The following is a 72,089-nucleotide window of genomic DNA, read 5'->3' on the forward strand; positions in this document are numbered from 1 at the left end:
GGAAGTGCTTGTTATGCCATGGGTCGAAGGGCCGTAATTGTTGATGAATTGGCTGGTTATGGATTTAACCATGAGCCGGATGGCTAGATTATTGCCGTGTTACGGCGGAGCCATGATTATGGCTGTGTATAAATGAATATATGATGTTGAATGAATTGTAAATGTTGCACTTCCACTGTTGGAGATGAGAGTTTCCCTGGGAGGAAGCAGTGGCTAGCCACCACGTGCTCCAGGTTGAGACTCGAAGCTCTTTTGACCCTATGTCGTAAGGGTGGCCGGACACTGTGAAAGACCCGAATAAGCTCGCCCCCGTAAATTTTTCACCAGTGAAGGTGATGGATATAGATCATGATTATGATCAAGTTTATGATGAGTATAACTTGAGTTGGGGATGCGCGTCAGAGGGAGAGTCCAATGGTTAGCTACCAGGACTTGTCGAGTTGGCTCTATAACCGACCATTAGGAACATGCATTTATCATATGCATACTATGTGAATTGCTTGAGATTGCCTATTTGACTGCATATTACTTGCTATTTGTCTAAATGCCTTACTTGTTCCTATTTGTATATCTCTTGTCTGATATAATTGTGTTTGCTATATTATACTCCTGCTGGTGGTTGGGAGGTTTGAAGGAATTGGAAAGGGAAGCATTATCTAGATTGAAGAATCTTTAGTCAGATGCCCTTTATGGTTTAGCTTGTTTATAAGCTTTGAATTATTTGGAGGAAGTTCTAGGATTGCCTTCGGCTTTTCTTTATTATTATGTATTATATATGTGGAAGTTGTTACCATGCTGAGGACCTCTGGTTCTCACCTATGTGGATTTTGTGGTTTTCAGATGCAGGACGTGAGGTTTCTCGCTGAGGCACCCTGGAGGCTTCTGGATTAGCGAAGATCCTTTATTCTCGGGACTCTGTTTTGATTTATATGTTTTGTTTAGATACTTTTATCTCCATTAAATAATACAAACATTGATGACTCCTCTTATAGGAGATTTTGGAGAATAAGTTTTCTGTATTTGTGTCCCTTTGGGTTTCCTTGGGGTATCTTATTCTATTTATATGTATATACTGCTATGCTCGGACCGGTTATCTTCGCAACCGGATTTTGAGTCTTGATATTCCTGCTTTTGACACTCCTTTGTATATATATAATCTTGTGTTGGCTTATCATTCGTTCGTCACGTTAACGATCAGAGTGTTGCGCTTTCGAGTTGCAATTTTTGTTTACCCCTTTTTCTACAAAGGCTCCAAGTTATAATCAACTATACGTACTAAATTTTTATTTTAGAGGTCGTAATACCTTGTCATCTCTGAATTATGACTTAAGCATAAGACTCTGTATGGTAGGGTGTTACATTATGGTATCAGAGCAGTTTGTTCTTGTAGAGCCTGAGGGATAGACTGACTATGCTTCTGTGCATTCTCTGTATGTGTGTTATGTGCTATTAGTATATCTGCTTGATATAATTGGCATAAACGTTAATGAGCATGCATTTGGGACTTTGAAGCACTTGACTTCCGATATTGAGACTTATCAACTTAATATCGATTGTTTGGTGTGTATAGGGACCAGATGGCTCCTCGTGGATGCGGTAGAGGTCATGGAAGAGGTCGTACTAATGCTCGTGCACCAGAGATTAACCCTAATGATCCGGTGAACTTTATGACGGCGTTGGAGAATATGGCTGCTGCTATGCAAGCCACTGCTGAGGCTCTTGGTCAACAGATGAACAACCATGGTAATGATGGAGGTGGAATTCAGGGCCCGATGACACTGGCAAACTTTTTGAAGGTTAATCCACCTAAGTTCAAGGGAACTACTAGCCCGATTGAGGCCGATACATGGTTTCAGGCTATCGAGCGAGCACTACAAGCGCAGGTGGTGCTTGAAGGGCAACGTGTTGAGTTTGCTACCTATTTGCTCACTGGTGAAGCATCGCATTGGTGACAAGGTATTCGACATCTTCTACAGCAGGGTGATGACTATATCACCTGGAATGTCTTCCAAGAGGAGTTCTATAAGAAGTACTTTCCAACTTCTGCTAAGACGGCTAAGAAACTTGAGTTACTACAGTTGAAGTAGGGCACCATGTCCGTATCTGAGTATACTAACAAGTTTGAAGAGCTGTTCAGGTTCTTTCATATGTGTCAAGGGACTCCGGTGGAATATGAGGAATGTAAGTGTGTTAAGTATGAAGGAGGACTCTAAAGTGATATTTTCAGCTCAGTGGGACCAATGGAGATCAGAACTTTCTCCGAGTTGGTGAACAAGTGTAGAGTTGCTGAAGAGTGCGTGAAAAAGGCAGCTGCTGAGAGAGGGAGTCACAAAGGATCATTCCCACAGAACCGAGGGAAGAGCTTTGCACCTAGAGGTCTATCTTTCGAGAGGGGAGGCTCTTTCAGGAGGCCCAACAACAACAACTCCCAAGGGAAAAGGTATGGGAAGCAGCCTCAAAATGAGCAAGCTTATACTAGGTGTGGGAGTCACCATCCGGGAGCCCCGTGCAAGGCCGGATGGGGCTTGTGCTACAATTGTGGAAAGGTGGGGCATAAAGCCACCAGCTGTCCGGAGAAGCAGAAACAAGGTGCTGGGAAAGCACAACAGACTGGTCGGGTGTTCACCACCTCAGCTATAGGTGCCGAGGGATCCGAGACACTCATTCGAGGTAACTATGAAATGTCTGGTCAAACTTTAAATGCTTTATTTGATTTGGGAGCATCGCATTCATTCATTGCATTTGAGAAAGCCCATGAGTTAGGATTGAAGATTGTAACCTTAGGTTATGACCTAAAAATGTATAATGCTACCCATGAAGCCATGGTAACTAGGCTAAGATTCCCGAAAGTTTCCTTTAGGTTCAAGCAGCGTGATTTTTGTTCATAATTTAGTCTGCTTGCCGATGATCGATCTTGATCTTATCTTGGGTTTGGACTGGTTATCTGAGAACCATGTCCTGCTTGATTGTTCTACAAAGTTGGTGTACTTTATGCCGGAGGATACAGAAGGGCCGGTCGTAGTGAATAATTATTACTTGAATTCGATGATGGTGAACTGTTCCGGAACCGAATGTCAGGGTATCCTGTTGTTAACCATGAGTGTTTCGGGTGATGATCAAAGGTTAGAACAAATTCCGGTTGTGTGTGAGTTTCCGAAAGTGTTTCCCGATGATATTGATGAGTTTTCACCTAACCGAGAGGTTGAGTTTGCTATTGAATTGGTGCCTGGGGCGGGACCAATCTCAAGTGCTCCTTATAGGATGTCACCATTGGAGATGGACGAGCTAAAGTCTCAGTTAGAGGATTTGTTGGGTAAGAATTTTATATGACCAAGTGTCTCTCCGTGGGGTGCGCCAGTGCTACTGGTAAAGAAGAAAAATGGGAGCATGCGGCTCTGTGTGGATTACAGGCAGCTGAACAAGGTCACAATAAAGAATAAGTACCCATTGCCGAGAATTGATGATCTCATGGATCAGTTGCAAGGAGCAGGGGTTTTCTCCAAGATCGATTTGCGATCCGGTTATCACCAGATAAGGGTGAGAGGTGAGGATATTCCTAAGACCGCTTTCAGGACTCGTTATGGTCATTACGAGTACATTGTAATGTCTTTTGGGTTGACAAAAGCTCCAGCAGTATTCATGGATTATATGAACAGAGTTTTCCGTCCGTTTTTGGATAAATTCGTTATTGTCTTCATTGATGACATACTGATTTATTCCAAGACTGAGGAAGAGCATGTGGAACACTTGAGGACCGTGTTGTAGATTCTAAAGGAGAAAAAACTCTATGCAAAATTGTCTAAGTGTGAGTTTTGGAAGAGTGAGGTGAAGTTTTTGGGCCACGTGATGAGTAAAAAGGGAATAGCCGTAGATCCAACTAAGGTGGAGGCTGTGATGAATTAGAAGCAACTAACCACCGTAACAGAGATAAGGAGTTTTTTGGGCTTAGCTGGCTATTACCGAAAGTTTATCAAGGGCTTTTCACAGATAGCTTTGCCAATGACAAAGTTAACCCGCAAAGACACTCCGTTTGTTTGGACTCCTGAGTGCGAGGAGAGCTTTCAGGCATTAAAGAAAAAGTTGACCACTGCACCTGTGTTGGTGTTACTTGAGCCGAACGAACCATTTGAGGTGTACTGTGATGCCTTATTAAAGGGTCTAGGGTGCGTGCTGATGCAGCATCATAATGTGGTGGTGTATGTCTCGTGACAGTTGAGACCTCATGAAGTTAGTTACCCTACGCACGATTTGGAACTCGCTGCGGTTGTGTTTGCTTGAAGGTGTGGAGGCATTATCTCTATGGGGTTAAGTTCCAAGTCTTCTCCGATCACAAGAGTTTGAAATATCTCTTTGATCAGAAAGAGCTTAATATGAGGCAGAGGAGGTGGATGGAATTATTAAAGGACTACGACTTTGAGTTGAATTACCATCCAAGAAAGGCAAATGTAGTGGCAGATGCGTTAAGTCAGAAGTCGTTATATGCGGCTTGGATGATGCTTCAAGAGGAGAAGTTGCTCAAGGTATTCGAGAGTCTGAAAATTAGTGCTCGAGAAGTATCCGGAACTTTGTGTTTGAGCCGATTAGAAATTTCAAGTGACTTTAAGTCCGAACTCCTAAAGGCTCATCAAAATGATGAAGCGTTATGGAAGGTGTTACCAACTATTGAGCAAGGGAAACAGTGGAGAGTGTCAGAAGAAAAAGATGGGTTATGGAGGTTCAAGGGTAGGATCATTGTGCCGGATGTTGGCACTTTGAGGTAAGCTATCCTAAAGGAGGCACACAAAAGCGGATTCTCCATTCACCCGGGAAGTACTAAGATGTACCATGATTTAAAGGCGATGTTTTTGTGGCCGGGTATGAAGAATGACATGTTGGAATATGTTTCAAAGTGCTTAACTTGTCAAAAGGTGAAGATTGAACATCAAAGACCTTCCGGGATGTTGCAACCTTTAGAGGTTCCGCAATGGAAGTGGGAAAGTATTGCCATGGACTTTGTGTCAGGATTGCTAAGGACTAGGGCTGGTTTTGATGCTATCTGGGTGATTGTGGACCGACTGACGAAGTCAGCTCACTTTTTACCCATTTGGGTGACTTACACCCTTGAGGAGCTAGCACGGTTATACATAAAGAAAATTGTGAGACTTCATGGTGTACATGCTACTATAATCTCTGATAGAGATCCTCGTTTCACTTCAAGATTCTGGGGTGCATTTCAGAAAGCTTTTGGAACCCGATTAAGCTTGAGTACAGCTTACCATCCTCAAACAGATGGTCAATCCGAGAGGACAATCCAAACACTAGAGGATATGTTGAGAGCTTGTGTTTTGGACCAACCGGTGAGTTTTAGTGGAGTTTGCATACAATAATAGTTACCATGCGAGCATCGGAATGGCTCCGTATGAGGCCTTGTATGGGAGGAAATGTCAATCTCCTCTATGTTGGTATGAAGTTTGAGAGAAAGGCTTGTTGGGGCCGGAGATGATAGCTGAGACCACTGAACAAGTCAAGAAAATTCGAGATAGGATGCTTACGGCGCAGAGTCGCCAGAAGAGTTACGCCGATCAGAGGCAGAAACCCTTGGAATTTGAGGAAGGAGATCATGTTTTCCTTAAGGTTACTCCAACTACAGGAGTAGGTAGGGCGATTAAGGCAAAGAAGTTGAATCATAGATACATTGGTCCATTTCAGATCCTGGAGAGGATTGGACCGGTGGCGTATCGGATGGCTCTACCACTGCATCTTTCAAACTTGCATGACGTGTTTCACGTGTCATGGCTTCGGAAGTACACTCCTGATGCTAGCCATGTGTTGGAAACTGAATCGGTTCAGTTAAGAGAAGATTTGACGCTTCCAGTGGCTCCAGTTAGAATTGATGATACTAGTATCAAATGATTGCGTTGAAAAGAGGTTTCATTAGTCAAAGTGGCATGGAGTCGAGGCAGTGTTGAAGAACACACTTGGGAACTTGAGTCGGAGATGCGAACGGATTATCCGCACTTATTCCCAGGTAATTGAATTTGAATTTTGTGGGCAAAATTCCCAATTAGGTGGGTAGAATGTAAGACCCGGTTAACTAACGGCTAATTAACCCATAAATGAGAATTTATTCTAGAAAGCCAAAAATGTGATTTTTATGGCTTAATATGATAGAGGAGATTGAGACGAAAATTTCGGTACCAATTTTATGGAATTCGGACCAAGATTAGACCGAATGGGCCAAACCGGGCCAACCGGACCCAAAGTGGGCCCTTGGTCCAACTAAACTAAACCAAAACCCTAGTTTTCAGCACTCTCTCTCCTCACTTATCACTCAAACACGCTGAAAATTAGAAGGAAGGGGGGAAGAACACTCTCTCAAGTTCTATCTCTCCCTTGATCTTCAAACTACCATAACTTTTGATCTAGAGCTTCGATTGTCGCACCGTTTGTGGCCACGCGTTCACCGCAGAGAGCTCTACAAAACCCATACAATCAATATTGAGGTAAGCCACATTTTGCTCTTCGAATTTCCAGCTTTGATTTCGAGTTTCATGAGCAAAAATATTGATATTTTGGGCTCTTTGATGTTATAGGACCCAACTCTCTTGAAGGAGAAGGTTAATCTTGTCTCCTTGGACCTTGGGTGTAGAAAGATTCTCAACCCTAGTGTAAATTGTTGTTCTATGATGTTTGGGTATTGAGATGTTGTGTATGGGTATGATGATTGTGGTTTAGGTTGTGTATGTGTGAATATTGGAGCTTGATTGGTGATTTTGAAAAGCTTGAAAAAGGATTTGGTGGTAAAAAAATCTGTTCTTGGAAGTTGGTGCACAAAATTGCAATCACACTTTTGCAATCCGCACAACTAACCAGCAAGTGCACTGGGTCGTCCAAGTAATACCTTACGTGAGTAAGGGTCGAATTCCACGGAGATTATTGGCTTGAAGTAAGCTATAGTTATCTTGTTGATCTTAGTCAGGATGCCAATAGGGTTCTTTCATTTTAACTATAAAAAGTGAAAGGGCATAAAATAAATACTTATTGTGCAATAATGGAGAATATGTTGGAGTTTTGGAGATGCTTTGTCTTCTAAATTTCTGTAACATAATGCTTCCTCACTTTCAAAAGTGCAAAGTTCCTTCCATGGCAAGCTGTATGTAGGGTGTCACCGTTGTCAATGGCTACTTCCCATCCTCTCAGTGAAAATGGTCCAAATGCTCTGTCACAGCACGACTAATCATCTGTTGGTTCTCGATCATGTGGGAATAGAATCCATTGATTCTTTTGCGTTTGTCATCACGCCCAGCAATCGCGAGTTTGAAGCTCGTCACAGCTATTCAATCCTTGAATCCTACTCGGAATACCACAGACAAGGTTTAGACTTTCCGGATTCTCATAAATGCCGCCATCAATTCCAGCTTATACCACGAAGATTCTGATTAAGAAATCTAAGAGATACTCATTCAATCTGATGTAGAACGGAGGTGGTTGTCAGGCACACGTTCGTGGATTGAGGAAGGTGATGAGTGTCACTGATCATCACCTTCTTCATAGTGAAGCGTGAATGAACATCTTAGATAGGAACAAACATGTTTGAATGGGAAATAGAAATAATTGCATTAATTCATCGAGACGCTGCAGAGCTCCTCACCCCCAACAATAGAGTTTAGAGACTCATGCCATCAAAGAGTATAAAATTTAGATCTAAAAATGTCATGAGATACAAAATAAGTCTCTAAAAGTTGTTTAAATACTAAACTAATAACCTAGGTTTACAGAAAATGAGTAAACTAAGATAATTGGTGCAGAAATCTACTTCTGGGACCCACTTGGTGTGTGATGGGGCTGAGACTTAAGCTTCTCACGTGCCTGGGCTGTTTTTGGAGTTCAACGCCAGGTTGTAACCTGTTTCTGGCGTTGAACTCTAACTTGCAACCTGTTTCTGGCGCTGAACACCAGACTGCAACATGGAACTGGCGTTGAACGCAATTTTACATCATCTATCTTCATGCAAAGTATAAACTATTATATATTGCTAGAATGCCCTGGATGTCTACTTTCCAGGCCAATTGAGAGTGCGCCAATTGGACTCCTGTAGATCCAAAAAATTCATTCCGAATGCAGGGAGGTCAGAATCCAACAGCATCAGCAGTCCTTTTTCAGCCTAAATCAGATTTTTGCTTAGCTCCTTCAATTTCAGCCAGAAAATACTTGAAATTACAGAAAAGTACACAAACTCATAGTAGAGTCCAGAAATATGAATTTTGCCTAAAAATAAATAAAGTTATACTAAAAACTAACTAAAACATACTAAAATCTACATGAAATTACCCCCAAAAAGCGTATAAAATATCCGCTCATCACAACACCAAACTTAAACTGTTGCTTGTCCCCAAGCAACTAGATAAATAAAATAGGATAAAAAGAAATTAAGAAGTAATAATATCTCAGAGTTTTAAGTGAAGCTCAGATTCTAATTAGATGAGCGGGGCTAGTAGCTTTTTGCTTCTGAACAGTTTTGGCATCTCACTTTATCCTTTGAAATTCAGAATGATTGGCATCTATAGGAACTCAGAATTCAGATAGTATTATTGATTCTCCTAGTTTAGTATGTTGATTCTTGAACACAGCTACTTTATGAGTCTTGGCCGTGGCCCTAAGCACTTTGTTTTCCAGTATTACCACCGGATACATAAATGCCACAGACACATAACTGGGTGAACCTTTTTAGATTGTGACTTAGCTTTGCTAGAGTCCCCAATTAGAGGTGTCCGGAGTTCTTAAGCACACTCTTTTACTTTGAATCACGACTTTAACCACTTAGTCTCAAGCCTTTCACTTGGACCTGCATGCCACAAGCACATGGTTAGGGACAACTTGATTTAGCCGCTTAGGCCTGGATTTATTTCCTTGGGCCTCCTATCCATTGATGCTCAAAGTCTTGGATCCTTTTCACCCTTGCCTTTTGGTTTAAAGGGCTATTGGCTTTTTCTACCTCTTTTGCTTTTCTCTTTTTTTTTTCGCAAGCTTGTTTTTCATTGCTTTTTCTTGCTTCAAGAATCAATTTCATGATTTTTCAGATTATCAATAACATTTCTCTTGTTTATCATTCTTTCAGGAGCCAACAATTTTAACATTCAAAAAATTCAATATAAAAAATATGCACTGTTCAAGCATTCATTCAGAAGACAAAAAGTATTGCCACCACATATAAATAATTAGAATTTTCCTTATTAAGAACTCAAAAAAATTAAATTGCCTCTTTATTCTAAAAATCTACTATTTTATTCATGTTTGATGATGATGAGAAAGATAAATTATAACTTAATTGGAAATAAAGTCAAAATAGAGATACTAATTACTACTACTAATATGTAGCTTCTAAGGTAAATTCATAATAAGAACAGTTATCGCAGAGTTAAGGCAAAGATTAGGACTCAACAACCCTTATTTTGGTAAGTGGGTGTTCCTCTAGTCTGTGGGGTGCTTGATCCTTCAAGAGATAATTTCTGACACTTCAGTTCCTTCAAGTCACATCCTTGCTCTTCCTGTTCCCTTAGGTGCCATGATCTTGATGAGTTTTAGCTCAGTGATCATGGTAAATCACACCAAACTTAGAGGTGTGCTTGTCCTCAAGCAAAAGAAAGGAAAGGAGAGGAATAGAGAGAGAGGCAATTTCGAAATTCAAAAGATATGATGAGTTGAAAAAGATTTGAAAAAGAGTTGGATTGGATTGGAAAAAGATTTGTGTTTATGGATTAAGATACATTTGATATTTTTGAAAAAGGGATTTTAGAAATTAGGATTAAAATTTTTGGAATTGAAGGATGAGAGTTTGTAACAAGTTTATGCAAGAAATCATGATTTGAAACGTAAAAAATTTAAAAAAAATTGTGAAGTAAAAACGAATTTACCTCCTCCCCACCATCCTGGCGTTAAACGCCTAAACGCTGCATGTTTTGGACGTTTAACGCCCATGTGCAGCTTCTCCTGGGCGTTCAACGCCCAGCTGTTGCTTCTTTCTGGCGTTGAATGCCAGGAACTCCTTTATCACTGGGCATTTTTCTAAATGCCCAGAATGCTGTAAATCTGGCGTTGAACGCCCAGAAGGTGCTTCTTTCTAGCGTTCAACGCTCAGAAGGTGCTTCTTTCTGGCGTTGAACGCCCAAAATAGCTCCTACTGGTGTTTTCGCACCAGTGAACTTCTTTTTTTGCTGTTTTTATCCTTTGAATCCTTCTATAACTCTGTGAACTCAAGCAATTGCTATTTTACCTTGAAAATAATTGATATATACCTGTAAAAATCAATTAATTAACAAATAAACTTTGTAAATGGCTGGGTTGTCTCCCAGCAAGCGCTTCTTTATTGTCTTTAGCTGGACTATTACTGAGCTTTAATCAAGTCTCAGTTTTGAGCATTCTTGCTCAAAATTGCTTTCAAGATAATGTTTGACTCTCTGTCCATTAACAATAAACTTTTTGTTGGAATCATTATCCGGAAGCTCTATGTATCCATATGGTGACACACTTGTAATCACATATGGTCCTCTCCACCGGGATTTCAATTTTCTGGGGAATAATCTAAGCCTAGAATTAAATAGCTAAACTTTCTGCGCTGGCTCAAAGACTCTGGATGACAGTTTCTTATCATGCCATCTTTTTGCTTTCTCCTTGTAAATTTTTGCATTTTCGAAAGCATTGAGTCTGAATTCCTCCAGCTCATTTAACTGGAGCAAACGTTTTTCTCCAGCTAACTTGCATCAAGGTTTAGGAACCTGGTTGCCCAGTAGGCCTTATGTTCCAGTTCCACTGGCAAGTGACAGGCTTTTCCATACACAAGCTGGTATGGAGAAGTTCCTATGGGAGTCTTGAATGCTGTTCTATATGCCCACAGAGCATCATCCAAGTTTCTTGCCCAATCCCTTCTACGGTTAATTACAGTCTGTTCCAAAATTCTTTTAAGTTCTCTGTTAGAGACTTCAGCTTGCCCATTTGTCTGTGGATGATATGGAGTGGCTATCCTGTGGCTAACTCCATAACGAACCAAAGCAGAGTAAAGCTATTTATTGCAGAAATGAGTGCCCCCATCACTGATCAATACTCTAGGGGTACCAAATCTGCTGAAGATGTGTTTCTGGAGGAATTTTAGCACTGTCTTAGTGTCATTAGTGGGTGTTGCAATAGCTTTCACCCATTTGGATACATAATCCACTGCCACCAGAATATAAGTGTTTGAGTATGATGGTGGGAAAGGCCCCATGAAGTCAATACCCCATACATCAAACAACTCAATCTCCAAGATCCCTTGTTAAGGCATGGCATAACTGTGAGGCAGATTACCAGATCTTTGGCAACTGTCACAGTTAAGTACAAACACTCGGGAGTCTTTATAGAGAGTAGGCCAGTAGAAGCCGCATTGGAGGACTCTTGTGGCTGTCCGCTCACTTCCAAAATGTCCTCCATACTGTGATCCATGGCAATGCCAGAGGATCTTTTGTGCTTCTTCTTTAGGCACACATCTGTGGATTACTCCGTCTGCACATCTCTTGAAGAGATATGGTTCATCCTAAAGATAATACTTTGAATCTGTGATCAATTTCTTTGATTGTTGCCTACTGTACTCTTTGGGTATGAACCTCACTGCCTTGTAGTTTGCAATGTCTACAAACCATGGCACTTCCTGGATGGCAAAGAGTTGCTCATCCAGAAAGTTTTTAGAGATCTCAGTAAGAGGGAGGGACGCCCCTTCTACTGGTTCTATTCGGGACAGGTGATCTGCTACTTGATTCTCTGTCCCTTTTCTATCTCTTATTTCTATATCAAACTCTTGCAAAAGCAACACCCATCTGATGAGTCTGGGTTTTGAATCCTGCTTTGTGAGTAGATATTTAAGAGCAGCATGGTCAGTGTACACAATCACTTTTGATCCTACTAAATAGGATCTAAACTTGTCAATGGCATAAACCACTGCAAGTAGCTCTTTTTCTGTGGTTGTGTAGTTTTTCTGTGCGTCATTTAGAACACGACTGGCATAATAAATGACGTGCAAAAACTTGTCATGCCTTTGTCCCAACACTACACCAATGGCATGGTCACTGGCATCACACATCAGTTCAAAAGGGAATGTCCAGTCCGGTACAGAGATGACTGGTGCTGTGACCAACTTAGCTTTCAGAGTCTCAAATGCCTGCAGACACTCCTTATCAAAGATAAATGGCATGTTAGCAGCTAGCAGATTACTTAGAGGTTTGGCGATTTTTGAAAAATCCTTTATAAACCTCCTATAAAATCCTGCATGCCCCAGAAAGCTTCTGATTGCCTTAACATTGGCAGGTGGTGGTAATTTTTCAATTAACTCTACCTTAGCTTGATCTACTTCTATTCCCTTGTTCGAAATTTTGTGCCCAAGGACAATTTCTTCGGTCACCATAAAGTGACATTTCTCCCAGTTTAAAACCAGGTTAGTCTATTGGCACCTCTTTAGAACAAGTGCTAGATGGTCAAGACAGGAACTGAATGAGTCTCCAAATACTGAAAAGTCATCCATGAAGACTTCCAGAAATTTTTCCACCATATCAGAGAAAATTGAGAGCATGCACCTTTGAAAGTTTGCAGGTACATTGCACAGGCCAAATGGCATTCTTCTATATGCAAATACTCCAAATGGACTTGTGAATGTTGTTTTCTCTTGATCTTGGGGATCTACTGCAATTTGATTATAACCCGAATATCCATCCAGGAAGCAGTAGTATTCATGACCTGCTAGTCTTTCTAGCATCTGGTCTATGAATGGTAAAGGAAAATGATCCTTTCTGGTAGCTGTATTGAGCCTTCTATAATCAATACACATACGCCACCCTGTAACTGTTCTTGTAGGAACCAGTTTATTTTTTTCATTATGAACCACTGTCATGTCACCCTTCTTAGGGACGACTTGGACAGGGCTTACCCAGGGGCTATCAGAAATAGGATAAATAATCCCAGCCTCTAGTAATTTAGTGACCTCCTTCTGCACCACCTCCTTCATGGCTGGATTCAGCCGCCTTTGTGGTTGAACCACTGGCTTAGCGTCACCCTCCAATAAGATCTGGTGCATACATCTGGCTGGGCTAATGCCCTTAAGATCACCGATGGACCACCCAAGAGCTGTCTTGTGTGTCTTTAGCACTTGAATTAGTGCTTCCTCTTCCTGTGGCTCTAAGGTAGAGCTTATGATTACAGGAAAGGTATCACCTTCTCCCAGAAATACATATTTCAGGGGTGGCGGTAATGGTTTGAGCTCGGGTTTAGGAGATTTCTCCTATTCCTGAGGGATTTTTAGAGGTTCTATTATTCTCTCTGATTCTTCCAGATCAGGCTGAACATCTTTAAAGATATCCTCCAACTTTGATTCAAGACTCTCAGTCATATTGATCTCTTTTACTAGAGAGTCAATGATATCAATGCTCATGCAGTCATTTGAAGTGTCTGGATGCTGCATAGCTTTGACAACATTCAACTTGAACTCATCCTCATTGACTCTCAGGGTTACTTCCCCTTTTTGGACGTCAATAAAGGTTCGGCCAGTTGCTAGGAAAGGTCTTCCTAGAATGAGAGTTACAATTTTGTGCTCCTCCATTTCCAACACCACAAAGTCAGTGGGAAAGGCAAATGGCCCAACCTTGACAATCATGTCTTCAATCACGCCTGATGGGTATTTAATGGAGCCATCAGCAAGTTGGAGACATATCCGGGTTGGTTTAACTTCATCAGTCAAGCCAAGCTTTTTGATAGTAGATGCAGGTATTAGGTTGATACTTGCCCCAAGATCACATAGAGCTTGCTTGGTACAAGTACCCTCTAATGTGCATGGTACAATAAAGCTTTCGGGATCTTTAAGCTTCTCAGGTAAGCTTTTCAGAATGACTGCACTGCATTCTTCAGTGAGGTAAACTTTTTCAGTTTCCCTCCAATCCTTCTTATGACTTAAGATCTCTTTCATGAACTTAGCATAAGAGGGTATTTACTCAAGTGCCTCTGCAAATAGAATCTTTATTTCAAGAGTCCTGAGATAGTCTGTAAAGCGGGCAAATTGCTTATCCTATTCTGCTTGGCGGAGTTTCTGAGGATAAGGCATTTTGGCTTTGTATTCCTCAACCTTTGTTGCTGCAGGTTTATTGCCTACAGATGTGGGTTGGGAAGCCTTTTTAGACGGGTTATTATCAGCACTTGTGTGTGTCTGATCCCCCACTGGCATTTGAATGCCAGGGGTGGAAGCTGGAGTGGCGTTAGACGCCAGCTCCTTACCTGTTTCTGGCGTCTGAACGCCAGAACTGTGCTCCCTTTGGGCTTTCAACGCCAATTCCTTGCTTGTTTCTGGCATTGAACGCCAGGACTGAGCATGGTTTGGGAGTTCAACGCCAGCTTTCCACCCCTTTTCTGGCGTTTGAGCGCCAGAATCATTCCTCTTTGGGCTCTTACTATCCTCAGATGGATTTTGGGTAGTTTGCTCCTTTCTTGGCTTCCTGCTACCTTGAAGTGAGGTATTTAATGTTTTCCCCTTCTTAATTGAACTGCTTGGCACTCTTTTATTATCTGTTTTGACAGTTGCTGTTCTGTTTGCTTTAACTGTACTTCCATATTCATATTAGCCATTCTTGTTTCTTGTAGTATCTCCTTGAATTCGGCTAGTTGTTATGTTAGAAAGTCCAGTTGCTGATTGAATTCAGTAACTTGTTCTGCAGGACTGAGTTCAGTAGTTACTGTTTTAGCCTCTTCTTTCATTGAAAGTTCACTGCTTAGGTACAGATGCTGATTTCTGGCAACTGTATCAATGAGCTCTTGAGCTTCTTCAATTGTTTTTCTCATATGTATAGATCCATCAGCTGAGTGGTCTAGAGAAATCTGAGCTCTCTCTATAAGCCCATAATAGAAGATGTCTAATTGTACCCACTCTAAAAACATTTCAGAGGGGCATTTCCTTAGCATCTCTCTATATCTCTCCCAGGCATCATAAAAGGATTCATTATCTCCTTGTTTAAAGCCTTGGATGCTCAGCCTTAGTTGTGTCATCCATTTTGGAGGAAAATAGTGATTCAGGAATTTTTCTGATAGCTGTTTCCATGTCTTTATACTGTCCTTAGGTTGGTTATTTAACCACCTCTTAACGTGGTCTTTTACAGCAAATGGAAATAGTAATAATCTATAGACATCCTGATCTACTTCCTTATCATGTACTATGTCAGCAATTTGTAAAAATTGTGCCAGAAACTCTGTAGGTTCTTCCTGTGGAAGACCGGAATACTGGCAACTTTGCTGCACCATGATAATGAGCTGAGGATTCAACTCAAAACTACTAACTCCAATGGAGGATATACATATACTACTCCCATATGAAGCAGTAGTGGGGTTAGCATATAACCCCAGAGTCTTTCTGGACTATTCATTTCCGCTTAAGTCCATGATGGAGAAAGGGAGATGATGTGAACTTATTTTATTTATTTTATTATATATAGGAATTTTGAAATAGTAATAATAAAATAAAATAAAATAAAGATGACAATAAAAATAAAAATAAAATAAAAAATAATTTAAAAATATTTTATGAAGATTTTCGAAAAAGTGAGGGGAGAGAAAGTGGTTAGGATATTTTTGAAAAAGATATAAAATATTTTTTTAAAAAAAATCTTAAAAGGGTAAGATTTGAAAAATTTTGAAATTGAAATCTGAATTTTTATAAAAGAAATTCGAAAATATAGCTTAAAAATAGTTAGAAAAGATATTTTTTTGAATTTTGAATTTTATGAAGAAAGAGAAAAACACACAAAAGACACAAGATTTAAAATTTTTAGATTTAATGCTCCTTGTTTTTGAAAATTTTGGAGGAAAAACACCAAGGAACACCAAAATTAAAAATTTTAAGATCAAAACACAAAGAAGACTCAAGAACACTTTGAAGATTCACAAGAACAACAAGAACAAAAGAAAGAACACCAAACTTAAAATTTTTAGAAAACCAAAATAAATTTTTGAAAATTATAGAAAGATTAACAAGAAAACACCAAACTTAATGTTTGGCGCAAGATTAAATCAAGAAAAATTATTTTTGAAAAAGATTTTAAAAAAGATACCTAATTACCAAGAACATAGACCAACACTCTAGCCAATTGGGCAGTAAAGGTAACACTTGTTTTGAAGAGGTATTTTCACTAACTAAAAATAAATTCCTTTTTTAAGATTAATGCTTTGGAAAAGCACAAGAAAAACAAGAAACGACACAGAACAAGAAAAACTAAAGATTAAACAAGAAAAATAAACAAGAACAACTTGAAGATCAAAGAACACAAATTCGAAAATTTAAAAGGAAAATATAAAATATGCAATTGACACCAAACTTAGAACAAGACACTAACTCACGAAAAATTAAAAATTAATAAGGAAAAGTAATATTTTTGAAAATTTTTTGAAGAGAAATTAAAGGACTCAAATTTAATGACTCTATAGCATCAATACTCTTCCTAATCTAAGCAACAAAATAAACCTTTAGTTGTTCAAACTCAAATAATCCCCGGCAACGGCCCAAAAACTTGGTGCACGAAATTGCAATCACACTTTTACAATCCGCACAACTAACCAGCAAGTGCACTGGGTCGTCCAAGTAATACCTTACGTGAGTAAGGGTCGAATCCCACGGAGATTATTGGCTTGAAGCAAGCTATAGTTATCTTGTTGATCTTAGTCAAGATGCCAATAGGGTTCTTTCGTTTTAACTGTAAAAAGTCAAAGGGCATAAAATAAATACTTATTGTGCAATAATGGAAAATATGTTGGAGTTTTGGAGATGCTTTGTCTTCTGAATTTCTGTAACATAATGCTTCCTCACTTTCAAAAGTGCAAAGTTCCTTCCATGGCAAGCTGTATGTAGGGCGTCACCGTTGTCAATGGCTACTTCCCATCCTCTCAGTGAAAATGGTCCAAATGCTCTGTCACAGCACGGCTAATCATCTGTTGGTTCTCGATCATGTCGGAATAGAATCCATTGATTCTTTTGCATTTGTCATCACGCCCAGCAATCGCGAGTTTGAAGCTCGTCACAGCTATTCAATCATTGAATCCTACTCGGAATACCACAGACAAGGTTTAGACTTTCCGGATTTTTATGAATGCCGCTATCAATTCTAGCTTATACCACGAAGATTCTGATTAAGAAATCTAAGAGATACTCATTCAATCTGATGTAGAATGGAGGTGGTTGTCAGGCACACGTTCATGGATTGAGGGAGGTGATGAGTGTCACAGATCATCACCTTCTTCATAGTGAAGCGCGAATGAACATCTTAGATAGGAACAAGCATGTTTGAATGGAAAACAGAAATAATTACATTAATTCATCGAGACGCTGCAGAGCTCCTCACCCCCAACAATAGAGTTTAGAGACTCATGCTGTGAAAGAGTATAAAATTCAGATCTAAAAATGTCATGAGATACAAAATAAGTCTCTAAAAATTGTTTAAATACTAAACTAATAACCTAGGTTTACAGAAAATGAGTAAACTAAGATAATTGGTGTAGAAATCTACTTCTGGGGCCCACTCTGTGTGTGCTGGGGCTGAGACTTTAGCTTCTCACGTGCTTGGGCTGTTTCTGGAGTTGAATGCCAGGTTGTAACCTGTTTCTGGCGTTGAACTCCAACTTGCAACCTGTTTCTGGTGCTGAACGCTAGACTGCAACATGGAACTGGCATTGAACGCCATTTTACGTCGCCTATCTTCGCACAAAGTATGGACTATTATAGATTGCTGGAAAGCCCTGGATGTCTACTTTCCAGCCGAATTGAGATCGCACCAATTGAACTTCTGTAGCTCCTAAAAATCCAGTTCGAGTGCAAAGAGGTCAAAATCCAACAGCATCAGCAGTCCTTTTTCAGCTTAAATCAGATTTTTGCTCAGCTCCCTCAATTTCAGCCAGAAAATACCTGAAATTACAGAAAAACACACAAACTCATAGTAGAGTCCAAAAATATGAATTTTGCCTAAAAATAAATAAAATTATACTAAAAACTAACTAAAACATACTAAAATCTACATGAAATTACCCCCAAAAAGCGTATAAAATATCCGCTCATTAGAAGTGTTGAGGCCTTGAGAGCTTGAGAAAAAGTGGTTTGGAAGTAATCCGGTTGAGCTTGGAAAATCGGCTAAGGTATGGTCTCGGTTTTTCGTATCTAATATGTAATGTGGTAGGAAATACTTAGGCTGGAGGCCCTAAGATAGGCATTGAATTGTTGATATTGTTGAATGATTGATATATATATGATGTGGTCATATATGTGATGATGATTATTGATTCCTTGATGGTATGATGTATGAGGAATATACATGTTGTGATATATGCTTGATGATTGATTAAGGTTGAATTGTGAGTGAAACCATGTTGATGGTGAGTATGATATTGATTATGTACAATGATGGTTGATTGGAAATAGTGTTGTTGAAAATTGGCATGAGGAAGAGTATATGATATGTCAATGTGTTTGAGTTTGAGCCACTTAGGTGAAGTGGGTTAAAATAATGGGATAGTGATTTTGTGAATTATGGTAAAGTGTCAATGTGAGTTGAGGAGGCTTGATGTTGACTTTCATATATTTTGATTGATTTCAAAGAAAAGGGATGGAATTGGCATGTTTTGATTGATTTTGAAAAGAGTTGAAAGTGACTTGTTTTGAAAATAGCACTTTGTGGTTTTGTATGAAAACATGGTTTTGGGCATACTTTGACGGGACATAACTTGGACTACGGATCCCCGTTTTGTGCCAAATTTTTTTAGAAATGAAATTGGATCCGGGATGTCCATGTCGTTCAAAGAAGGAGCGAAAAATGATTTAAAATGAGAAAGTTATGTCCGTCGGAAGATTGGGGGTTGAATTTGTGAATTCTGCAGCTTTTAACTTAGAAAAATTTTGGCAGAATAACCCCCCGCGCGTAGGTGCACTTGGCGTGTACGCGCCGTTCTTCTAGAAAGCGCCATCCACGCGTGCGCGAGGTGTGCACGGGTGCGCCGATGCGCTGCACCCAATGCCCAGCTATTTTCCCGAAATTTGTGCCAGAGTTATGGCAGTTTTGTGCCTGGGGCGCAAGAGCACCCACGTGTACGCGTCGTTGGCTATTTTTCAATCCACGCGTTCGCGTGCAGGGCGCATACGCGCCGATGAGTTTTGTGGCCATCCACGCGTGCGCGTTGAGTACGCGTGCGCGTGGATCTGTTTTCATCCCAAAGTTGATTTTAGAGTTTTAAAAGTCAAATTTCATACTTCAAAGCCTCCGATCTCACCACTTATGTCTTAAATCATTATGATGTGCCTAGCTATGAGAAAAGGGGCTAGTGAATGTGGTAACTTATGAGTGAAGCAAGGGAAAAATGAATAATCAATGAGAATCAAAGATGATTATGCGAGATGCGGAGGATGGCGGTGGAAGTGCTTGTTATGCCATGGGCCGAAGGACCGTAATTGTTGATGAATTGGCTGGTTATGGATTTAACCATGAGCCAGATGGCTAGATTATTCCCGTGTTACGGCGGAGCCTTGATTATGGCTATGTATAAATGCATATATGCTGTTGAATGAATTGTGAATGTTGCACTTCCACTGTTGAAGATGAGAGTTTTCCTGGGAGGAAGTAGTGGCTAGCCACCACGTGCTCCAGGTTGAGACTCGAAGCTCTTTTGACCCTATGTCGTAAGGGTGGTCGGGCACTGTGAAAGACCCAGATGAGCTCACCCCCGTAAATATTCTCCAGTGAAGGTGATGGATATAGATCATGATTATGATCAAGTTTATGATGAGTATAACTCGAGTTGGGGATGCGCGACAGAGAGACAGTCCAATGGTTAGCTACCAGGACTTGTCGGGTTAGCTCTATAACCGACAGATGATATCATCAGCCATTAGGGACAGACATTCATCATATGCATACTATGTGAATTGATTTAGATTGCCTATTTGACTGCATATTACTTGCTATTTGTCTAAATGCCTTACTTGTTCCTATTTGTATATCTTTTGTCTGATATAACTGTGTTTGCTATATTATACTCCTGTTGGTGGTTGGGAGGTTTGAAGGAATTGGAAAGGGAAGTATTATCTAGATTGAAGAATCTTTAGTCAGATGCCCTTTATGGTTTAGCTTGTTTATAAGCTTTGAATTATTTGGAGGAAGTTCTAGGATTGCCTTCGGCTTTCCTCTATTATTATGTATTATAGATGTGGAAGTTGTTACCATGCTGGGGATCTCTGGTTCTCACCCATACGGATTTTGTGGTTTTCAGATGCAGGACGTGATGTTTCTCACTGAGGCATCCTGGAGACTTCTGGATTAGCGAAGATCCTTTGTTCTCGAGACTCTGTTTTGATTTATATATTTTGTTTAGATACTTCTATCTCCATTAAATAATACAAACTGTGGTGACTCCTCTTATAGGAGATTTTGGAGAATAGGTTTTCTGTATTTGTGTCCCTTTGGGTTTCCTTGGGGTATCTTATTCTATTTATATGTATATACTGCTATTGTCGAACCGGTTATCTTCGCAACCCGATTTTGAGTCTTGATATTCCTGTTTTTGACACTCCTTTGTATATATATAATCTTGCGTTGGCTTATCCTTCGTTCGTTACGTTAACGATCGGAGTGTTGTGCTTTCGGGTTGCGATTTTTGTTTACCCCTTTTTCTACAAAGGCTCCTAGTTATAATCAATTATTCATACTACTATACGTACTAAATTTTTATTTTAGAGGTCGTAATACCTTGCCATCTCTGAATTATGACTTAAGCATAAGACTCTGTATGGTAGGGTATTACATCGAGACTATCCAATCACAAGTTGACTTTGAAGTCAGGAGTTGCTGTAATGCTACTGCGAAACATAGACCAGACTTTAGGTTTATGTAACGGGACAAGATTAATATTTAACGAACTTGGTAGCAACGTAATTAGAGCGATAGTAGTGACTGGTAAAAATGTTGGAGATAAAGTGTACATTCCAAGAATGAACTTGATCCCTTCAGATTCAGGATTGCCATTTAAGTTCCAACGGAGACAATTTTCATTAACAGTATTTCTTGCAATTACCATTATAACAAGAGTCAGGACCAATCATTATCACATGTAGGACTTTACTTGTCAAAATCAGTGTTCACCCATGGACAACTTTATGTTGCTTTGTCAAGAGTTAAGAGTCACAGTGGCCTTAGGGTTTTAATTCTAGACAAAGACGGCAATCCGAAGTCATCAACAACAAATATCATGTTCAAAGAAGTTTTTAATAATATTTAGGTAATAATAATATTATTTTCATTTTAATAGCAGTTATGATTTACACTTTTGTATGAATATTTACTGTAGATATAACTAATTTATCTATAACTCTATTTTCATATTTGAGATAAAATGTGTAGCAAGGAGCACAACATCATATGCCAATTGCTTTTCTAATGAAGTTAGTAAGATACTAGGTTGTTGATAAATTTTTATTAGCCTTTTGATATAAAATTTAGTGTAAAATTAACATGCTATTATTACGGTTATATATGTTTTCATTTTTTTCATGTCTCTCTCCTTATAGTTTAAGAATATTATAAACTTCAAATTCTTCTATTTATTTTTTACTTTAAATAAAGATAAAATAGTATATTCAGTACGTTTATTATATAATGACAATGATCGTATTATACTAAATTTAAAAAAATTATAACTATAAAATATTATTTTTAATCTAATATGTCAAATTTGAATATAAATTCGTGCATCGCACGAATTTAACACTAGTGTTAATACAGTTCAAAAAAATGAGTAAATGTACTTCTTGAAATATAAACACTTAATATTAAATCCTACATTCTTAATTTTAAATTTTAAAATTTAAAATTTTGAACTTTGGATTTTACCGTTTAAATTTTAAATTTTAAATTTGAACTATTGATATAAAAAATAATAAATAAAGAACTAAAATTTACACTCTTTAGTCGTAAAATACATTTAAGATGAGGCTTATTGTTTTATACAAATTTAGTGTTCTCTTTCATCTCGTTTCTAGCTTCTCAACTAAATTAAGTAATGGATGAAACAAAACATGATATATAGACTATAGTAGTCGCAAAGTAGGTTGCCTGATTCGTTCCACTTCAGAAAAGGGCGGGCTGTCCCCCTAAGAGGTTAGCTCACTCCGTTTTGTGGCCGATTGGAGGGCTGGCAAAATTGTAAGCGTAATTTTTTTTTAAAAGAAATAAATAGTAAAATTAATCTAAAAATGATTATTAAAAATTAAATATAAATAAAAAATAATTAAATTATAATACATTTTTTTACTATTTTCTTTTAAATTTTCAACTTTATGAATAGAATTGTTCATTATAATATTCATTAATAGAATCACTTTATTTAAAAGAAAAAAGTTACATAATTTAAATACATATATAAAAATATAAAATAAAATAAATAAAAAATATAAAAGTAGAATAAGTGTGTTTAAAAATTATATAATTATTAATTTTTGTAGCATTAATTACTTTTTTATTAAAACAAACCTTTGTCCAGTGCTTGGCCTGTCACGTCACTACAAAAAATTATCAGAATAACGACCGATTTAGGAAAATTGGTTGATTTAACGATCAATTCTGGTTGTTGCTAAAGTCTTGGTCGCTAATTAGAAAATAGTGACCAACTTTGGTCGCTAACTGTTAGCGACCGATCTTAGCGATTATTTTCAACCAATGCTACCAAACTAGTACCAAACGATATTGGTCGATAAATCAGTCACTAATAAAATTAGTCCTAATATCTAATCTGAAAATCTAAAATCGGTTGCTGATATTAATTTTCTAATTATAAATTTTTACTAATTTCACATATACTACTATTAAAATTTAATTTTTATAAATAATTATATTATATAAAAAAATTCTAGATAAAATCATATTTAAACTACACAATTTTATCCGATAAAATTTAATTTCTGGTATATTTGATATCTCTTTTTAATAGTATTCAAATTACTAGTTAAATTTAAACTTAGAAAAATTAAGATAACTAATTCATTATTTAAATAAACAAAAAATTTGTATTATTACATTTTTGGACGATCGTATAAATCGGAAAAGAAAAGTACAATAACTAAAATATATTTTCAATTGAAAATTATATTAAAATATACTACATTCTTTTCTCCATCCTAATATAATTACATTTTCAAAGCCAACTGTATTATGAAATAAAAATGATAAAAAATATGGAACATAAATTATATAAGATAAAAATCACTACAAAAATAATAACTTTTAGCGGCCATTTATTTTGTTTTTAGCGGCAATAAAAATAGCTGCTAATACATTTACTGGCAATTTGACATTAGCCGTCTTATGCTTCGTCGCTAAAATGTTTTACTGCTTTAGTAGCCATTATAACATTTGCCGGTAAAGACTGTTTTAATGGCCGCAAAAAATATATAACTTTTAGCGGCCATTTGTTTGGCAATTTATATAGCCATTAAAAGTAATTCTAAGATTGCAACATTATTCACTTTTAGTTGCCATTACTATTGCCGCTAAAATCCATATTACCGGCAATTTATATAGCCGCTAAAAAAATTCTAAAATTATAATATTATTCACTTTTAGCTGCCATTACTATTGCCGCTAAAATTTTAAAGACTTTTTTTTTTAATTATACTCACTTTATTATAACTAACAACCTATAATTTTTTCTATAATAATAATAATAATAATAATAATATTAAAACATGCACTCTTAAACTAAGTCACGCATCAATAAATATATAAAACCAAGCTTCACACCCAAATATAAACAGTGATAAGAAAAAGCATCCTATCCAAACTTCATCAATTCGCACCTACAACATAACCTTTAACGCATGGAAATCCTTAGAAAACGTGATACTTATTCTAAACAACATATCCACTTCAAATGGATAACTATGAAGATCTTCCTTGCATCAAACGAACTCATGTTCGGTAAAATACAACATATGTTTGCTAGGAACTAATATTATAAGTAAGCTACTGTTTTAACTAGGAAGTAATCAACTAAGCTATGTTTTAACCATTAAAAAATCAATAATAAATGCTTTATTTGGTGTGTCCAACTTAAGGTTTCAACTATAATAAAGTACATTTTAGCACTACTATATTTTGTTTCGTTTAGATAGATCAGATATTAATTTTTTTGGTAGACCAATATTATGAATATAACAACTATATATTCCATAATAGTTTAACTACTTATGCTTATATTTTGAATCAAGTTATAAACCTTTGTTTCAATAATCTAAAGGGAATAAGAACAAAAATCATTGACCCTTTTTTTATGTGTTGCCAAAATACTGAAACAGCATATCTTAATAAGCAGTTGGTATTAGTTAATTAGTGATGGATTCAAACAATAATAGATAAAGATATAATCTTTCAAAAAAATAACTATTAGCATCGAAACCTGATTTTAAGTGCTGGATGGTGCTAACTCATGACCACTATTAGCATCAGGAACCTAATAAATGCAGTAATGTCAAATTAAAAAAAAAGCTCACAAAAAAAATTTTCAAATTTCAAAAATTACCTGCATAAAAGAATTTTCATTGAAATTTTGAGTCATGGATGAACCTGTTGAAACAAGCTTACACAAAACTTGTCTCATAAAAGATAATTCAGCAAACATTTTATTTTGATTTTCTTTCATCAACTTCATTTCTTCTTCATATTTCTCCTTTAGCACCTTTATTTCTTGTTGTAATTTTTGAGCAACCTCATTAGCTAAAGCATCTAAAACAAATTTACCATCAGATGATTTATTACCCCACAATAAAGAAGGTGTTGGACCAAGTCCTAAACCACGTATGTAACCACTTCTATCACTTCCCAATACATGAGAATAAATAGCTCCTTCCCAAGCAACACCATTAATAGATTCTTCATTAGATAGCTCGCCATTATTCAACTTTTCTTCAATTAGTTCCTATATAGAAAAAACTAAATGTTACAATTGAGTGAAGCTAAAAAGGAGGATACATGTATGTTTCTATTTTAGAACTAAATGCATGATTTAGTTCCTTTATACTTTTCAATCACAGCAACAAGAAGATACAAATTCATAAATTTTACCACTGTTTTTGCAGACTCCTCATCCAATGGTCTACTATCCTTACGCCTTTTATGAATTTTGAGAAAAATCTCTGCTCGTGAAGGTTCGATTCCATCCTTGGCCTAACAAAATAACAAAGTCAAAAGAGAAGTGCAAAAAAGAAAAATTTTCAGTGTTCTCATATAATATATACTGTGCTGCGTTGCTAATGGTTCTAGAAAAAAAAAACAGTGCAGTTTTATAAAATATCTGAAATAAAAATTACGCATAAGTACCAGTTCATCCATCAAAGTTGCAATGCTTTTGGATCCTCCCGTGTGAGGCATTTTTTACTTTGCCTTATTAATCCTATTTGCTTGGGTACGTTTCTATCATAACACATTATGGATTAGTAAAATACACTACTACACACACGTGCCATTATTTCTCTATTTTTCTATTTTCTATATCTATACAGTTTTAGTAAAATAGTAAGTTCTATTTCTCCATGCATGTTCATGGAATCTACTTTGGCCTAATTAATTTGCTACAGTTATGGCAGAATTAGAATTAAAAAATAAGGAAATGCTAATAAAACAAAGGAAGACAACCCTTATTAGATTCAGTAATAATATTTATCTTATATTTACATGTTAGATAAGGCTTTCAAAGTACCTTTGCTTTATCAGAGAACCAATATGAGACAAGACCAATCCATTGATTTTTTGGGATTCGTTCCGGTCTATTCTTCAATAAAACATCTTTGGTTTTGTACTGTCCCAAATATATACCTTTTAAGTCACATTTATAGTCTTTCCATTTCTTCCCAATTGATCTTTTTACAAATTCCTCACCACGTACTGGAATAGAAAACTTCTTCTACAAAATGTTCAAGCAATTTCTTAATAAATTAAATTAAATTAAATTAAATTAGAATCCATTAAGAATAATAAATTCTTACCCTCACAATTTTCAGCAACTTGTTTTTCTCCTCTTTATCATAACATCTCCAGTCATCTATGTTTAAAGGCATTATTGAAGGAGTTCTAGCTAGAATACTAAGAAAATTAGCAAGCTTTCTGCCTTCTTTTCTTATAGCTTGGTTGCGGTTATTAAATTGTACATCAATTGTCTTTCCACGAGGCATGTTCCAAATTTTTTTTCAACAATGTAGGTCCTCTAACCCTCTTTGCCTCTAGATGACATAACAAAAAAATGCAATTATTCAGTGAAAAGAAATATGAAAATATAACAATATCATATTTGAAGCAATAATAATATCACCTAATTCTTCATCTTGCTCAGAATTTATACTATCAGAAATATTGGGAGTTTGAGACAAATCCTCATCATTCAATAGTTGCTCCATAAAAGGCAGCACTTCATCAGCATAATTTTTCTCTTCAACAAATCTGACACGACTCTTTTTAGGCACTCTTAAATCTGTACTTGAGACAGCACTCTCAAGATCATTATCCTCAGTAAGTTTGTGTCTTTTGCTTGCCATTGAAGCACTGATTTCTTGCAATCTCTTTCTCTTTTTTTTTATACTGGTGAAGCCCTCTTCTTCTGAATTCCTTGTAGCTTCCCCATCAATTTCATGCCTTCTCTTTCTCTTCTTATGTTTCTCCTTTTTCTTTGACTCTAAATTATTTTCCAAATTGTTTCCTTCAATATTTGACTTTTTATAGTTCTTCTTTGATGCATCCATATCCTACAAAGTCAATAGAAATTAAAGTATAAAACCTTTACATTTAACAAAACAAAACAAAAAACAGATTACAGAAAACAGAAAATATTATCAAAAAACAGAACCCAAGGATTCTAACCTGAGTTTCCAAGGCTTCCATGTAATAGCAGGACAAGGGTAAAGTGAATCAAATTATATTATACCAGCTTTATAAGAGAAATCAGATTCTTACTAACATGAATGTCATTTCACGATGGAGAAAAGAAAAAGATAAAATAACATATAAACTCCCTAGGTCAACATTAATGAACAGAATAAGTAACCAATCTTAAGACATAAAAGATCCTTCAATCTCAAAGGTCAAAATTCAAAACATCAAAGTAAGAGCTATATATCAAAGTAAGGGCTGCATCTGCTTTTCCATGCGTGTACCAACACCTCCCCAAACGAGCATGTGCAGCAAAATGCAAATCACTTGGTACACCTCTCTAAATAAAAAAATATAAAATTAATAAATAAAAATAAGAAAAAAGCAGAAAAATGAGAATGCAAAATGTAAGAGTTCTCAAAATATTACCTAACTTACTTAGAATTGTCATCAGTTTGATTTGGTGAATGTCCATGATCAATTACTATACCATTAACCCCATTTCTAACCCAATCATTATTCTCATCCTCAAAGTGACGAATTTCCTCTAACAAAGTTATGGGAAAAAGATTCTCTCCAGTTTTTTTAACAATTGATAGAATCCAGTGTGATCTATCACCTTTGATTCTATGAGTGGGACCAGAAATAAATAAGAGAGAGAGCGCAATGAATGGTTAGATTGAACATTGGATACCATCCAGTTTTTTTCTCACTGGAGAGGATCCACTCCCCAAAGTTATGTCACCATTATCATTTTGCATTAATTGCTCAAACTGCATGATTTTCTTTTCTCCCATATTATATATGTCTCGAGGACTAATTAGCCTAGGGATAAACCATTCATGATCATGAGGATCTTTCACAAATATCACTTGTTGAGCTCGGTTTGCAAATACAAAAGGTTCATCACTCTTTGATCACCGGTATGTATTAAGCGTGAAAAGTTCACTAGTGTGAAACCCAAGTCATCTTTCTTAACTCCTCTACCTTTGGTTATGTCAACCCAGTCACATTTAAGCAAGACAACCTTAAATTCTTCAAAGTAATTTAACTCTATAATATCAGTCAATCTTCCATAATAATTGATATTTCCCGACTTGGGAGCATTGTCACTTGCACTTGCATAGCTAATCACCTTTGAGACAAACATGACACCAGAATTTTGTGTTGCCTTGGACTCTTCATGCTTTTTTGTTCAAAATCGATACCCATTGTTCAAATCAAAACCTTTGAATCGTCTTGCAATGTAACTTGGACCTCGTGAAAGGGTTCTTATATCACTTTGGGTACCAAATGTGATATCCAACTTGTTAATCTAATCAGAAAATAATATAGAAGCTATAAACTTTTGAGAACGTAACATGATATTAACCAAAAACTAATAATTAAATCCTTTACTTACTTCATCCTTGAACCATTCATGAAATTAATTAAAATGCAAGCGATCAAGTTGATGTGGAGAAAGGCGACGCTTGCGATGTGTTCTCTTGATCTCACTAATATGTTCACTGTACATGTGATCCATATATATGTCACTAATAATGTTATATATGGTAAACAATAAAGGGAGCTAGATGATCACTTATTTTCTATAATCTTCATCCACTTTAGAAGCACAATTGAAGAGCACAAATCGATGGGTTTGCAACCATGTTTTATCATCCATTAGAAATGCTTCTTCTTTGCCAAATGGCTTCCCAATAGAAGGAAAAAGGCATCCTTCTTGATCAGCCTCATGCTCAATCTCTATTTTATTTTTTGTTGACCAATAAGATCTTGAATCCCTACCTTCCATATATAGTGAGCAAAATGCCAAACACTCATTTGAAATATATCCCTCTGCTATAGAACCTTCTGGACATGCTTGATTTCGAACATATGATTTTAAAGTGCATAAATACCTATAATATAAGTTAATATTATTCTACTATATATGAAAATGGACTGAACCTGCAATTTAAATCTAATATATATAATTATCCGTACCTTTCTATTGGATACATCCAGTGATATTGGACCGGACCTGCAATTTTAGCTTCAGTTGCTAAATGAATAACCAAATGTACCATAATTGTAAAAAATGATGGGAGGAACAGCTTCTCCATGTCACACAATATTAAGGCAATCTTCTCCTCAAGTAGTGTTAAGTTTTCCACTTCAAGATTTTTACTACATATCCCTCGAAAGAATGTGCACAATTTGATCAAAACAAAGCTCATCTTTTTATCTATTGTTCCTCGTAAAGCAAGTGGAAGAAGTTCTTGCATTATAACATGGCAATCATGAGATTTTAGCCCTGATATTTTCTGTTTCCGAATGCAACGAGAGACATTAGATGCATAGCCATGTGGAAGCTTAACATTTTCTAGTACTTCATAAAATAACTTCTTTTCAGCAGAAGACATTGAGAAATAAGAAGGAGGGAGAAATGTCTTTCCATTAGCTCGTTGTTGAGGCCATAAGCTAGGTCTTATATTCATCTCTTTTAAGTCCAACCGAGCCTTCAAGTTATCTTTCGACTTTTTACCCAGACCTAACAGTGTATATATCAAGTTATCACACACATTTTTTTCTATGTGCATCACGTCAAGGTTATGTCGCACCAAATTTGTTTTCCAATAAGGGAGATTGAAAAAAATGCTCCTCTTTCTCCATGTATTTTTTATCACTCCACTAACATCTTTACCAAGCTTACCAAGGAAAATCAAGCTTAGATTATCCATTCAACTCAATTTGTTAAACATAGAATTCACTGATTAATGGAAGTCCAAACCCAAAAAGTAATAAGACAATCAAATAGTACATTATATATAGTCGAAAATTAATTTTACTCACCTTATATTTTTTTTTTAAAAAAAAAGTCACAACACCAAATCACATGGTTAGGACAAAAGTAAAGGTTCCAATTGGCTCGTTAATTCTCAAGCTTACTTCTTATTTTATAGAAAATAAAAACTCAATAGAAATTTATTTAATTTTTATTTATCGTATTAAGGATCATTATCACTAAATATGAACATTATAAAAAGAGATTTGTTTGAAAAATAGTTAAACAAAGAGACTAAATTAGCTTGCTTGGTGAGACAACCAACTAACCTTGTTCAGGGACCGCACACCACTTATGTTTTCTTTTTTGGTTTGGAAATGGCAGCTAACTAACTTTGTAGGTTGTGGTTGAGATGTTGAGATGTTGTTTATTATTCTGTGACAATTACAACTAAATTAAAAGAAAACAAATACCAAAAAAGAAAACAAATACCATTAACAAATATCTTCTTAAAGACATAAGGTATCTTCTTTTTGCCACGAATAACATTAACAAATTAAAAGATACATATATTCAACCAGGATAATCCCAAGAAGTGGAAAATGCACAAAGCTCTGTGAAGAAAGTTTACCAAATAACCATATGGATAATACAAGATATCAAAATGAGAGGTTCTACACTATTATTTTTAGTACTGACAATGCTATATATGCAAGAACACAATTTATAAAAATTAGACATGCACCCATTACAAAAGTAGTGCTTATCACAAACTCTACTAATTGAACGGAATTTCATCAGTATTAATTCCAGCCTCACCAATGTTTGGCAGCGTGTCAATAGTCTCCAAGACTGTGAGACTATTTAATTCATATATGTATATGCCTTGTCTTGTAAAATGAGAACGAGTCTGCAATGAAAAGAAACAGAAGTGAGATGGGAGTATTCTTCACAAGGAAAGAATTATGCTTATTGGCCCATTCATTATCTAGTACGAATGGTGCTCTTACCATTCCAATTATCTAATATAGTAAATTAGTAATTGGAAAAAATGGAATCATTTTATTTGATGATTGATGTGCAGTTCATACATATACACACGCCAAAGGATAGGAGTGCAACTATTAAGTATAGCTACTATACAGTGACATACAAAATTGCAAAATACACAAGAAAAGTTGGAAAATCATGAGCGCACACAGTAAATCATGAGCGCACACAAAACAAATCATCACAAAATAGGAGAAAAGTTGGAAAAGTTGAGATTTTTAGCTTTCTGTATTCATACAAATAGCAAGTATTGAAGTTAGAAAGTTTAATTCCCAAAGAGCAACAGAAGTGATTGAATTAAACAAACAGAGGCGTTTTGGGAAAAGAAGATGGCTGTATCACTTAGAACAATGAAGACAATCAAATCATAGAGAAAGCCCAATCAAAACTCACACACAACACAACGAAGAAAAGCAACTACCTTATCACCAACTCTAACAATAGCAAGAAGACTTGAGCTGAACAACATCTCAACAATAATAAACCCAAGTTAATTTAGTTGTAATTGTCACAGAATAATAAACAACACATTTTAAAAGAAAAAATGGCAAGCGACAAATACTCAAATATCAATATGCAAAAAAAATACACAGAACGATTCCTAGTCAATGCATAAGAATAAATAAATATAAACTATAAAACAGCAGTAAGAGAAAGCTTGAAAACAACAAGGGAGCAGTTTTTATTTTTCTAAGGTAGAGACAAAGAAAGGAAAGAAAGGGGGGTATTCCAATAAACATAAATAATAGTGCTGTAATAGGGAAAAGGACATGACAAGAACAAGTAGTTTACAAAACAAGTGGGTAAATAGCTACAAAATTATAACAAAAAAAATGAACCACGCCTTCCAATAAAATAGCAAAATAAAACCCCCAACCATTAGCAGTTTCCAGAAAATGGGACCATGCTCCCACTGCCACCGTAACAGAAAACCAACCCAACATCTTCATAACAGTACCTCGGACGAAAGCGAACAACTCTAAACCCAAAATTTAAGAAAACAAAAGCCTAGAACCTAAGATCTTATTTCATAACAGTTCTTAAGTTCAAGACTAAATTAAAAATAAAGACTAAAACCTGAATCTGGCTTTGGAGTTGACCCAGCTTGAATTCCTGGTAACCAAACCAAATTAGAATGACATATTAGAGGACAATCACTTGAACAAAACTCATTTCTAGATGTTCAGACTTCAGATCCCCTGTTTCTATGAGACAGTCACTTGAACAAAACCTATTTGATCCCAAACGATTGTCTAATTTTAGTTACACACATAAATTTGAAAAATAATAACAAATCAAAGGCACATAAATCAGGCATCATCCAAATTCCAGATTCCTTTATCATCTCACATCTTAAATTGAAAATAAAAATAAACCAAATGATAGTTCATTTGACTACACATAGCTTCAGTTGCACGAACAAGAATTAACATTAATAGCAGAAAACTAAATTCAAAGCTTAAGAACTGGAACCGCAAGATCTAAATCAGTGAAAATAATGAGTAAGGCAAACGCGAAGATCTAACTTAGAAGAGAATGAAATGAAGGAGTTGTAAGAGAGAGCACAGTAAATCGAAGCTGCGAATGAGTTGACTTGGCGATACCTGAAGGAGCATATCGGAGCTGCAAGAAGGATCTGAGTCAGAGTGAGTTCGTGAGCCCTAAATCGAAAATGAGAGAGAAAGATAGAAAGCTATAGGCATGAGCCTTTCTCTTCTCTGAACAACATAGAAAGGGATAGAAGAATCTGAGTCAAAGAGCACAGTTGCTTGATCTGAACTGTAGCAGCGAGGGCGGCAGCAACCGCTACGGTGAGCTTGGCGGTGAGGTTAGGCTCTCTTCTCTAACACGTCTTTCTTTGGTTTTTCTGAATCCCTTATTTCAGTCATTTCTTTAGTTTAGATACAAGATTATTTTACTAAAACTAAGACTAGCCATAATTTTATGGCTACTAAAAATATTTTATTAAAAAGGTAATGATAGTAATAATAATAATTGTTATTACACTATAATTTTAATAAGAATAATACTGGCCATAATTTTATAGCCACTAAAATTTTTTCACCAAAAAATATTTTAATGATAATAATATTAGTCATAACTCTATGGCAAATATATTAGTGGCAATAAAGATAATTACTGCAATAAGATATAGTAACAACGGCAAATATATAATTGCCACAAAAGCATAACTTAAATAAAAAAAATAACGGCCATTGTATTATTGCCGCTAAAAGTTTGTCGCTAAAACTAATTATTCTTGTAGTGAATATAGAGCATAAATTATAGAGGCAAATGAATTTACTATGCACTAAGAAGAGGGGTATAATTTGCTGGTTGCTCTCTAATAAGTCATCATCACTGTGTCATAGCCCAAACCAAGCTATGACTGGCGCTCAAGGGATGCGTCCCTTACCAAGGCAAATGACCAAATTTTTTAGAAAAAAGGACAGAATCTCCTCGATTCTTAGAATCTTACCAACATGAATATTATCTTCTTATATCAATAGTAAACATCAATTTTCAAAGACAACATCATATTTCAATCATATCCACAATCTAACATGTCAAAAATTGCATCATAAATATTATGTTGATAACTAAAGTATATAATTGAATCCATACGTTTTACATAAACAAGTTATAATTACTATCTAAATAGTTCGAAATTTAAAATAATATAACCCACACGAGGACTCTGTCTGTAACATATGGAGCATTGACATAATCTAGATTTTGAGCAAAGGTTCCATTACATAATTACTTAGCCCTTGAAAAGAAGAAGGGCTTACCGAAATGACTAAAATCTACTGAGGAGCAGATGAAATGGAACATGGAATGACACTTGTATTTGAAAAATATGAAAATATAATAGGGTAAATTTTGCAACTTAGTAAGTAAACATTACATCTATAACCCACATGAGATAATACAAGTTTTACCATGAAAATTATATTTCTTTCCAAAGATGAGAAATTCATATTAATCAAATCAAATCAAATAAAATCGAATATTACACACTTAAGGTGGCTCCACCTTTAAAGGTAGCCCTTTCCTCTAGTGTGTCTATACGTTATAACAGTTTTAATGTGTGGTCTATACATTAGGCTAGCAATGCCCCTGCTAACTGAGATTTGAGCCAGATGCATCTAGGTTAACGTCATAACCTCCGTTAACTATGATTTTCTAGTCAGAGTCCCAAACCAAACCAAACCAAATCACATATAACCATTTTTAATACTTGTAACATATTACTAAATTTCATAAAAACAATATATATATATATATATATATATATATATATATATATATAAGAATTCATATTAAAAATTTAATTAAAGTTTAACAAATACAAATAAAAAAAACATGTATGCTTTATAAAATATATAAATATCGTCTCGTGTATCTTTATAAAATTATGAGTAGTTTTCGGAAATCGATATCCATTCCAATTACTCAAAAATCACAACAATAAAATATTTTTAAATGCTAGCTAAAAATAATGATTTAATTTAAATATTGATAATGGTATACTTAAAAATAATTATAGACATAATATTCACTCATAACTTGATTTCAAGGAACCGGAAGCAACTCTGAGCATGTCAACGAGCTACCAAATGATGTCTAATAATTCTACAACTCTAGAAATATGACAATAATGATATTTGTGAGCTATTAATATTGTCAATTAACATAATCTTATTCATTTTGACAAAAGTCCCAAATTTCCTAACTCTAAAATTCCTAATTTGGATTTATGCATAGCTATAAATATAGAGATGACAAAAATTAGAGATGTAGCTAATTATTGAATCAAAAAATTACCTTGAAACCTCAATAATAACCTGAACTCAAAAGTTGAATACTTCTTTCACTCATTAAGATGAACTCCTTGATTTGGGATTATAAAAAATAATTTTTTTTGGATATAAATGATGTATTAAAATAGAGATAAAAGAGGAAGATAAAATAAAATCTAGTATGTTGTGGTTGAAATAAAAATTTTGAAATGAAGAAGATAGAATGGAAGAGGAGAGAAAGAAATGAGAGAGTTTGGTTTTTTTCTTTCTCTTTTATGAAAGAATGAAAAAAAGAAATGAGAGATAGAGAGGGGTAGAGAGCTCGAGATAGTTCAGGAAGAGAAAAAAGAGATTTAAGTGGGGGCATGTGCCGCCCACGTGCTTTTCTCTTCCTCTTTTTTTTCGGTTACTACATTCTCTCCCTTTTAGAAAATTCGGTTCCTGAATTTCAAACTTGTATGATAATTACCTTCAGTCTCAAACAAGTGCAGATACTTGTCGCGCATGGCATTTTCAACCTCCCAAGTTGCTTCTTTTTCTGAATGATTTTTTCAAATAACTTTCACAGATGCTATCTCTTTAGAACGTAGTTTTTTTACTTGACGATCAACTATAGCTATTGGTTTCTATTCAAATGATAAATCCTCCTTTAGCTCTATGACTTGTGGTGCGAGCACATGAGATGAGTCGAGAAGGTATTTACACAATATTGATACGTAAAAAACTGGATGAATCATAGATAACTCAGGCAGCAATGCCAAGCGGTAAGTAACTGCACCTATTATGTCCAATATCTCAAATGGGCCAATATAACGAAGACTATGCTTCCCTCTCTTTCCAAACCTCATCACTCCCTTTATAGGCGACACCTTAACAAACACTTGATCACCCACTAAAAATTCTAAGTTACTCCTCCTATTATCAACATAAGCCTTCTGCCTACTCTGAGTTGCTAATAAACGTTCTCTTGTTAAGCGAACATTCTCAATTGCATCTTGTACCAAATTTGGCCTAAAAAATTTAACCTCACCCACCTCAAACCACCTAATAGGTGATCTACATCCCCTTTCATAAAGAGTCTCAAATGGTGCCAATTGAATGCTGGTTTGAAAACTATTATTATAAGAGAATTCGATCAAAGGTAGATAGCTGTCCCAATTTTTACCAAAATCTAGAACACAACACCTTAACATGTCTTCCAATGTTTGGATCGTCCTCTCCAATTTTTCATCGGTTTGACGGTGAAAATTTGTACTAAGATCTAAACAAGTTTCTAACGCTCTCTAAAAAAATTTCAAAAAATGAAAGGTGAACTAAGATCCGCGATCTGAAATAATGGATATTGAAATTCTATGTAGTTTAGCTATCTTATAAGCATAAAGTTGAGCATACCAACCTGCACTAAAAGTTGTTTTCACCGGAAGAAAGTGGGCTTACTTTGTCATTTTATCCACAATTATCCAAATTGAATCAATTAAACCTTTAAAGCTATGAGGTAAACCTGTTACAAAATCTATTGTAATCCTTTTCCACTTCCATTCAAGTATCTCAATTTGTTGTAATAATTCAGCGGGCCTTTGATGTTCAGCCTTAACCTGTTGGTAAGTTAAGTAATGAAAAATGAAAATTTCTATGTCTTTCTTCATGTCTTCTCACCAAAACAATTATTTCAAATCTTGATACATCTTGTTGGAGCTTGAATGAACCATGTACTTAGAATTATGAGCCTCCTTCAAAATAGCTTTCTTTAAGTTGTAATTATCTGGCACACATAAGCATTGCCCACAACGCAAAACATCTTGATCAAGAGAAAACTCTGAGTTCTTCCTATTACGAACATCTTCCATAAGCTTCTTTAACTTTGAGTCATTACTTCGTGCATACTTGATCTGTTCTACCAAGGAAGATTGGGCTTGGACATGTGCTAAGAAAACTCTTGATTCTCTGAGGTCAAATTGAATTCCACCAGCCTCTAATTGGTTGACTTCTTCAACAATTCCTTGCAAGAGTGATATGGGCCAAACTACCCATCGACTTTCTACTAAGGACATCCGCTATAACATTTGCCTTGCCATGATGATACAAGATGGTACAATCATAATCCTTTAGCAACTCCATCCATCTTCGTTGTCTCAAATTCAAATTCTTTTGTTAAAAGATATACTTCAAACTCTTGTGATTTGTATAGATCTCACATGTCTCACTTTAAAGGTAGTGCCTTCAAATCTTCAAAGTAAAAATGACCGTTGCCATTTTCAAATCACGAGTTGGATAATTCTACCTATGCTTCTTGAGTTTTCGCGAGGCATAGGCAATAACGCGGTCATACACAACCAAGTCCTATCCAAGATGCATCACAAAAGTCTAAGAATCCCCCAAACCCGGATGGTAAAACAAGGACAAGGCTAAGGTTAGACAAACCTTAAGCGTCTAGAAACTTTTCTCACAAGCTTCTGACCATTGAAACCTTACATTCTTCTGGGTTAACTTGGTTAATGGTGTAGAAATTCTTGACAAGTGCTTGATGAATTGCCGATAGTATCCGGCCAACCCTAGAAAGCTACAGATTTTTGTCACTATACTAGGCTTTGGCCGCTTCTGAACGGCTTTAACCTTCTTTGGATCCACCATGATTCTATCTTTTGATACAACATGCCCCAAAATGTCACTTGATCAAGTCAAAACTCAAATTTAGAAAACTTAGTATAAAGCTTGTGATCCCTTAAGTTTTGTAACACAATCCTCAAATGATACTTGTACTCTGTAGCACTTTTTGAATGCACCAAGATATCATCGATGAAGACGATAAAAAAATTATCTAAGAAATGTTTGAAGACTCAATTCATCAAATCCATGAAAGCTGCTGGCATATTCGTCAAACCAAAGGACATTACTAAGAACTCATAGTGTACATAGCGGGTATGAAAGGCAATTTTTGGAATGTCTCTCTCTTTTATCTTCAATTGATAGTACCCTAAACGCAGGTCGATTTTTGAAAAACAAGTAGCTCCTTGAAGTTGATAAAAAAAATCCTCAATCCTTGGCAATGGATACTTATTGCAATTAGTTATCTTATTGAGCTAACGATACTATAGTCCACACATAGTTGCATCGTTCCATCCTTCTTCTTTACAAATAGAACAGGAGCTCCCCATGGAAACGTTCTAGGACAAATGAATCCTTTCTCCAGCATGTCTTTCAATTGAACCTTTAATTCTTGTAACCTAGTTGGAGCCATACGATAGGGAGGAATAGACACAAGCTGGACTCTTGGGGCTAATTATATGGAAAATTCAACTTCGTGGTCAGGTGGCATTCCTGGTAGCTCATCAGGAAACACGTCAGAAAATTCTCTAACAATAGGAACCTGATCAAGACTAGGCACTTCAGCATAACGTCTCTATCAAATGCCAAAATTCCTTGGCTCCCCTTATCCATTAATTGCATTGCACTCATCGATGAGATGATGCTAGCTAAAGTGGGATAATCGTCACCCTTAAAAATAAAAGGTGAGATACCAGAAATGTCAAATTTCACAATTTTGGAGTAACAACTCACATCAGCATGACAAGCTGCTAACCAATCCATGCCTAGGATAACATCAATATCTTCCATTGGTTCTAAAAGAATTAAGTGAGCTAAGGTATCAACTTTATTAAACACATAAAATAAGAGAATAAAAAATAATGATAAAAAATTAAATATATGAATTAATAACTAATTATCAACGGAGTAGACCCTGACGTCTACAGACTGCTACTCTTTCCATTTGCTGTAAAACCTGGTTAATTAATAACTAATTAACCCATAAATGAGAATTTATTCTAGAAAGCTAAAAATGTGATTTTTATGGCTAAATATGGTAGAGAAAATTGAGACGAGAATTTCGATACTAATTTTGTAGAAATCGGACCAAGATTAGACCGAACGAGGCAAATCGGGCTAACTGGACCCATATTGGGCCCTTGGCCCAACCTAACTAAACCTAATACACTCATTTCAGCACTCTCTCTCCTCACTACACTTAAGAAACACGCTGAAAATGGAAGCAAATGGAGGAAGAACACTCTCTCAAGTTTTAACCCTTGTTTGATCTTCAAACCACCATAACGTTTGATTTAGAGCTCCGATTGCCGCACCGTTTGTGGCCATGCATTCATCATGAAAAGCTATACAAAACCCACTACTTTATTCTTAAGGTAAGTCACTGTTCATACCCTGACCGGGCTCCTCCAACTCGGCAAATTCATAAAAGGTCCGACCTCGTCCTAAGGCTCACGCCTACAGGTCAGACCTCGGACAATAAAGCAAGGAAGGCCCATCAAAAGGAACGCAGCCCAAAACCTAAAGGCCGAAAAGGCCTAGAAAAGGCGGTTCCACAAAGATAGAGATAAAACTCCCAAAGATAAGATAAGATAAGAATATCTTATCCAGGGAAGATCACGGCCAACTACTATAAATACACTGGAGCACCCAGGTATGGCATTCATTCCACATTCTACACATATCTGCTTGGACCCATGCTAACTTAAGCATCGGAGTGTCATTGCAGGTACAACCACCAACCACTCAACATATCAAGCTCGGGTCCCTGAACCCCCACCTCGGGCCTTTCCAGACGACCGAGCTACACGTTTCAGGTAACCCTCGGAACATTGGCGCCGTTTCTGGGGACCTGGAAGTCATCCCTCTACCATGGCGGACAACCCTCACAACAATGACCACGCTGCATCCGATCAAGAGGACGAAATTGACACCGGAGAACGACCGGACAGCCCTCTATCACCACGCACTCCAGGAGGAAACAAACAGAATCGCCCAAAGACATCACTCCCAAACAAAGATCCACAAAATTCCGAAAAAGAGAAGAGCTCGGAAATTCTAGAAGCAGTCCAGGCACAACAAAACCGACTGAAACAACTCGAAGAGGACATAAAGAAGCAGAAAGAAACTGAACAAGATCTGAGAAGGGAGACTCGAAAGCGCAGAGAATTAGAAGAAAAACTGCGGAAAATAGAGGCCAACCTGAAAGACCGGACAGAACGCGGCACCACCCCCGAAGGTAACCATGATCCCTTCACGCAAGAGATCATGAAGGAGAAGGTACCGCGGAACTTCAAACCACCCGATATGGATCTCTACGACGGCACCACCGATCCAAGTCACCACCTCAGCAACTTCAGAAGCAGAATGTACCTAGTCGACGCCTCCGACGCGATTCGGTGCAAAGCCTTCCCCACCACTCTCACCAAGTCAGCCATGAAGTGGTTCGACAACCTGCCACCAAGATCAATCACCAGCTTCGAAGACCTAACCAAAAAATTCCTAACAAGGTTCTCTATTCAAAAGGACAAGACAAAACATGCCCCCAGTCTACTCGGGATCAAACAAGGTAATCAAGAAACTCTCCGAGAATACATGGAGCGATTCAACAAAGCCTGCCTGGACATACAACACTTGCCCACTGAAGCAGCCATCATGGGACTAGCAAACGGCCTAAAAGAGGGACCGTTTAGCCAATCCCTATCCAAACGATACCCGACCTCCCTATACGAGGTGCAGGAGCGGGCAGAAAAATATATCAACATGGAGGAAACCTCCCAGCTAAGAGACTCTTCTAGGAAGGAATCAACCTACCCACTCCGAGATCGAGATCGGGAACAGAAGAAGAAGGAAGAACCCAACTCGGACAAGCCACGGAAGTACCACAACTACACCCCCTCCGAGTCTCCCTGGTAGACATCTACAGAGAAGTATGCCACACCGAAAAGATCCCACCGCCCCGACCGCTAAAACACAAGAGAGCGGGGAGAGATCGGTCCGAATACTGTGAATATCACAAGCTCTACGGTCATTCTACTAACGACTGCTACGACCTAAAAAATGTTATAGAAAAGCTAGCCAGAGAAGGAAAACTCGACAGATACATAGCAGAGAAAGGAGAAGAGACCAGGAAGAGAAGGCGGGGAGATAACGAAGATCGGGCCGAACAAACCCCACGAACCCCTGAAAGGCACGTTCACATGATAAATGGAGGTTTTGCTGGCGGAGGAACATCCAGATCCTCGCGAAAAAGACACCTCAAAGAAGTCTATCACGTCCGAGAAGACAGTCCCCTGCCCGAATTACCTACTATCTCATTTACCCGAGAAGATGCTCAAGGGATAATACCCGGGCACGACGATCCAATGGTAATCACCATTATCCTAGCAAACGCCAACTTACATCGAACCCTGATTGACCAGGGAAGCTCAGCAGATATCCTGTTCAAAACGGCCTTCGACAAGCTCGGACTTGAAGAAAAAGAACTAAAGGCCTATCCCACCGACCTATTTGGGCTAGGGGATACCCCGATCCATCCCTTAGGATACATCTCGCTACACACTACCTTTGGAAAAGGCGAGCAATCTAAAACATTAAGCATCGACTACATTATAGTCGACGTCACTTCAGCATACAATGCCCTCATTGGGCGACCAACCCTAAACAGACTGGCAGCTATAGTCTCGACCCCACACCTCTGTATGAAGTTCCCTAACACAAAAGGAATCGCTACCCTAAAAGGTGACCAAAACCTAGCGCGGCGATGTTACAACGAAAGCCTGAGCCTAAAAGGGAAAGAGGTCAATACAATAGAACTCGGACGAGTTCAATCCCGAGAAGATCTTCGGCCACAACCAGAGGGAGAAACCGAAAAAGTCCAGATTGGGAACACACCTGAAAAAATAACAAACATAGGAACAAACCTCGAAGCGGGCCTAAAGGAGGAACTCATAACCCTCTTAAGGGAGAATTCCGACCTCTTCGCCTGGAAAGCCTCCGACATGCTAGGCATAAGCCCCGACCTGATGTGCCATAAGCTATCAGTTTACCCGGGATCCCGACCTGTCCAACAAAGACGCCGAAAGCTCGGACCCGAGCGCATGCAAGCAATAGAAGAACAAGTACAAGCACTGCTAGATGCAGGGTTCATTAGGGAAGTAAAATACCCCCTATGGCTCGCAAACGTGGTCCTGGTGAAAAAGCCCAATGGAAAATGGAGGATGTGCGTCGATTACACAGATCTCAACAAAGCCTGCCGTAAAGACCCATATCCACTACCAAACATCGACGCCTTAGTAGACGCAGCCTCAGGCTATAGATATCTCTCCTTCATGGACGCATACTCGGGATACAATCAGATCCCGATGTACGGACCCGACCAGGAAAAGACCTCGTTCATAACCCCAAGGGCAAACTACTGCTACGTAGTGATGCCCTTCGGGCTGAAGAACGCAGGGGCAACCTACCAGAGGCTAATGAACAAAGTGTTCTCAGAGCACATCGGATTACAGCTGGAGGTGTATGTCGACGACATGCTGGTAAAGACACAAGAAGAAAAAAACTTGTTGACCGACCTCACCAGTATCTTCGGTACCCTCAGAAAACACAACATGAGACTTAACCCAACAAAGTGCACCTTCGCCGCAGAGGCCGGAAAATTCTTAGGCTTCATGCTGACTCAAAGGGGCATCGAAGCAAACCCGGACAAATGCCAAGCGATACTCAATATGAAGAGCCCGACGTGTGTCAAAGAAGTACAACAACTGAATGGAAGGCTAGCCGCCCTATCAAGATTCTTGGCAGGATCAGCAATAAAATCACTACCTCTCTACTCACTCCTAAAGAAAGGGAAGCCCTTCTCATGGACCCCGGAGTGCGAAAAAGCCTTCCAAGAATTCAAGGAATTCCTCAGGCAGCCACCAATCCTTACCCGACCTTTAAAAGGAGAAGAGCTCGTACTATACCTCTCGGTTGGACATCGAGCAGTCGCTTCAGCATTAATACGAGAAAATGACCAAGGACAACGCCCCATATACTTTGTAAGCAAGGCACTACAAGGGGCCGAATTAAACTATCAGAAGATAGAAAAATTCGCCTACGCCCTAGTGTTCACAGCTCGGAGGCTCCGTCCCTACTTTCAAGCCCACACCATCAAAGTCCGGACAAACCAACCCATGAGACACATCCTCCAAAAAACAGACCTGGCAGGACGAATACTGCAATGGGCGGTGGAGCTATCCGAGTTCGACCTCCACTATGAAACCCGGACTGCCATAAAATCTCAGTATCTAGCCGACTTCATCGCAGAATACACTGAGACCCCTGGAACCCCACTCTCATGGAACCTGTATGTCGACGGGTCCTCAAACAAAACTGGAAGCGGAGCCGGGGTTATACTCGAAAGCGACCAAGGAACGCGGATAGAACTATCCCTAAAATTCGAGTTCCAGGCTTCGAACAACCAAGCCGAATACGAGGCCCTACTAGCAGGTTTAAAGCTAGCCGAAGAGGTCGGAGCCCAGAAAATCACGATCTTCAGCGACTCCCAGGTCGTCACATCACAAGTAAATGGAAGCTACCAGGCCAAAGACCCCACCATGAAAAAATACCTGGACCAAACACAGGCACAACTACGCCACTTTTCAGAGATACAGATTCAGCACATACCTCGGGAACAAAACGCCCGGGCAGACGCCCTCTCAAAGCTCGCCAGCACCAAGCCCGGAGGCAACAACAGAAGTCTCCTCCAGGAAACCTTACAATCCCCCTCCGTGCTAAGAGAGGAAGAAACGCTAAATATATCCAACCAACAGCAAGGATGGATGACCCCCATACTCAACTACCTGAGGTCGGGAACTCTTCCCGCCGAAAGAAAGGAAGCTAAAAGACTCACGAAAGAGGCCCAGAATTATACACTAATTCACGACGTATTATACAGAAGAGGATTCTCAAATCCCCTCCTTAGGTGCGTCCCGACCTCAGAAACAAAGAACGTCCTCGTAGAAGTCCACGGAGGCATGTGTGGGAACCATCTCGGAGCTCGGGCATTATCCAAAAAAGTAGTCCGAGCCGGGTTCTACTGGCCGACCTTGCAGAAAGACGCAACGGAATTTGTGAAAATATGCCCCCCTGCCAAAAACACGCCAATTTCCACAAGGCACCACCAGAAGACCTTATCAGCATCACCGCACCATGGCCCTTCGCAAAATGGGGACTTGACCTACTCGGCCCGTTCCCCCAAGGACCGGGGCAAGTCAAATACCTCATAGTAGGGGTCGACTACTTCACAAAGTGGATCGAAGCTGAACCCTTAGCCACCATTACGGCTCAGAAAAGCCGCAAATTCCTATACAAAAACATTGTCACAAGGTTCGGAGTCCCCTACTCCATCACAACAGACAATGGAACACAGTTCACGGACACAAGTTTTCAGAACTTGGTGGCCGAACTAAAAATCAAACAGCAATTCACCTCAGTCGAGCACCCACAAGCCAATGGACAAGCAGAGGCCGCAAATAAAGTCATCTTGGCCGGGTTAAAACGAAGACTCCAAGAGGCCAAAGGGGCATGGGCCGAGGAGCTCCCCCAGGTACTATGGGCATATCGGACAACCCCACACTCCACAACGGGAGAATCGCCATTCCGACTAGCTTACGGGATGGAGGCAATGATTCCTATCGAAATAGATGAAGGGTCACCCAGAGTCATCTTCTACAGCGAAGAAGGTAACCCGCAGGCACAAAAGGAAGAACTCGACCTCCTCCCCGAGGTCCGAGAAAGAGCCCGGATCCGAGAAGAAGCCTTAAAACGGCGAAACGGCCCTCAGATACAATTAGAAAGTAATAAAGCGAAGCTTCTCCATTCACGACCTGATTCTAATCCGAAAAGACATCGGAACACAAAAGTCGGGAGAAGGAAAGCTAGCTGCAAATTGGAAAGGACCCTACAAGGTAACAGAAGTCTTAGGTACAGGCTATTACAAAATATCCGACCTAGAAGGCAATGAGCTGCCCAGGGCCTGGCACGCCTGTAATCTAAGACGGTACTACAGCTAGAAAAATTTAACCCGAGGTGTACTCTTTTTCCCTACAAGGGTTTTTTAATGAGACACCCGGTCAAATAAGGCACCCGACCTAGTCAAGGGTAAACACTCTGTAAATATTCTTTTTTTTAATACTAATCGAATTTTTCTATTTTCTTTTCTTCTTCCTCATGATGAAACAAATCCTAGAAAGTACCCCGCCAAGGCGCATTAATTTATGCTCGGCAAAACGCAAAAAATCATTTGCCAAGAGACCACATAAGGTCGGCAAAGATAAAGCGACGAGGTTCAAATTAATGTGAGAAGTTATAAAGCAACTCTGAAAAGGCTCAAAAAGCCAAATAAAAAGAGATTACAAAAATAACTTAAAAGGGCGACCAACGACAAGGTCGGACCCAACAAAGGGGGGTACTCGAACGCCCGAGGTCCGAGAAAAAAGCCCGGATCAAAGAAAGAAGCCTTAAAACGGCAAAAGCAAAGATTTCGAAAACGCTTACTAAAAAGTTGCTATACAAAAACAACTAAAAAGTACAAGCGAAAAAACGAAATCAAAGGAAGGGGTAAAACAAAAGTTTCAAGCGCTAGCTAAAAGGTTGTTATCCAAAAACAACTAAAAAGCATAAAAGCGGAACAAAAAGTCAAAACGCGAACAAAACACCGCATAATAAGCTAAAAAGTTACTACAAAGTAGCTAATAGCAAAAGGCGTCCAAAGCGTTCACAGAAACCATCCAAAAACAAAAGAGCCCACAGGTCGGGCAAAAAACCAAAAATAAAAGATTACAGAGGATCAAGGTCCTTTCCGGACTCCACATCAACAGAAGGCTGCGGAGGAAACATAGAAATCGGGACTGCATCGACGGCACCGTCATCCCGGTTTAAAACCTCCACACCAGATCCATCCCCGGCCAAAGGTGAAGTCGGGTTCGCAACCGGAACTTTGGGGTCGGACACCGGAACCTCATCCTCGTTGGGAGCAGGAACAATCTTTCCCTCCACAACAACGTTATCCGTACTAAATAAGCTCAGATCCAGGTCAGGAGCAAGAACCCGGACCTGAGCCTTCAAATTTTCAAACATAGCATCCATACCCTTAGCCACATGACCTTCTAGCTCGTAAAAATCATCCTGAGCGGATTGCAACCTCTCCTTTGTCTCCACAAGCTCGGCATATATCCGAGTATAATTCTCCGTCGCCGCCTTCGCCATCTCGTCAGATGCTTTCGCTGCCGCCACAGCCGCGGTAGCTTTAGCTTTCTCTTTCTCCAAAGAGGCCTCCAGCTCAGTAATCCTAGCAGCCTTCAGCTCACTAATCCTCTCGAACTCAGACTGAGCCTTCTCAAGTCGGGAGCTGGTCGCGCCAATGGGGGATTTCTTGAACTCCCGGGCAATAGCGGCATGAAGACTAGCCATCCGGACACAACTCCGCGCCATATACTGAAAATGGTGTTCCATAGACACATCATCAGTAGAAATAAATGTCTGAGGAAGAATATGCCGTTCAATCCAACCAAGAGCATCAAAATCCTTGTCATTAAAACCCGCAAGCTCTTGAGAGGTCTTCTGCTTCTTGGGAGGAGGACCCGAGGACGAAGGAGGAGAAGAGGTAGCAGGCCCAGAGGTCGGAGGATCCTGACTTATAGGTCGGAACTGGGGAGTCGGAATAGCCTTCGACCGAGTAGTGACACCCACAGTAGTCTTCTTCGGAGAAGATCGGGCAGAAGCCTCCCCAGCCTCGATATTTCGAGCAGCCACAGACTTCTTTGTCCGACGAAGGAACTTCATGGAATCCGCCTGAGAAGACATCTCTGCAGAAATAAAAGAAAAAGGATTACCACAACAGAAATTCCACCAAAACAAGCAAAACCAAAATACTAAAAAAAGATGAATCTCGGAGAGGTCGGGAACTACCTAACTCAGAACGGAGAAGGCTTGGATCTCCCAACATTTTCTTCGTGTCCAAGTGAGGTGCCCGACCCCATAAACTGCTCACCACACCCACAAAAGCCTGCTCCACCTCATCTAGACTCTCAAAGGTATACTTAGCAGACACTATATTCTCCTGCCAACAAAGAGGAAAAGAAGGCTCCCCACTCTCATCTAGAAAGAAAGGTCGGACGTCTCCAGTAGCCCGGACCTTGAAATAAAAGTTCTTAAAATCATGAAAGGACTCATCATACAGGGTACAAAACTTCCTTCCCTGGTTAGCCCTAAAAGAGACCCAAGATACCTTCCCTCCACCCGACCCCGGCTTCGTCAACACAAACAGATAGGAAAAAAGAGAAATAGAGGGGGAGACGCCCAAAAACTGGCACAAAAGTTGAAACAGCTTTAAAAACGCCCAAGAATTTGGATGGAGCTGCGTAGGGGCAAGGTTACAAGACCATAACACCTCGGACTCCAGATCGGTAAAGGGAAGTCGGACACCCAGCTTAGAGAAAAAACAATCATAAGCATAAAAGAAGAGCTTCTCGGAACTATCTAAGGGCGGGAAGCACACTCTATCCTCGGAATCATAATCCCTCTCAGACTCTCTATTTTCACATATGCTACAGTGCCTACGGAACCTAGCTAAATACTCAGAATCTACCACAGAAGGGACTCTTAGAGGAAGAGGGTCTACCCAACCAAGACCACATGGAATCTTAGTCGACATCGCTTGAAGAACCTTTCGAGACATAAAAATCTTACCTACAAAGAAGAATACAACAGCAAGCAAAAATCACATAGAGAAGACAGCAAAAACTCAGTTAGCCAAACAAGAAACAAAACCCCACGAAGAAAATGCGGCAACCCGGAACAAAAAATACCAGAGAACAAAAAGAGCCCCCCCATATACAAACAACAAGCAATGGCGGCGCCTCTTTTCGGGGTAACCCAGGCATAAAGAAAAAGAAACAAACAAGAGCCACACAAAGAACAGAAACATATGTGCACAAGAAAAGAGAAACATGGGAACAAACCTGGAAGAAAGAAAACGAAGACGGCGAGCAAGGAGAACAAAACGACGGCACAGAGGGAACCCCAGAAAGGCACACGGAGAGATTCGGGGAAGCAGAGCAAAGAGAAAGAGGAAGCAGTGCTCGAAAAGGATAAAGAAAAACAAAAACGCAGAAAAAAGGAGGAAAGGGGCAAATAAATAAAGCCTTCACAGAGCCCGAACGGAAATCGAGGAAAAACGGTAACATGCAATAAATGCAGGAACGGCCATTTTTGAATTTTGAAAAACTACTATGCCCGAGCTCGACCTCCCAAAAAGGACGAACTCGGGCAGGGGCACTGTTCATACCCTGACCGGGCTCCTCCAACTCGGCAAATTCATAAAAGGTCCGACCTCGTCCTAAGGCTCACGCCTACAGGTCGGACCTCGGACAATAAAGCAAGGAAGGCCCATCAAAAGGAACGCAGCCCAAAACCTAAAGGCCGAAAAGGCCTAGAAAAGGCGGTTCCACAAAGATAGAGATAAAACTCCCAAAGATAAGATAAGATAAGAATATCTTATCCAGGGAAGATCACGGCCAACTACTATAAATACACTGGAGCACCCAGGTATGGCATTCATTCCACATTCTACACATATCTGCTTGGACCCATGCTAACTTAAGCATCGGAGTGTCATTGCAGGTACAACCACCAACCACTCAACATATCAAGCTCGGGTCCCTGAACCCCCACCTCGGGCCTTTCCAGACGACCGAGCTACACGTTTCAGGTAACCCTCGGAACAGTCACGAAATTATTTCAGTTCTTCATCCCTAATTTTCGAATTTTATGGAGAAAGTGTTGATATTTTGAGCTCTTTGATGTTATAGGACCCAACTCTCTTGAAGGAGAATATTAATCTTATCTCCTTAAACCTTGGGTGTGGTAAAATTCTCAACTCTAGTGTAATATGATGTTCTATGATGTTTGGGTATTAAGATGTTGTATTTGGGTATGATGATTGTGGCTTAGAAAGTGTGTATGTGAATATTGGAGCTTGATTGGGATTTGAAAAGCTTGGAAAGGGCATTGGTGTGATAAAAATCTATTCTTAGAGGTGTTGAGATCTTGAGAGCTTGTGGACAAGTGATTTGGAAGTGCTCTGGTTGAGCTTGGAAAATCGGCTAAGGTATGGTCTCGGTTTCCTGTATCTAAAATGTAATGTGGTGTGAAAACTTAGGCTAGAGGCCCTAAGATAGGCATTGAATTGTTGATGTTATTGAATATTTGAGATATATGATGTGGTCATATATGTGATTATGAATATTGATGCCTTGTTGGTGTGATATATGAGAAAAATGCATGTTGTGATATATGCTTGATTAATGATTGAGGTTGAATTGTGGGTGAAACCATGTTGATGGTGAGTATGATATGGGTTATGTGTAATGATGGTTGATTGAAAATGGTATTATTGAAAATTGGGATGAGGAAGGATGTATGACATGTTAATGTGTTTGTCTTTTAGCCATTTGATTGAGAAGTGTTAAAATGGTAGGATGATGGTTTTGTGAATTGTGGTAAGGTGTTAATGTGTGAGTTGAGGAGGCTTGATGATGATTTTGGTATATTTGATTTATTTCAAAAAGGGATGAAATTGGTATGTTTTGGTTGTTCTTGAAAAATATTGAAAATGGTTTGTTTTGAAAATGGCACTTTGTGGTTTTGTATGAAAATATGGTTTTTGGGCATACTTTGACGGGACATAACTTGGACTCCCGATCCCCTTTTTGTGCCAAACTTATTTAGAAATGAAATTAGATTTGGGATGTTCATGCCGTTCAAAGAATGGGCAAAAAATTATTTTAAATGAAGAAGTTATATCCATTGGAAGATTGAGGGTTTAATTTGTGAAATCTGCAGCTTTTAACTTAGAAAATTTTTTAGCAGAAAACCCCCCACGCGTAGGCGTGCCTGATGCATACGCGTCATTTTTTTAGAAACGCACCATCCACGCGTGCGCGTGGTCCACGCGTGCGCATCGATGCGCTGCACCAAATGCCCTGTTATTTTCCCGAGAGTTGTGCCAGAATTGTGTCAGTTTTGTGCATAGGGCACAAACGCACCCACGCGTATGTGTCATTTGGCTGTTTTCCAGCCCACGCGTGCATGTGGGCGATGCATACGCGTCGATGAAATTTATGGCCATCTACGCGTGCATGTGATGGATGCGTAAGCGTGGCCCTGTTTTCATCCCAAAGTGTATTTTGAGTTATAAAAGCCAAATTCATACTTTCAAGCCTCCGATCTTACCCCTTATGTCTTAAATCATTATGATATGCCTAGCAATGAGAAAGGAGCTAAGGGATGTGGTAACTTGTGAATGCAGCAAGGGGAAAAGTTATGATCAATGATGATTATATGAGATACGGAGGATGGCGGTGGAAGTGCTGTGTGTGCCATGAGCCGAAGGGCTGTATTTGCTGATAAATTGGCTGGTTCTAGATTGAACTGTGAGCCGGATGGATGAGTTATTGCCGAGTTACAGCGGAGCCATTATTGATTATGGCTGAGTATAAATGCATATATGCTATTGAATGAAATATGAATGTTGCACTTTCACTATCTGAGATACGAGTTTCCCTGGGTGAAAGCAGTGGCTAGCCACCACGTGCTCCAGGTGGAGACTCGATACTCTGCTAACCCTATGTCGTAAGTGTGGCAGGACACTATGAAAGTTTCAAATGAGCTCGTCCCCGTAAATATACACTAGTGAGGGTGTTGGATATGGATTATGATTATGATTATGATCATGATGATGATTGACGATAACTCGAGTTGGGTATGCACGATAGAGGGACAGTCCAATGGTTAGCTACCAGGACTTGTCGGGTTGGCTATATAACCAACAGATGATATCATCAGCCATTAGGGACAGGCATACATCATATGCATATTTTGTGAATTGTTTGGAGTTGCCTAATTGATTGCATATTACTTGCTAATCGTCTTAGTGCCATATCTATTTCCTATTTGTATATCTCTTGTTTGATATAACTGTGTTTGCCATATTATACTCCTGCTGGTGGTTGGGAGGTCTGAAGGAATTGGAAAGGGAAGTATTAGTTAGACTGAAGAATCTTTAGGCAGTTGCCATTTATGGTTTAGCTTGTTTATAAGCTTTGAATTTATCTAGGGGAAGTTCTAGGATTGCCTTTGGCTTTCCCAGGACATTACATGTTAGATATGTGGGTACTTTTACCATACTGAGAACCTTTGGTTCTCACCCATGCGGATTTTGTGGTTTTCAGATGCAGGACGTGAGGCTTCTCGCTGAAGCATGCTGGAGGCTTCTGGATTAGCGAAGATCCTTTGTTCTCAGGACTCTGTTTTGGTTTTATATGTTTTACTTAGACACTTTTATCTCCATTGAATAATACAAACTGTGATGACTCTTCTTAGAGGAGATTTTGGAGAATAGGTTTTCTGAATTTATGTCCCTTTGGGTTTCCTTTCGGATGCTCAGACCGGTTATCTTCGCAACCGGATTTTGAGTTTTGATATTCCTGTTTTTGACACTCCTCTGTATATATATATATTCTCGCTTTGGTTTATTCTTTTATTCGTTACGTTCTCGATCGGAGTGTTGTGCTTTCAAGTTACGATTTTGTTTTACCCCTTTTTCTTCAAAGGCTCCTAGTTATAATCATTTTTCACACTACTATACGTACTAAATTTTTATTTTTAGAGGTCGTAATACCTTGCCGTCTCTGACTTATGACTTAAGCATAAGACTCTACATGGTAGGGTGTTACATCATGGTATTAGGGCAGTTCGTTCCTGTAGAGTCGGAGGGACAAACTAACTATGCTTCTGTGCATTCTTTGTATGTGTGTTATGTGCTATTAGTATATCTGCTTGATATAACTGGCATAAACGTTCATGAGCATACATTTGGTACTTTGAAGCACTAAAATTCCGATATTGAGACTAATCAACTTAATATCGATTGTTTGTTGTGTATAGGAACCAGATGGCACCTCGTGGACGCGGTAGAGGCCGTGGGGGAGGTTGTACTAGTGCTCGTGCACCGGAGATCAACCCAAATGACCCGGTGAACTTTATGACAGCGTTGGAAAACATGGCTGCGGTGATGCAGGCCACTATTGAGGCTGTTGGACAACAGATGAACAACCATGGCAATGATGGAGGTGGAGTTCAGGGCCCGATGACATTGGCAAACTTTTTGAAAGTTAATCCACCTATGTTTTAGGCTATGGAGCGAGCACTGCAAGCGCAAGTGGTACCTGAAGGGCGGCGTGTTGAGTTTGCTACCTATTTGCTCACTGGGGAAGCATTGAATTGGTGGCAAGGAGTCCAACGTCTCCTGCAGCATGGTGATGACTATATCACCTGGGATGTCTTTCGGGAGGAGTTCTATAAGAAGTACTTTCCAACTTCTGCCAGGACGGGCAAGGAACTTGAGTTGCTGCAGCTGAAGCAGCATACTATATTTGTATCTGAGTATATCGACAAGTTTGAGGAGCTATTCAGGTTTTCCCGTATGTGTCAGGGGACTCCAGGAGACTCTGAGGAATGGAAGTGCATTAAGTATGAAGGAGGACTCCGGAGTGATATCTTCAGCTCAGTGGGACCAATGGAGATTAGGACTTTCTCCGAGTTAGTGAACAAGAGTAGGGTGTTGCTGAATAGTGTGTGAAGAAGGTAGCTGCTGAGAGAGGGAGCCACAAGGGATCATTCCCATAAAACCGAAGGAAGAGCTTTGCACCTAGAGCTCCGCCTTTCAAGAGGGGAGGCTCTTTCAGGAAGCCCAACAACAACAACTCCCAAGGAAAAAGGTTTGAGAAGCAGCCTCAAAATGAGCAAGCTTGTGCTAGGTGTAGAAGTCACCATTCGGGAACCTTGTGGAAGGCCAGATGAGGTTTGTGTTATTCTTGTGGTAAAGCGGGGCATAAAACCGCAAACTATCCGGAGAAGCAGAAACAAGGTGCTGGGAAGGCACAACAGACTGGTCGGGTGTTCACCACCTCAGCTATAGGTGCTCAGGGATCCGAGGCACTTATTCGAGGTAACTGTGAAATGGCTGGTCAAACTTTAAATGCTTTATTTGATTCGGGAGCAACGCATTCATTCATTGCATTCAAAAAAGCTAGTGAGTTAGGCTTGAAGATTGTAGTCTTAGGTTATGACCTAAAGGTGTATAATGCCACCCATGAAGCCATGATAACTAGGCTAGGATGCCCACAAGTTGCATTTAGGGTCAAGCAACGTGACTTTGTCCATAATTTTATCTGCTTGCCGATGATCGGTCTCGATCTTATCTTGGGATTGGACTGGTTATCTGAGAACCATGTCCTGCTTGATTGTTCTGCAAAATCGGTTTACTTTATGCCAAAAGGTATAAAAAGACCGGTTGTATTGAATAGCTATTACTTGAATTCTATGATGGTGAATTGTTCTGGGACTGTATGTCAGGGTATCTTATTGTTAACTGTAGGTGTTTAGGGTGATGATCAAAGACTGGAACAAATTCTGGTTGTGTGTGAGTTTTCGGAAGTGTTTCTCGATGATATTGATGAATTTCCACCTAACCAACAGGTTGAGTTTGCTATTGAGTTGGTGCCTGGGGCTGGACCAATTTCAAGTGCTCCTTATAGGATGTCACCACTAGAAATGGCCGAGCTAAAGTCTCAGTTAGATGATTTGTTGGGTAAGAACTTTATCCGGCCAAGTGTTTCCCAATGGGGTGCGCCAGTGTTACTAGTAAAGAAGAAAGACGGGAGTATACGGCTCTAAGTGGATTACAAGTAGCTAAACAAGGTCACAATAAAGAATAAGTACCCGCTGCCGAGAATTGATGATCTCATGGATTAGTTACAAGGAGCTGGGGTTTTCTCCAAGATTAATTTGCGATCCGGTTACCACCAGATATGGGTGAGGCGAGAGGATATCCCTAAGATAGCTTTCAGGACTCGTTATGGTCATTACGAATACACTATAATGTCTTTTAGGTTGACAAACACTCCTGCAGTATTTATTGGTGTGGAATTTATAACCACAAACTAACCCGCAAGTACACCGGGTGGTACCAAGTAGTACCTCAAGTGAATGAGGGTTGATCCCACGAGGATTGATGGACTAAGTGATGCGTGAGCATCTTTTCTATCTTTTTCTAGTAAATTTTCATCTAAATTGTTGAGTTTAATAAAGAATTAATTATCTTTTAGCCAATATGGATGCTACTTTGAGTCTTTTGCAATTTTGTTTATTTTAGGTAGCATTCGACTGGATTTGATGGAGTTTCTGCAGCTCAAGAATCAAAAGAGTTTTCAGCGAGGAGCGACGCATACGTGTTACTGACGCGTACACGTGATTTGGAGCTTTCCATGGCGACGCGTGCGCGTGACTGACACGTACGCGTGATTTGAAAATTTGCTCAGCGACACGGACGCATGACCGACGCGTCCGCGTGACTTGCAGAAGAGACTATCGACGCGTACGCGTGACATGCGCCACGTGCAGAAAACGTAGAAACCGCTAGGGGTGATTTCTGGGCCCCATTTTAGCACCCAAGTTAGGCGCAGATCCAGTGAAGCCAAGTGGTCCCCACGTTACAAGACACGGAGTAGTTAGTTAATTTTGATTTAAATTCAAATTTTATTTTAAAATAGGAAAAGATATTATCTTAATTTAAAATATTAGATTTTAAATTAATTAGGATTAGTTATAAAAAGGGAAGACTTCTCTTCTATTAGGTACATTACATTAGAGGGATTCCATTAGGGAATTCTATACAAATTTACATTCTACATTCCATGAGCAACTAAACCTCCACTGTTAAGGTTAGGAGCTCTGTCTATTTGTATGGATTGATTTTATTACTTTTTCTATTTTAATTTATGTTTTGGATTTATATTTAAGAATTGTTTTCGTTCTTTATCTTATGAATTTGGGTGGAACGGAAGTATGACCCTCTTTCTATTTGAGTTCTTGTATAACTTGGAAAAGCTCTATACTTGAACAACAGCTTGAAAACATATTCTCCTAAATTCTAATTATCTAGATTTAACAGGATACGTGACATATAATCCTTTTATTCTTTGGGTAATTAGAGTTTTTGTGGCATGCAAACTGGAATTTGATCATATACCTTTTAATTGGAATTAATTGACCAAGGAATTGGCAGTTAATGAATTTTAGAGGAGACTAGAAAGGTCTAAGGAATTAGGGTCTAGTCATATATAGTTTGCCATAAATTAAATCCTACATAATTAAAATAGTTAGTAAGAAAAGTTAATCCGGAAAAATAGATAACTCTGAAGTCTTAACTGTTTTCCCATATATATTTATGAATTTCTTAATTTACTGTTTAATGCTTTTTGAACACCAAAACACTCTTTTCTGCTTGCCTAACTAATCATATCAAACGCTATTGTTGCTTAATCCACCAATCCTCGTGGGATCGACCCTTACTCAGTAAGGTATTACTTGGTACGACCTAATGCACTTGCCGATTAGTAGTGTGGGTTATAAAATACTGCATCACTAAGCAACAATGATTGATTAATTTACTTAGTTAGACAAACAAAAAAATGTGTTTGAAGGTTCAGAAGCATTAAACAGTAAATTTAGAATATCAGAAAGTAAGCAGTAAACAAGTTGTGAATATGGAGAAATAGTTAAGCCTTCAGAGTTATCTATTTTCCGGACTGACTTTTCTTACTAATTATTTTAATCTTGCAAGATGTAATTCATGGCAAACTATATGTGACTAAACCCTAATTCCTTAGACCTTTTTAGTCTCCTCTAAAATTTATTAACCGCCAATTCCTTGGTCAATAGATTCCAATTAGAGGGTGAAGTTCAATTCTAGTTATATGCCACAGAAATCCTAATTACCCAAATATAAGAGGATTATATGTACACGTATCCTGTTAAGTCCAGATAATTAGAAATTTAGGAGAATATGTTTTCAAGCTATTGTTCAAGTAAAGAGCTTTTCTAAGTTATACAAGAACTCAATTAGAGAGAGGGTCATACTTCCGTTCCACCCAATTTCATAAAATAAAGAACGAAAACAATTCTTGAATTATATGAATCAATACATGAATTAAAATAGAAAAAACAATAGAATCAATCCATACAATGGACAGAGCTCCTAACTTTAACAGTGGAGGTTTAGTTGCTCATGGTTCAGAGTAAAAACTAGGATTCTGGTAAACTGTAAATTTGAATGAGGTAGAAGAGAAGAGAAGATTCTTTTTCCTTTTATATCTAATCCTAATTAATGTAAAATATATTTTCTAAAACTAAATAATATCTTTTCCTATTTTAAAATAAAATACAAAATTCAATCAAAATAAATCTGGCTTCATTTGCAGCTTTTCTTGAATGCTTGGGGACCACTTGGTTGTTAGGATCCACGCTGAACTTGAAAAACCTCAAGTTCAGCGTGGGATAAGAGAGGCGTCCTTATTGCATTCCATTGGGTTCAAGTTCAGCGTGAAATCTGGCGTGTGCTTCCCTGGGAGTTTTCAAGTCCACGCTGAACTTGGAATTTCCCATGTTCAGCATGGTGGCGTACGTACTTCCTGCCTTGTGTGTGTGGATTCCATGCTGAACTTGGAAAATCTCAAGTTCAACTTGGACAAGGCCGAACTTGACTGGATGGAATGTTAGTGCTCCACGTTGAACTTGGAAAATTCCAAGTTCAGCGTGGAGTGGACAGCATCAATTCTTCGTTCTCTCCATTTTCTAGCCTTGGCTTAAACTCTGCAAAATTCGTCCAAAATGCCACCTGAAATAACCAAAATTGAACACGACTCAAAGTAGCATTCATAGTGGCTAAAATATATTAAATCTTGATTAAACTTAGCAATTCAAGTGTAAATTCACTAGGAAAAGATAGAGAAGATGCTCATGCATCATTTAGGGATTATATGAACAGAGTGTTCCGTCCATTTTTAGATAAATTCGTTGTTGTCTTCATTGATGGCATACTGATTTATTCCAAGACTGAAGAAGAGCATGCTGAACACTTGAGGACCGTGTTGTAGATACTCAAAAAAAAGAAGCTCTATGCAAAACTGTCTAAGTGTGAATTCTGGAAGAGTGAAGTGAAGTTTTTGGATCATGTGGTAAGTAAACAAGGGATAACAGTAGATCCATCTAAAGTGGAGGCGGTAATGAATTGGGGGCGACCAACCTCATTGACTGAGATAAGGAATTTTCTGGGCTTAGCTGGCTATTACCGAAGGTTCATCAAAGCCTTTTCGCAAATAGCTTTGCCGTTGACAAAGTTAACCCACAAGGATGCACCATTTGTTTGGGCTCCTGAGTGTGAGGAGAGCTTTCAGGCGTTGAAAGAGAAGTTGACCACCGCACCTGTGTTGGTGTTTCCTGAGCCAAGTGAGTCATTCGAGGTGTACAATGATGCCTCACTGAAGGGTCTAGGGTGCGTACTGATGCAGCATCATAATGTGGTGGCGTATGCCTCACGTCAGTTGTGACCTCATGAAGTTAATTATCCTACGCACGATTTAGAACTCGCTGCGATTGTGTTTTCACTAAAGGTGTGGAGGCATTATCTCTATGGGGTTAAGTTCTAAGTTTTCTCTGATCACAAGAGCTTGAAGTATCTCTTTGATCAGAAAGAGCTTAATATGAGACAGAGGAGGTGGATGGAATTATTGAAGGACTACGACTTTGAGTTGAATTACCATCCAGGAAAAGCGAATGTAGTGGTGGATGCGTTAATCGGAAGTCATTGTATGCTACTTGGATGATGCTTCAAGAAGAGGAGTTGCTCAAAGAATTCGAGAGTCTGAAAATTTGTATTCAAGAAGTGTCTGGGACTTTGTATTTGAGTCGATTATAGATCTCCAGTGATTTTAAATTCGAACTCCTAAAGGCTTATGAAAATGATGAAGGATTATGGAAGGTGTTACCAGCTATTGAGCAAGGGAAACAGTGGAGAGTGTCGAAGGATAAAGATGCGTTATGGAGATTCAAGGATAGGATCATTGTGCTAGATGTTGGCACTTTGCGGCAAGATATCTTAAAGGAAGCACACAAAAGCGGATTCTCCAATCACTCGGGAAGTACTAAGATGTACCATGATTTAAAGACAATGTTTTGGTGGTCGGGTATGAAGAATGATGTGGCAGAATATGTTTTAAAGTGCTTAACTTGTTAAAAGGTGAAGATTGAACATCAAAGACCTTCTGGGATGTTGCAACCTTTAGAGGTTTCGCAATCGGAGTGGGAAAGTATTGCAATGGACTTTGTGTTTGTACTTCCAAGGACTAGTGCCGGTTTTAATGTTATTTGGGTGATTGTGGACTGACTGACAAAGTCAGCTCACTTTCTACCTATTCGGATGACTTACACTGGTACACGAAATAGTGATACACAACTTCATGCAGCTGACCAGCAAGTGTACTGGGTTGTCCAAGTAATACCTTACGTGAGTAAGGGTCGATCCCACGGAGATCGTCGGCTTAAAGCAAGCTATGGTCATTTTGTAAATCTCAGTTAGGCAGATACAAATGGTTATGAAGTTTTGATAATTAAAAGATAGATAATCATAAAATAAAGATAGAGATACTTATGTAATTCATTCGTAGGAATTTTAGATAAGCGTATGGAGATGCGTTGTTCCTTCTGAATCTCTACTTTCCTACTGCCTTCATTCAATCATTCATACTCCTTTCCATGGCAATATGTATGTTGGAGATCACCGTTGTCAATGGCTACCTCCCGTCCTCTCAGTGAAAATGGTCCTCTATGGTTTCTGTACGGCTAATCAACTGTCGGATTTCTCGTCTCGGATGAAAAATACCAGGCACAACAAATGCATGGCTAATTAGCTGTTGGTTCTTGATCGTGTTGGAATAAGATCCAATGATCCTTTTGCGCACTATCACTGTGCCCCACAGTCGCGAGTTTGAAGCTCGTCACAGTCATCCCTTCCCAGATCCTACTCGGAATACCACAGACAAGGTTTAGACTTTCCGGATCTCAGGAATGCTGCCAATTGTTTCTAGCCTATACCACGAAGGTTCTAATATCAAATTCAGATGCCTCATTGTCAGAGGGGAAATGATGTGAATCATTGATTAGAGTCCCAAGAGATATGCATTCAAGCTTGTTTTCATGTAGAACGGAAGTGTATGTCAGGCACGCGTTCATAAGTGAGAATGGTGATGAGTGTCACTTGATCATCACATTCATCATGTTCTTATGTGCAAATGAATATCTTGGAATAAGAATAAGCTTGAATTGAATAGAAGAACAATAGTACTTTGCATTAATACTCGAGGAATAGCAGAGCTTCAAACCTTAATCTATGAGGTGTAGAAACTCCACCGTTGAAAAAACATAAGCAATAATGGTGTTCATTGGTTTTGGCCCCAGAGAGGGAACCAGAATAACCAAGACCTAGGTCTAAGGACTAAATGTCCAATGATCTCCAGTACAATAGTAAAAAGTCATATTTATACTAAACTAGTTACTAGGATTACAGAAATAAGTAAATAATGCAGAAATCCACTTCTGGGCCCACTTGGTGTGTGCTTAGGCTGAGCATTGAAGCTTTCGTGTATAGAGACTTTTCTTGGAGTTAAACGCCAGCTTTTATGTCAGTTTGGGCATTTAACTCCAGCTTTTATCCTGTTTCTAGCGTTTAACGCCAACCTGAATATACAATGAATCTCACAATATCGATGAAACTTAGTCCTAATTAGATGAGCGGGGCTAGTAGCTTTTTGCTTTTGAACAGTTTTGGCATCTCACTTTATCCTTTGAAATTTAGAATGATTGGCATCCATAGGAACTCAGAATTTTTAATAGTGTTATTGATTCTCCTAGTTCAGTATGTTGATTCTTGAACACAGCTACTTTATGAGTCTTGGCCGTGGCCCTAAGAACTTTGTTTTCCAGTATTACCACCGGATACATAAATGCCACAGACACATAACTGGGTGAACCTTTCCAGATTGTGACTCAGCTTTGCTAAAGTCCCCAGTTAGAGGTGTCCAGAGTTCTTAAGCACACTCTTTTTGCTTTGGATCACGACTTTAACCACTCAGTCTCAAGCTTTTCACTTGGACCTTCATGACACAAGCACATGGTTAGGGACAGCTTGATTTAGCCGTTTAGGTTAGGATTTTATTCCTTTAAGCCCTCCTATCCATTAATGCTCAAAGCCTTGGATCCTCTTTACCCTTGCCTTTTGGTTTAAAGGGCTATTAGCTTTTTCTACTTGCTTTTTCTTTTTCTTTCTCTTTCTTTCTCTCTTTTCTTTTTTTTTTCGCCAATTTTTTTTGCTACTTTTTTTCTTTTTCACTACTTTTTCTTGCTTCAAGAATCAATTTCATGATTTTTCAGATTATCAATAACATTTCTCTTTGTTCATCATTCTTTCAAGAGCCAACAATTTTAACATTCATAAACTTCACTATAAAAAATATGCATTGTTCAAGCATTCATTCAGAAAACAAAAAGTATTGCCGCCACATCAAAATAATTAAACTAATTTCAAGATAAAATTTGAAATTCATGTACTTCTTGTTCTTTTGTAATTAGGAACATTTTTCATTTAAGAGAGGTAAATGATTCATGGAATTATTCATAGCTTTAAGGCATAGACACTAGACACTAATGATCATGTAGTAAAGACACAAAACATAGTAAAACATAAAGCTCAAAGCCAAAAATAGAAAGACAAATAGACAAGGAGATTAAGGAAGGGGTCTACCTTAGTGAGGGTGGCATCTTCTTCCTCTTGAAGAACCAATGGTGCTCTTGAGCTCCTCTATGTCTCTTCCTTGCCTTTGTTGCTCCTCCCTCATGGCTCTTTGATCTTCTCTAATTTCATGGAGAATGATGGAGTGCTCTTGGTGCTCCACCCTTAGTTGGTCCATGTCGTAACTCAAGCCTTCCAAAGAGGTGTTGAGTTGCTCCCAATAGTTTTGTGGAGAAAAGTGCATCCCTTGAGGCATCTTAGGAATTTCATGAGGAATTTCCTCATGCTCTTGTTGAGGTCCATGAGTGGGCTCTCTTATTTGCTCCATCCTCTTTTTAGTGATGGGCTTGTCCTCTTCAATGAGGATGTCTTCCTCTATGACAATTCCAGCTAAATTGTATAGGTGACAGATGAGATGAGCGAAGGCTAACCTTGCCAAAGTGGAGGACTTGTCAGCCACCTTGTAGAGTTCTAGAGGTATGATCTCATAAACTTTCACTTCCTCCCCAATTATGATACTATGGATCATGATGGCCCGATCCACAGTTACTTCAGATCGGTTGCTAGTAGGAATGATAGAGCGTTGGATGAACTCCAACCATCCTCTAGCCACAGGCTTAAGGTCCGGTCTTCTCAATTGAACCGGCTTGCCTCTTGAGTCTCTTTTCCATTGAGCTCCTTCTACACATATGTCCATGAGGACTTGGTCCAACCTTTGATCAAAGTTGACCCTTCTAGTGTAGGGGCGTGCGTTTTCTTGCATCATCGGCAAGTTGAACGCCAACCTTACATTTTCTGGACTGAAATCTAAGTAATTTCCCCGAACCATTGTAAGCCAATTCTTTGGACTCGGGTTCATACTTTGATCATGGTTCTTGGTGATCCATGCGTTTTCATAGAACTCTTGAACCATTAAGATTCTGACTTGTTAAATGGGGTTAGTGAGAACTTCCCAACCTCTTCTTCGAATCTCATGTCGGATCTCCAGATACTCATTCCTTTTGAGCATGAAAGGGACCTTAGGGATCACCTTCCTCTTGGCCACAACTTCATAGAAGTGGTCTTGGTGGACCTTTGAGATGAATCTCTCCATCTCCCATGACTCGGAGGTGGAAGCTTTTGCCTTCCCTTTCTTCTTTCTAGAGGTTTCTCTGGCCTTAGGTGCCATAAATGATTATGAAAAAACAAAAAGCAATGCTTTTACCTCACCAAACTTAAAAGGTTTGCTCGTCCTTGAGCAAAAGAAGAAAGAAAGAAGGGGAAGAAGAAGAAAATGGAGGAGATGGAGGGAGATAGTGAATTTGGCCAAGGGGGTATAAGGTGATTGTGATATGTGAAAATGAAAGAGGGATGAGGGGTTTATATAGGAGTGGGGGGAGGGTTGGGTGCGTGTATTTTGGGTTGGGTTTGGGAGGGAAAGGATTTTGAATTTTGGAGGTAGGTGGAGTTTTTGGGAAAAAGATATGGAGGTGACTGGTGAAGGGTATTTGGGGAAGAGTGTTATGAAAAGGTGTGAGAGAGAGAGAGAGAATGAGTTGAGGTTGGTAGGGATCCTGTGGGGTCCATAGATCCTAAGGGATCAAGGACTTCTCATCCCTGCTCCATTTAGGCGTGCAAAAACGCCCTTAGAGTGCAATTCTGGCGTTAAACGCCAGGTTGCTGCCTATTTCTGGCGTTTAACGCCAGCTTTTCTTCCCTTATTGGCATTTAACGCCAACCTGATGCCCTGTTCTGGTGTTAAACGCCAGTCTGGTGCCCATTTCTGGCGTTAAACGCCCAGATTAGTGCCAGAATAGGTGTTTAACGCCCATTCTCCTACTCTTACTGGCGTTTAAACTGCAGTAAGTTCATCCTCCAGGGTGTGCTGTTTTTAATGCTGTTTTTTATTTTGCTTTGATTTTTGCTGTTATTTTTGTGACTCCACATGATCCTCAACCTAAAGAAAACATAAAATAATAATGGAAAATGTAAATTTAACATAGATAAATAAAAATTGGGTTGCCTCTCAATAAGCGCTTCTTTAATGTCAATAGTTTGACAGTAGACTCTCATGGAGCCTCACAGATAATCAGAGCATGGTTGTGGCCTCTCAACACCAAACTTAGAGTTTGGTTGTGGTCTCCGAACACCAAACTTAGAGTTTGAATGTAGGGGCTTTGTTTGACTCTGTATTGAGAGAAGCTTTTCATATTTTTTCTCCATGTGTACAGAAGGAGAACCTTGAGTCTTGAATACAAGGTAGTCATTATTCAATTGAAGGACTAACTCTCCTTTGTCAACATCAATCACAGCTTTTACTGTGGCTAGGAAAGGTCTGCCAAGGATGATGGATTCATCCTCATCCTTCCCAGTGTCTAGGATTATGAAATTAGCAGGGATGTAAAGGCCTTCAACCTTCACTAGCACATCCTCTACTAGTCCATAAGCCTGTTTCATTAATTTGTCTGCCATCTCTAGTGAGATTCTTGCAGCTTGTACCTCAAAGATTCATAGTTTTTCCATTACAGAGAGTGGCATGAGGTTAATACCTGACCCTAGGTCACAAAGAGCCTTCTCAAAGGTCATGGTGCCTATGGTACATGGTATTAAGAATTTATCAGGATCTTGTTTCTTTGGAGGTAAAGTTTGCTGAACCCAGGTATCAGTTCATTAATGAGCAATGGAGGTTTATCCTCCCAAGTCTCATTACCAAATAGCTTGGCATTCAACTTCATGATTGCTCCTAAATACTGGGCAACTTGCCCTTCAACAATGTCTTCATCTTCTTCAGAAGATGAATAGTCATCAGAGCTCATGAATGGTAAAAGGAAGTTCAATGGAATCTCTATGGTCTCTATATGAGCCTCAGATTCCTGTGGTTCCTCATTGGGGTACTCCTTAATGGCCAGTAGACATTCCCTGAGGTCTTCCTCACTGGGAATCACTGCCTTTTCACTCTCTCCAGGTTCGGCCATGTTGGTCATGATTATGGCCTTGCACTCTCCTTTGGGATTCTCTTCTGTATTGCTTGGGAGAGTGCTAAGAGGAGTTTCAGAAACCCTTTTACTCAGCTGTCCCACTTGTGCCTCCAAGTGTCTGATGGAGGACCTTGTTTCATTCATGAAACTGAGAGTGGCCTTAGATAGATTAGAGACTATATTTACTAAGCTAGATAGATTCTGCTCAGAATTCTTTGTCTGTTGCTGAGAGGATGATGGAAAAGGCTTGCCATTGCTAAACCTGTTTCTTCCACCATTATTATTGTTAAAGCCTTTTTGAGGCTTTTGTTCATCCTTCTATGAGAAATTTGGATGATTTCTCCATGATGGATTATAGGTGTTTCCATAGGCTTCACCCATGTAATTCACCTCTGCTATTGCAGGGTTCTCAGGATCATAAGCTTCTTCTTCAGAAGATGCTTCTTTAGTACTGTTAGATACATCTTGCAATCCATTCAGACTCTGAGACATCATATTGACTTGCTGAGTCAATATTTTGTTTTGAGCCAATATGGCATTCAGAGTATCAATTTCAAGAACTCCCTTCTTCTGAGGCGTCCTATTATTCACAGGATTCTTTTCAGAGGTGTACATGAATTGGTTATTTGCAACCATTTCAATGAGTTTCTGAGCTTCTGCAGGCATTTTCTTCAGGTAAATAGATCCACCTGTAGAATGGTCCAATGACATCTTAGACAATTCAGGCAGACCATCATAGAATATATCCAGGATGGTCCATTCTGAGAGCATGTTAGAAGGACACTTTTTGGTCAGTTGCTTGTATCTTTCCCAAGCTTTATAGAGGGATTCACCTTCTTTCTACCTGAAGGTTTTCACATCCACTCTAAGCTTGCTCAGCTTTTGAGGTGGAAAGAATTTGGCTAAGAAAGCCATGACCAGCTTATCCCAAGAGTTCAAGCTATGTCTAGGTTGAGAGTCCAACCATATTCTAGCTCTGTCTCTTACAGCAAAAGGGAAGAGCATAAGCTTGTAGACCTCGGGATCAACTCCATTGGTCTTAACAGTATCACAGAACTGCAAGAATTCAGTTAAGAACCAAAAAGGATCTTCTGATGGAAGTCCATAGAACTTGCAATTCTGTTGCATCAGAGAAATTAATTGAGGCTTAAGCTCAAAATTGTTTCATCCAATGGCAGGGATTGAGATGCTTCTTCCATGGAAGTTGGAAGTTGGTGTAGTAAAATCACCAAGCACCTTCCTTGCATTGTTATTGTTGTTGGGTTCGGCCATTACTTCTTTTTTGAGATTTTTTGTAAGGTTTTCTTTGGATTGTTGTGCTTTAGCTTCTCTTAGCTAAATCTTCAGAGTCCTTTCAGGTTCAGGGTCAGCTTTAACAAGAATGTTCTTGTCCTTGCTCTTGCTCATATGAAAAAGAAGAGAATAGAAAGGAAGAGGAATCCTCTATGTCATAGTATAGAGACTCCTTAAAGTATCAGAGGAAAAGGAGAATAGAAGGATGAGGTAGAGAATTCGAACTTATAGAGCGGGAGAGAGTTCGAATTATTAAGAGAGGAGGAGTGTTAGTGATTAAATAGAATGGGATGGGAGAGAGAAGAAATTCGAATATCAAAATCAAAATGATTAATTAATTAAAAATAATTTTAAAAAAGTGGTTAGTGAATTTCAAAAATTAGAGAGAGAAAGATAGTTAGGTGGTTTTGAAAAAGATGAGAAATAGTGAAAAGATTTGAAAATCAATTTTTTAAAAGATAAGAAGTTAGAAAAGATTTTTGAAATCAAAGTTTGAAAAAGATATGATTTGAAAAAGATTTGATTGAAAAGGATATGTTTGAAAAGATATGATTGAAAAGCAAATTTGATTTTTAAAAAGATATGATTGAAAAGATATGGTTGAAAAAGATTTCATTTTTTAAAATTGATGACTTGACTAATAAGAATTTAAAAGATATTATTCTAAAATTCAAATATTGAACCTTTCTTAACAAGAAAGTAACAAACTTGAAATTTTTGAATCACAACATTAATTGTTAGCAAGGATTTTTGAAAATATTAAAAGAAAAATGAAAAAGATTTGATTTTGAAAAAGATATAATTAATATGAGAAGATATGAAAAAGATAAGATTTCGAAAAATCAGTTTTAAAACTTGAAAAATTGAAAAAGATATGATTTGAAAATAAAATTTTCTCCTTGGTGCTATCCTGGCGTTAAATGCCCAGAATGGTATGCATTCTCACATTTAATGCCCACTTGGCTACCTCTTTGGGCATTAAATGCCCAGCCAGGTACCCTGGCTGACGTTTAAACGCCATAATTATTCCTTCTTAACTGGGTGTTTTGAACGCCCAGCTTTTTCTCTATGATTCCTCTACTGTATGTTCTGAATCTTCAATTCTCTGTATTGACTTGAAAAGACATATTTTTGAATTTTTTAATTTTTAATGATGAGAGAGACAAACAACAAAATGAATTAAAACATAAGAATGCAAGATCAAAACAAATAATGCATGCAAGGACACTTTGAATGTCAAGATGAACACCAAGAATATTTTGAACATCATAATGAACATCAAGAACACATTTTTGAAAAATTTTTTGAAAAGAAAAACATGCAAGACACCAAATTTAGAAGTTTGTATACTATGGATACTAACAAATTGAGAATGCATATGAAAAATAACAAATCATACAAAACAGGAGAATTTAAAGATCAGACAAAGAAAATCATCAAGAACAAATTGAAGATCAATGAAGAACACAAGAACACATTTTTGAAAAATACAAGAAGAATAAAGACATGCAATTGACACCAAACTTAAAAATTGACACTAGACTCAAATAAGAGACACAAAATATTTTTGATTTTATGGTTTTATAATGTTTTTGTATTATTTTTTTCAAAAATTATTTTGAAAAAGAAAATAAGAAACTCAAAATTTTTAATAAGAATTCCAGGAATCATGTAATGTTAGTCTAAAGCTTTAGTCTTTTAGATTAGACATGGCTAGCCAGGCTTTAGCAGGACATTACATACAATAGCCAAATTGATGGGAATCAACTAGCTCCTGTGATGATAAAAGCATCATCTGAAACTCTAGAATTCATTTTCAAAAATTCTGAAGGAACAAAATAAAAAGAAAAATACCTAATCTAAGCAACAAGATGAACTGTCAGTTGTCCAAACTTGAACAATCCCCGGCAACAGCGCCAAAAACTTAGTACACGAAATCGTGATACACAACTTCGTGCAGCTGACCAGCAAGTCCACTAGGTCGTCCAAGTAATACCTTACGTGAGTAAGGGTTGATCCCACGGAGATCGTCGGCTTGAAGCAAGCTATGGTCATCTTGTAAATCTCAGTCAAGCAGATTCAAATGGTTATGGAGTTTTGATAATTAAGAGATAGATAATCATAAAATAAAGATAGAGATACTTATGTAATTCATTGGTGGGAATTTTAGATAAGCGTATGGAGATGCGTTGTTCCTTCTGAATCTCTTCTTTCCTACTGCCTTCATTCAATCATTCATACTCCTTTCCATGGCAAGCTGTATGTTGGGGATCACCATTGTTAATGGCTACCTTCCATCCTCTCAGTGAAAATGGTCCTCTACGGTTTCTGTACGGCTAATCAACTGTCGAATTTTTCGTCTCGGATGAAAATACCAGGCACAGCTATCGCACGGCTAATCAGCTGTTGGTTCTCGATCAAGTTAGAATAAGATCCAATGATCCTTTTGCGCACTGTCACTATGCCCCACAGTCGCGAGTTTGATGCTCGTCACAGTCATCCCTTCCCAAATCCTACTCGGAATACCACAGACAAGGTTTAGACTTTTCGAATCTCAGGAATGCTGCCAATTGTTTCTAGCCTATACCACGAAGATTCTAATCTCAGATTCAGATGCCCCATTGTCAGAGGGAAAACGATGTGAATCGTTGATTAGAGTCCCAAGAGATATGTATTCAAGCTTGTTTTCATGTAGAACGGAAGTGTTTGTTAGGCACGCGTTTATAAGTGAGAATGGTGATGAGTGTCACTTGATCATCACATTCATCATATTCTTGTGTGTGAATGAATATCTTGGAATAAGAATAAGCTTGAATTGAATAGACGAACAATAGTACTTTGCATTAATACTCGAGGAACAGCAGAGCTCTACACCTTAATCTGTGAGGTGTAGAAACTCCACCGTTGAAAATACATAAGCGATAATTGTGTTCATTGGTTTTGGCCCCAGAGAGGGAACCAGAATAACCAAGACCTAGGTCTAAGGACTAAACATCCAAAGATCTCCAGTACAATAGTAAAAAGTCATATTTATACTAAACTAGTTACTAGAATTACAAAAATAAGTAAATGATGCAGAAATCCACTTCTGGGCCCACTTGGTATGTGCTTTGGCTGAGTATTGAAGCTTTTGTGTGTAGAGACTTTTCTTGGAGTTAAACGCCAGCTTTTATGCCAGTTTGGGCGTTTAACTCCAGCTTTTATCCCGTTTCTGGCGTTTAACGCCAGAATAGGGCAGGAAGTTGGTGTTGAATGCTAATTTGCATCGTCAAAACTCAGGAAAAGTATGGACTATTATATATTACTGGAAAGCCCAGGATGTCTACTTTCCATCGCAATTGAGAGCGCGCCAATTGGGTCTCTGTAGCTCCAGAAAAACCATTTCAAGTACAGGAAGGTCAGAATCCAACAGCATCTGCAGTCCTTTTTCAGCCTCTAGATCAGATTTTTGCTCAGCTCCCTCAATTTTAGATAGAAAATACCTAAAATTAAAGAAAAATACACAAACTCATAGTAAAGTCCAGAAATGTTAATTTTGCTTAAAAACTAATAAAAATATACTAAAAAGTAGCTAGATCCTACTAAAAACTACCTAAAAACAATGCCAAAAAGCGTATAAATTATCCACTCATCATACACCCTTGAGGAGCTAGCTCGATTGTATATAAAGGAGATTGTGAGACTTCATGGTGTACGTGCTACTATAATCTCTGATAGAGATCCTCGATTCACTTCGAGGTTTTGGGGTGCATTTCAAAATGCTTTTGGAACCTGATTAAGCTTTAGCATGGCTTACCATCCTCAAACAGATGGTTAATCCGAGAGGACGATCCAAACCTTAGAGGATATGTTGAGGGCTTGTGTCCTGGATCAGCCGGTGAGCTGGATCGTTTTATGCCGCTAGTGGAGTTTGCATACAATAATAGTTACCATGCGAGCATCGGAATGGCTCCGTATGAGGCTTTGTATGGGAGAAAATGTCAATCTCTGCTATGCTGGTATGAAGCGGGAGAGAAAGGCTTGTTGGGGCCGGAGATGATAGCTGAGACCACTGAACAAGTCCAGAAAATCCTAGATAGGATGCTTATGGCGCAGAGTCGTCAGAAGAGTTACGCCGATCAGAGGAGAAAGCCCTTGGAATTTAAGGAAGGAGATCATGTTTTCCTTAAAGTTACTCCAACCATGGGAGTAGGTAGGGCGATTAAAGCAAAGAAGTTGAATCCTCGGTACATTGGTCCGTTTCAGATCTTGGAGAGGATTGGACCAGTGGCGTATCAGATGGCTCTACCACCTCACCTTTCAAAACTGCACGACGTGTTTCACGTGTCGCAGCTTCGGAAGTATACTCCTAATGCTAGCCATGTGTTAGAACCTGAATCGGTTCAGTTAAAAGAAGATTTAACACTTTCGGTGGCTCTAGTCAGAATTGATGATACTAGTATCAAACGGTTGCGTGGAAAAGAGGTTTCGTTAGTCAAAGTAACATGGAGTCGAGGCGGTGTTGAGGAACACACTTGGAAACTTGAGTCGGAGATGTGAGCTAACTACCCGCATTTATTCTCAGGTAATTGAATTCGAATTTTGTGAGCAAAATTTCTAATTAGGTGGGTAGAATGTAAAACCCGATTAATTAATGGCTAATTAACCCATAAATGAGAATTTATTCTAGAAAACCAAAAATGTGATTTTTCTGGCTAAATATGATAGAGGTTGAGACGAGAATTTCGATACCAATTTTGTAGAAATCGGACCAAGATTAGACCGAACGGGCCAAATCGGGCCAACCGGACCTATATTGGGCCCTTGGCCCAACCTAACTAAACCTAAATTCAGCACTCTCTCTCCTCACTACACTCAAGAAACACGCTGAAAATGGAAGCAAATGGGGGAAGAACACTCTCTCAAGTTCTAACCCTTGTTTGATCTTCAAACCACCATAACTTTTGATTTAGAGCTCCGATTATTGCACCATTTGCAGCCACACATTCACCGCGAAGAGCTCTAAAAAACCCACTACTTTGTTCTTGAGGTAAGCCACGAAATCATTTTAGTTCTTCATCCCTAATTTTCGAATTTTATGGAGAAAGTGTTGAGATTTTGGGCTCTTTGATGTTATAGGACCCAACTTTCTTGAACGAGAAAATTAATCTTGTCACCTTGAATCTTGGGTGTGGTAAGATTCCCAACCCTAGTGGAATTTGATGTTTTATGATGTTTTGGTATTGAGATGTTGTATTTGGGTATGATGATTATGGCTTAGCAAGTGTGTATATGAATATTGGAACTTCATTGGGATTTGGAAAGCTTAGAAAGGGCTTTGGTGTGATAAAAATATATTCTTTGAGGTGTTGAGACATTGAGAGCTTGTGGACAAGTGATTTGGAAGTGCTCCGGTTGAGTTTGGAAAATTGGGTTAGGTATGGTCTCGATTTTCTGCATCTAAAATATAATGTGGTATGAAAACCTAGGCTAGAGGTCCTAAGATAGGCATTGAATTGATGATATTGTTGAATAGTTGAGATATATGATGTGGTCATATATGTGATTATGAATATTGATGCCTTGTTGGTGTGATATGTGAGAAAAATGCATGTTGTGATATATGCTTGATAAATGGTTGAGGTTGAATTGTGGGTGAAACGATGTTGATGGTGAGTATGATATGGGTTATGTGTAATGATGGTTGATTGAAAATGGTATTATTGGAAATTGGAATGAGGAAGGACGTATGACATGTTAATGTGTTTGTCTTTTAGCCATTTGATTGAGAAGTGTTAAAATAGTGGGATGATGGTTTTGTGAATTGCGGTAAGGTGTTAATGTGTGAGTTGAGGAGGCTTGATGATGATTTTGGTATATTTGATTGATTTCAAAAAGGGATGAAGTTGGTATGTTTTGGTTGTTCTTGAAAAGGGTTGAAAATGGCTTGTTTTGAAAATGGCACTTTGTGGTTTTGTATGAAAATATAATTTTTGGGCATACTTTGATGGGACATAACTTGGACTCTGGATCCCCTTTTTATGCCAAACTTATTTAGAAATGAAATTGGATCCGGGATTTTCATGCCGTTTGAAGAACGGGCGAAAAATGATTTAAAATGAAGAAGTTATGTCCGTTGGAAGATTGGGGGTTTAATTTGTGAAATCTGCATCTTTTAACTTAGAAAGATTTTTAGCAAAATGCCCCCCACGCGTAGGCGTGCCTGACGCCTACGTGTCGTTTTTCAAAAATGCACCATCCACGAGTGCACGTGGTCCATGTGTGCGCATCGATGCGCTGCACCAAACGCCAGTTATTTTCCCATAAGTTGTACCAAAATTGTGCCAGTTTTGTGCATGGGGCACAATCGCACCCACGCGTACGCGTGGCTGACGCATACACGTCATTTGACTATTTTCCCACCGACGCGTGCGCGTGGGTGACGCATACGCGTCGATGAACTTTGTGGCCATCCACGCGTGCGCGTGGAGGACGCGTACACGTGGCTCTGTTTTCATCTCAAAGTAAATTTTTGAGTTTCAAAAGCCAAATTCATATTTCTAAGCCTCCGATCTCACCCCCTTATGTCTTAAATTATTATGATATGCATAGCAATGAGAAAGGAGCTAGAGGATGTGGTAACTTGCGAATGTAGCAAGGGGAAAAGTTATGATCAATGATTATCAAAGATGATTATATGAGATACAGAAGATGGCGGTGGAAGTGCTGTGTGTGTCATGAGCCGAAGGGCTATATTTATTGATAAATTGGCCGGTTCTGGATTGAACTGTGAGCCAGATGGCTGAGTTATTGCCGAGTTACGGCGGAGCCATTATTGATTATGGCCGAATATAAATGCATATATGCTATTGAATGAAATATGAATGTTACAGTTCCACTATCTGAGATATGAGTTTCCCTGGGTGAAAGCAGTGGCTAGCCACCACGTGCTCCAGGTGGAGACTCGATACTTTGCTGTCCTATGTCGTAAGTGTGGCCGGACACTATGAAAGTTCTGGATGAGCTCGCCCCCGTGAATATACACCAGTGAGGTTGTTGGATATGGATTATGATTATGATTATGATCATGATCATGATCGATGATAACTCGAGTTGGAGATGCACGACAGAGGGACAGTCCAATGATTAGCTACTAGGACTTGTCGGGTTGGCTATATAACCGACAGATGATATCATCAGCCATTAGGGACATGCATACATCATATGCATATTATGTGAATTGTTTGGAATTGCCTAATTGACTGCGTATTACTTGCTAATTGTCTAAGTGCCGTATCTATTTCCTATTTGTATATCTCTTGTTTGATATAACTATGTTTGCCATATTATACTCTTGCTGGTGGTTGGGAGGTCTAAAGGAATTGGAAAGGAAAGTATTAGTTAGATTGAAGAATCTTTAGCCGGTTGTCATTTATGGTTTAGCCTGTTTATAAGCTTTGAACTTATCTGGTGGAAGTTCTAGGATTGCCTTTGGCTTTCTCAAGACATTACATGTTAGATATGTGGGCACTATTACCACACTGAGAACCTCCGGTTCTCGCCCATGTGGATTTTCTGGTTTTCAGATACAGGACATGAGGCTTCTTACTGAAGCATGCTGAAGGCTTCTGGATTAGCGAAGATCCTTTGTTCTCGGGACTCTGTTTTGGTTTTATATGTTTTTCTTAGACACTTTTATCTCCATTGAATAAGACAAACTGTGGTGACTCCTCTTAGAGGGGATTTTGGAGAATAGGTTTTTTGTAT

General features: G+C 38.7%; 1 protein-coding gene across 1 annotated transcript; it reads right to left on the bottom strand.

Annotated features, from left to right (window-relative positions):
* Positions 1–35,167: 35,167 nt before the first annotated feature.
* Positions 35,168–38,156, bottom strand: LOC140184099 (uncharacterized). The gene is made up of 5 exons (XM_072234386.1): positions 37,909–38,156; positions 37,627–37,765; positions 36,248–36,595; positions 35,979–36,136; positions 35,168–35,690 (listed from the first exon to the last, which is right to left on the bottom strand). Exons 1-5 carry the CDS (start codon positions 38,154–38,156, stop codon positions 35,168–35,170), a joined length of 1,416 nt encoding a protein of 471 aa, XP_072090487.1.
* Between the last annotated feature and the right edge of the window lie 33,933 nt (positions 38,157–72,089).

Source organism: Arachis hypogaea, chromosome 4 (genome assembly GCF_003086295.3).
Source record: "Arachis hypogaea cultivar Tifrunner chromosome 4, arahy.Tifrunner.gnm2.J5K5, whole genome shotgun sequence".
Lineage (NCBI taxonomy): Eukaryota > Viridiplantae > Streptophyta > Magnoliopsida > Fabales > Fabaceae > Arachis > Arachis hypogaea.

Coding starts and splice junctions, on each gene's coding strand:
- LOC140184099 (XM_072234386.1), bottom strand. CDS start 38,156: ATGGAAGATATTGATGTTATCCTAGGCATGGATTGGTTAGCAGCTTGT. Junction 36,137..36,247: donor CTCATAATTCTAAGTACATG/GTTCATTCAAGC, acceptor ACTTACCAACAG/GTTAAGGCTGAACATCAAAG. Junction 35,691..35,978: donor ATTGTGGATAAAATGACAAA/GTAAGCCCACTT, acceptor AAATTGGGACAG/CTATCTACCTTTGATCGAAT.